Source organism: Pseudorasbora parva, chromosome 1 (genome assembly GCF_024679245.1).
Source record: "Pseudorasbora parva isolate DD20220531a chromosome 1, ASM2467924v1, whole genome shotgun sequence".
NCBI lineage: Eukaryota > Metazoa > Chordata > Actinopteri > Cypriniformes > Gobionidae > Pseudorasbora > Pseudorasbora parva.
In genome coordinates this window covers 19,322,279-19,394,367 of record NC_090172.1, presented here as the reverse complement: position 1 = coordinate 19,394,367, position 72,089 = coordinate 19,322,279, and the positions used below count along the sequence as shown (strand labels likewise).

At 40.7% G+C, this 72,089-nt stretch overlaps 3 protein-coding genes across 4 annotated transcripts; 1 reads left to right on the top strand and 2 right to left on the bottom strand.

Moving 5' to 3' along the window:
- Positions 1-16,443: 16,443 nt before the first annotated feature.
- LOC137058839 (uncharacterized) lies at positions 16,444-26,267 on the bottom strand. 2 transcript variants are annotated; one of them, XM_067432370.1, is made up of 4 exons: positions 24,543-26,267; positions 24,370-24,428; positions 24,108-24,161; positions 16,444-23,746 (listed from the first exon to the last, which is right to left on the bottom strand). In XM_067432370.1, exon 4 carries the CDS (start codon positions 22,896-22,898, stop codon positions 18,174-18,176), a length of 4,725 nt encoding a protein of 1,574 aa, XP_067288471.1. In that variant the 5' UTR covers positions 22,899-23,746; positions 24,108-24,161; positions 24,370-24,428; positions 24,543-26,267; the 3' UTR covers positions 16,444-18,173. The 2 variants fall into 2 exon arrangements, with proteins under 2 accessions (XP_067288471.1, XP_067288546.1); XM_067432445.1 differs by having other exon boundaries at positions 24,559-26,267.
- A 172-nt stretch (positions 26,268-26,439) lies between these two features.
- On the bottom strand, positions 26,440-31,194 carry LOC137083421 (uncharacterized). The gene is made up of 12 exons (XM_067449362.1): positions 30,409-31,194; positions 30,014-30,110; positions 29,742-29,919; positions 29,303-29,579; positions 28,697-28,874; positions 28,542-28,618; positions 28,270-28,456; positions 27,870-28,119; positions 27,495-27,666; positions 27,257-27,405; positions 27,013-27,189; positions 26,440-26,666 (listed from the first exon to the last, which is right to left on the bottom strand). The coding sequence occupies exons 1-8, from the start codon at positions 30,694-30,696 to the stop codon at positions 27,941-27,943; spliced, it is 1,461 nt and encodes a 486-aa protein (XP_067305463.1). The 5' UTR covers positions 30,697-31,194; the 3' UTR covers positions 26,440-26,666; positions 27,013-27,189; positions 27,257-27,405; positions 27,495-27,666; positions 27,870-27,940.
- Positions 31,195-42,676: 11,482 nt separating this feature from the next.
- LOC137083415 (zinc finger BED domain-containing protein 5-like) lies at positions 42,677-45,483 on the top strand. Its single transcript, XM_067449349.1, has one exon. It carries the CDS (start codon positions 43,268-43,270, stop codon positions 44,807-44,809), a length of 1,542 nt encoding a protein of 513 aa, XP_067305450.1. The 5' UTR covers positions 42,677-43,267; the 3' UTR covers positions 44,810-45,483.
- The last annotated feature ends 26,606 nt before the right edge of the window (positions 45,484-72,089 follow it).

Sequence of the window (72,089 nt, the reverse complement as noted above, 5' to 3'; positions counted from 1 at the left end):
TTAATTGAACAGCGAATTCGTATATGCAATGCAAAAGCGCTATCTTCGATGCACAGCAAGTTTTTGGATGCAATGCAATGCAAAAGCAATAATCTCCAGTGCACAAGTTTTTTCGCATGCAATGCAATGCAAAAGCACTATTTTTTTTCAATGCACAAAGTTGCATGCATATAAAGTCTTCGATGCACAAGTTTTTTCTTATGCAATGCAAAAGCACTAATCTTTTCATTGCACCCTGATTTCTTATATGCAATGCAATGCAAAAGCGCTAATATCTTCAATGCGCAACAAGTTTTTTCATGCAATGCAATGCAAAAGCACTATCTCTTCAATGCACAGCAAGTTTTGTAAGCAATGCAATGCAAAACCTTCAATGCACAAGCTTTTTTCGGGTGCAATGCAAAAGCACTAATCTCTTTCTGCACAACGAGTTCTGTATGCAATGCAATGTGAAAGCATAATTTATTTAATACACAAATAGTTTTTGTATGCATGCATGCAAAATCTTCAATGCACGAGTTCAAAGCAAAGCAATTAAAAAGCATTTATCTCTTCTTTGCACCCTGAATTCTTATATGCAATGCAATGCAAAGCACTATTTTTTTAATGCACAACGAGTTCTTATGCAATGCATTGCAAAATCACTTATTTGTACAATGCGCAACGAGTACCATATGCAATGCAATGCAAAAGCACTAATCTCTTTCTGCACAATGAGTTCTTATGCAATGCAATGCAATGCAAAAGCACAATTTATCTCTTTAATGCACAACGAGATCTTTATGCAATGCAATGCAAAGCAATGAAAAAGCATTAATCTCTTCTTACCACAGCGAATTCTTATAAGCAATGAAATGCAAAATCACTTATTTCTTAATTGCGCAACGAGTTCTTATATGCAATCCATTGCAAAAGCACTAATCTTTTCATTGAACCCTGAATTCTTATATGCAATGCAATGCAAAAGTACTCATATTTTCGAGTTTGTTATGCAATGCAATGCAAAATCACTTATTTGTACAATGCGCAACGAGTACCATATGCAATGCAATGCAAAAGCACTAATCTCTTTCTGCACAACAAGTTTTATGCAATGCAATGCAAAAGCACTAATCTCTTTCTGCACAATGAGTTCTTTTGCAATGCAATGCAATGCAAAAGCACAATTTATCTTTTTAATGCACAACGAGATCTTTATGCAATGCAATGCAAAATCACTTATTTCTTAATGCGCAACGACATATTATGAGGAGCCACGTAGGATTTAAATCAAACTTCGCTTATCAATACATACATAACACACGTGCATATACACCTATACATTACTCGCATATACATGTATACTATTGGATGTTCAAAATACATATATGAAATACATGTGCACAATAATATGAAATCCATACCAATACATATAATGTTAGTAATGAATGCATACACACTTGTGAATAACTCGCATATACATATAAACTTCCATGCATATACACCTATAAATACTCGCATATACATATAAACTTCCATATTCCACCTATAAATACTCGCATATTCATATAAACTTCCATGCATATACACCTATAAATACTCGCATATACATATAAACTGCCATGCATATACAAATACTCGCATATACAAATAAACTTCCATGCACCTATACATTCTCGCATATACATATAAACTTCCATGCATATACACCTATAAACACTCGCATATACATATAAACTTCCATGCATATACACCTATAAACACTCACACATACATATAAACTCGATGCGCGCATACACATCCATAAAACGCGCATACATACAAAATAAAACGTGGATGCATGCTTTAGTTGTGTATAATATGTATATGCGAGTGATTTCATATGTGGATGTGCGAGTGATTTCATTTGTGGATGTGCGAGTGATTTTATATGTGGTTGTGCGTGAACTTTTCAGTGCAAACGGAAGGCATTTCAGTGTAAAAGGAAGTCATTTCAGTGTAAAAGGAAGTCATTTGTGTGTATACGGAAGTAACCTGCCTTTATTTACCGCATTTACAACTTTGCAATCATGTACCTTCGGATAATTTGTTTTTTCCTTTTTGTCTTCCAAACGGAAAAACTAAGAAAGCATTAATTTATCATATATTCGACCCTCCCTATGAGAATAAATAAACAAACCTCGAGTCGTTTTTTCCCCTCATATTTTTATTTTTGTTTTAATCACACTCTGTTCTATTCTATGGAAGCCCGTTTCCGCCACTAAATTAAAAAAATTAAATAATAATTGCGACTTTTTATCTCACAATTGCGAGTTATAAAGTCAGAATTCTGAGATATAAAGTCGCAATTGCGTGATATAAAGTCAGAATTCTGAGTATAAAGTCGCAATTGCGTGATATAAAGTCAGAATTCTGAGTTATAAAGTCGCAATTGCGTGATATAAAGTCAGAATTCTGAGATATAAAGTCGCAATTGCGAGTTATAAAGTCAGAATTCTGAGATATAAAGTCGCAATTGCGAGTTATAAAGTCAGAATTCTGAGATATAAAGTCGCAATTGCGAGTTATAAGGTCAGAATTCTGAGATATAAAGTCGCAATTGCGTGATATAAAGTCAGAATTCTGAGATATAAAGTCGCAATTGCGAGTTATAAAGTCAGAATTCTGAGATATAAAGTCGCAATTACGAGTTATAAAGTCATTGATCTGCCGCATCCCGACACATGAGTTGTGTCGTGAACACATTATAATAAGTATTTTAACTGTATTTTTAGCTGATAATGATAGAATGATTATCTTATTACCTGAGTGGCATTAATATCTCTGAGCAAACGCTCTTGAGGGGATTTTAAATGCAAGCTTTGGCACTAAAACAGAACGGATGTGAGGTGATAACGTTCATATTCTGATGTGTTATTATGGAAATATAATCCCCAGAACATCACCCTCAGAACGTGCTGTAATTCACGATTTCCTTAGAGAACGGGTTGTAATGACACGTCCAGTTGGGCCTATGATATGTAGCTATACATAGGCCTACAGTCACCTGAGCGTGGCGCTGCTGGGATCATATTTTTTATAAATAACGAATCATTAATAACATATTTCATTAATAACGCATCAGAATATGCTGTAATGCAGGATTTCGTTTGAGAATGAATTGTATTGACCTCCATATGCTCGGTTTTGATCATATTTGAAATAATAAATTAATTGTAAAAGGCTCTGTTACCACTTCAGTTCAAACCTCAATGTCAAGGTTATTGGTGCATGTGCGCGCACGCACACACACACACACACACACGTGCGGTTGAATGGTGTTGAACCTGACAGAGAAACAGCGAGTTCTGCTGCCGAACAGTTGCAACAGAAATATGAGGTATGAGATATAATATGAGATGGAGCAGTTTTCATTTAAAGCCTACTCCTGTAAATACTGATCTTATATGTTTTAATAAAAGGCCCACGTGACAAATTCAACCAGAGTACCCCTTTGCATTTATTTTCTATTCTCAAAATCCTGCATTACAGCATATGATGCGTTATTAATGAAATATGATCCCAGAATAGCGCCACCCTCAGGTGACTGTATGTAGCCTACCGACAGAGTACTGACCTGTTGTGATCGGGCAGCAGTTTTCATTAAACGTTAAAAAGATCAAATGATACTGTTTCAATAAATGGCGCATGTGACACCAGATTCAGAAATAATCAATATAGGAGCTTTATTGCCATTTTTGCACACACAAGAAATCTGTCTTAGTGACAGAACTCACAGAAGTTTCCAGTATACCCTAAGTAGAATAAAAATAAATGAATTAGTGATCATTCACGTATGCATAATACACACAAATAGACAAATTTGTACATGTGTGCTATGGAACAGAATAGGCTATAATATAAAATTAACAGTCAGAGAATGGAGTAAGAGGTTCTTGTCAAATAAATATAGTAAGCTATAAGTGCCAGTGTACATATTTATCATTTGAGGCATTTAACATGTCTTACATATTTAAAGCACATAGAAATATGACATTATATAATGTTTGCAGCTGAGATTTAATGATATGCGATTATATTACTTTATTAGAATTTGTAACAGATTAGCCAAAGATCGATTAATTTATTATTTCAAATATGATCAAAACCGAGCACATATGGAGGTCAACAATTCATTCCCAAACGAAATCCTGCCTTACAGCATATTCTGATGCATTATTAATGAAATATATTATTAATGATTCGTTATTTATGAAATATGATCCCAGCGCCACGCTCAGGTGACTGTAGGCCTATGTATAGCGACATATCATAGGCCCAACTGGACGTGTCATTACTGAACACACTCGTTCTCTAAGGAAATCGTGAATTACAGCACGTTCTGAGGGTGATGTTCTGGGGATTATATTTCCATAATAACACATCAGAATATCCGTTCTGTTTTAGTGCCAAAGCTTGCATTTAAAATCCCCTCAAGAGCGCGTTTGCTCAGAGATATTAATTCCACTCAGGTAATAAGATAATCATTCTATCATTATCAGCTAAAAATACAGTTAAAATACTTATTATAATGTGTTCTCGACACAACTCATGTGTCGGGACGCGGCAGATCAATGACTTTATAACTCGCAATTGCGACTTTATATCTCAGAATTCTGACTTTATATCACGCAATTGCGACTTTATATCTCAGAATTCTGACTTTATAACTCGCAATTGTGAGAAAAAAAGTCAGAATTGTGAGATAAAAAGTCGCAATTATTATTATTTTTTTCTTATTTAGTGGCGGAAACGGGCTTCCATAGGGAAACGGGCTTCCATTCTATTCCGCCAAATGGGGGAAAAAAAATAAAAAATGGATAAACAGCTTGAATATTCGATCTCAACATGGGCGGGAACAAAACGCCCCTTTCCGCTGATTGGTCAACCAAAGATCAAGCCGCGCCTTCAGTTCTCCGCGCATTGCGCAACAGAATATATATATATATATATATATATATATATATATATATATATATATATATATATATATATATATATATATATATATATATATATCTTGTACAGATTATTAACAGAGTTTAGTGCAACTACATTTAATCTTGTTCTCATCAAACAGCCAGACTGATAAAAGAGAGAATGTTGTAGTGAAGGGATCAGCAGTCCAATAAAAACAATGCTTTGGACTGTAATACTGGATCTGATATAATTGATAATAACGCATTAAAGTTAATTATTCTTCTTGGGAAGTTTCATATACATAAAGCTAAAGTAATGTCTATCACACCTGCATTTAAGTTTTTCTGTAAAGATCTTAAAATTTTCTATGACTCTTTGAACTTAATTACCATAAATAAGAAGTGTATTAAAACATCTCTTATATTGAAAAAAGTAATTAGCAAAATGTAATAATTTACCTTGTACAATGTAAGATCTGTTATGTGCGTACCCAATTTCTGTTTATGTTTTCACTTTTATTTTTATCTATTTTTCTGTTGTTTTCTGCTTTGTTTGTTTGTTTAATGTTACATATTATTGTATGTTTTGTTGTAAAATGCAAGTAATTTTTTTTTTTTTAAATTAAAAAAAAAAAACTAAAAAAAACCCCAATGCTTTATTTTTTCTGTCAGCTAAATTTCTAAAGCAAACCAGATCATTGTGCGACTCGCAACATAAGGCGCACAGAGTAACCTAGTTAATTCGTGAATGAATCCGAGTCTTTGAACAAATCGGTTGAGTGACTCACCAGCCATACAGCCTTTGTATTATTGAATGAATCAGCGGTTCGAGCGAATCAACTGAACAAAATGACTCATTCATTAACACAGTGATTTGCTGCCACCTACTGGCAATATTTAATATTCGTTTCATCTTGTAATTCTATTACATATTTCTGTATTAAAAGCATTTTGTATAAAACATAAAACTAATGTCATTGCATTAGATTATATATTTGCTCTGCTGTGTGAATGTACAGAACTCTCTCAGCATTAAATTGTGTAAATACATCTATAAGCAACTTCAGATGCTGCATTGCCGCCTTTGCAGCGCAGGATATTGGGCTGAAACAATATAGTTTCAAACTCTAATCGTATTGAATAAATTTAAGAATTTAAATTAAAAGATGGCACATATTAAATAAGATATAGCTATTTTAAAAAGGTAGCCTTGTTTGACTAATTAATATATGACGCTAATTGGTGGCAATAAATATAGAAATATATATTCATATTTGGCTTTATTTTTCAATGTGTTAATTCATAGTTTCTAAAACATGTAAATGAACGGCAAAATCGGATTAAACGTTTCTGTTTCTGTTCTGTTTTCAGTTAAAAAGATGTCATTTAAGCGTCTTGGGTTAATGATTTTTACAACGAAAGTGATTCAATCAAGAACTTTAATAGCTCGATAAACTTTTTTTTTTTAGAGCTGTTGGTAATGCCAAAAAAACTTTGTCTTTTAATTTTAATATTATCTGTAAAGCTGCTTTGAAATAATTTGTATTGTAAGAAGCGCTAGGCCTATATAAATGAAGATTGCGCGGAGCGGAGTTCTGGAGATAAGAATGGCGCGGCTTGATCTTTGGTTGACCAATCAGAGAAAAGGGGCGTTTTGTGCCCGCCCATTTTGAGAACGAACTAAAGCATGCATCCACATTTTATTTTGTATGTATGCGCGAGTGTTTTATGGATGTGTACGCGCGCATCGAGTTTATATATATGTGCGAGTGAGTATAGGTGTGTCTGCATGCAGTGAGTTTATATGTATGTGCGAGTGTTTTATAGGTGTATGTGCATGGAGGTTTATATGTATGTGCGAGTGAGTATAGGTGTGTCTGCGTGCAGTGAGTGTATATGTATGTGCGAGTGTTTATAGGTGTATATGCATGGAAGTTTATATGTATATGCGAGTATTTATAGGTGTATATGCATGGAAGTTTATATGTATATGCGAGTATTTATAGGTGTATATGCATGGAAGTTTATATGTATATGCGAGTATTTATAGGTGTATATGCATGGAAGTTTATATGTATATGCGAGTTATTCACAAGTGTGTATGCATTCATTACTAACATTATATGTATTGGTATGGATTCCATATTAGTGTGCACGTGTATTTCATATATGTATTTTGAACATCCAGTATACATGTATATGCGAGTAATGTATAGGTGTATATGCACGTGTGTTATGTATGTATTGATAAGCAAAGTTTGATTTAAATCCTACGTGGCTCCTCATAGTGACCAACATTATTTAGTTGTCATACAAATTTTCTTTTTGAATCTATCATCAGACTTTGATGCTCTTCTAGGGGACTATACTTGGCCCCTGGGGATGGCAGGGCAGTAAAACACACACAGATGTATACTTATCATGGACAAGTGTGTAGTGTCACATTTATATTGTCTTTTAAACGACTTTCAATCTTTCATTCAGTCATAGTTAACAACAGAACGAGAATATACCCCCAAAGTTATCAAATGTTCATATAGAACATGCTTCTCAATGTATTTAATTAGAACAAGAATACAGTGTTAACAATAAACGAAGACATCTATTTAAACAACCAATAAACCTTGTGATACATCATTGTACAATGTGCATGTTCATCTTGCTTGTAGTACAGGGTCCATGTTGATCTTTCTCTGGTACGTCACTCTCAGTGTGTCTGAAGTGTCTGTAACAATATAGCTGATACAATCTCTTCTAATGCATCTTTCAACCTTCCCTTCACTGTAATTTGTAATATTTACTGTATTTGACTCAGCATCTAGATGCAGTGGTTACATTCTAGCAAATAGAGAAGCCATAGAGAGTATAGAGAAGCCATTTCGAATGTGTCTCATGAAGGAGAAAGACGCGTGTGTTTTTTCTGCCGGGAGCCAGGACATTTAATTGGAGATTGTAAGCGCTGGAATCGGGGTAAATTTCCGGAGAAACCAAAAGGAGTTGCTTTGGTCCAGATTGCTTCTATGCCTTCTCAAATTTCTAGTTTGCATACTGACCTATACTGTCCATTTATTACGAACGGTTCTGTATCTCTTTCAGACACGCAGGGAGGTTTGAAGCCTATTACCATCTTAAGAGATACCGGGTCCGTTCAGTCCTTCATCTTGGAAAGTGCGCTAGAATTTTCTGAACAATCATACTGCGGATCGAGTGTGTTAATCCGTGGCATCGAGCTTGGCTGTGTTAAAGTGCCTTTACATGCAATTTATCTCCAGTCTGATTTGTTCACATGTTTCACAAAGTTGGGGGTACGCTCCCAGCTTCCTGTTGAAGGAGTCGATCTGATTTTGGGTCTCCCCGGAGGGCGCTCTCACTTTTGGCTCTCGCCTTTTACCTTACCGCACACTCTTTGTTATGTGTCTTTCTCATTTATGTGAATCTCTCCTTGATTATCATTGCTGATGTGTTCGCTCTGTTGGTCAGCTTTAGTGAAAATGCTGTTAAATCAAGTTATATTCTAACAGGGTGCTGTTAAATATCGTGAGAGCTTTATGTCTTGAATGTCTATGTCCTATGTACCTGTTTGTTGAACACATGTGAAGCTGTAGGGGGTGAGTGCCTTATTTATTTTGTAGGGCACTTGGCCACCACCTTTTTCTCCTGTTTGTTTGGATAGATAGGGAGGTAGGTTATGTTGCTGTATTTTGTTTTCTTTATTTTTGATGCACAGTGGAGTTAAGCATTAATGGGAAGTTAGTGTTGTTTTGTTTATTGTTTTGGCATTTGCTCACCCCTGATCATTTTGCTTCCGTTATTTCGTTTATTTACTTTATGTTCTGTTGGTGTTTTTAAATGGCTGCCTCACAAAAGACTTGGTACAAAAAAAGACCCTAAAGAAAATGAGTGAATAAAATGAGTACTTGAACAGCCATTTTGTGTTGTGTCATTTATGTTGCGGTCCTGCCCTAGACCTGGGCCGTAACAGTATCATTTATTTTAAATTGTGTATTTAATAAACACCATCCTTAATACAGAATATCAACCATACTTTATCCAAAATACACCATCAATACAGCGAACGTTACATATAAAGGCATGTCATTTAAGAGAAATAAAAATGGACAACATGGTCCATTTTACTGGACAATACAGCTAACGTTACATATAAAGGCATGCCATTTAAGAGAAATAAAAATGGGTTATGTTAAAACCATATGATGTTTATTAGTTCACAAATGAAGCTGCCACACAAATTCATGCATTGTGAAATCACATCCAGTTTCCTTTTCATTATCAGAGCTATACTGGTTTTATTCCTCTTGCTTGGCTGTCCATATCGCTAAACAATTTGCAATTGTTATCCATCATTGTACAGAACAAAGGTTGAACAAAAGACGTGACCAATTCGAATAAAATCACTTAATTTTCACAATACCATGTATAGAACACAGGTATAGAACACATATACAGTATTAACAATATACATAAGGGACTCGATGCAGGTAGAGAGAGAACAATATACGGTACAATATTATACTATACAGAGAGCACTAAATGCAAACAATAATAAACACAATAATTACAGTATACATATACCATTGTCACCTTTTAACTAAATATTCAAATACATTTTCAACTAAATTACTGATCTGCCTACATTGTCACTATATGATAATTAGTTTTCTTCAGAGCGGCTGTATGGCCAAATCAAATTCTATTGCATAATTTTTTTTGTGTTAACACTGTGAAGCTGCTTTGAAACAATCAGCATTGTAAAAAGCAATACATAAATAAAGGTGACTTGACCATTGCAATGCAGCATGAATTAGTGCAAATATATTGTTAGGGTGCAGTATAATACTGAGTCAGAGTCCAGTCAGTGTAACTGATGGAGAGCAGTGCATATGAGGTGTGCTGTGTGTGGTAAGTTGTACGGGATCTCGGAGCAGCAGTGGGCCCCAGAGTCGCGGCATGCAGGCCCATCAGCGAGTGGAAATGCCCTGATGCCCGTCAACCACTGTCCCAGCTATGGGCAAATAGCCCCAGCTATGGGTAAATAGTGGAAGACCCCAACGGTGACGCAGGCGGAAGATGATGGTGTGAGAACCATCACAACGGCTAGGAAGGCGGAAGAGGGCAACCCCACAGCCACGTGGGCTAACTCGGGAGGGTATAGTGGCTAGGGGAGCAAACCTCGAAGACAAACCTGCACCTGGGGGTAGGCACAGGCGGAGTCCAGCTGATTGGACCACCGGCAGCCTCCTGCAACTCCTGCCAGACGAAGGTCGTCATGGGTTCCCCCATGCCACTGGAGATCCCTCTGGCAGAAGTGAAGTTGGTGGGGGTGAGGTCTGTGCACCCTCACGCCCACCTTAATCCTCACCTATGCACAAGCTTCTTGCCCCGATCCCCTTCCCCCCCTCCTCCAAAAAAGTCCTGTGGCGATGTGGAATGGTGGTGGGCACAGGCCAAGGATGTGGCTGGGAGTGCCTAGCCAAACCATGCACACAGGCGGCAGTGGAGTGATGGTCGTTAGGACTGCGGGATGGAGCAGCGGGTCTTTTCGGCAGCTTCCACTGCGACTGAGCAGCCCCACACTGCTCACCCCTGAGATGGGGAAGGACCTGGAAAAGGTGGTCCAAAAACTGTCTGCTCCCCACACTCCGGACGGTAAACCGCAACCGTCGGAGCATCCCCCCTCGCGGTCGAAAAACAAAAGTAAAAAATAAACTAAGCATTGCTTCATGGAACGTTCGTACACTGTTGGACCTGGCTGAAACTCCTGGTAGGCCCCACCGCAGGACAGCACTGGTGGCCTTGGAGCTTGAGAGATATAACATCGACATAGCAGCTCTCAGCGAGACCAGACTGCATGGGGAGGACTCCCTGACAGAGGTTGGTGCTGGGTACACCTTCTTCTGGAAGGGGGTCCCTGAAGGCACTCGTCGCAACCATGGAGTTGGTTTTGCCGTGAAGACAAAACTGCTGCAGCACATTTCGGAATCCCCTATCGGCATCAATGAAAGACTGATGACTTGGCGCATTCCCCTGGCAAAGAAACGCTTTGCAACTCTCATCAGCGCATACGCTCCAACCCTTGATGCTGAGCACAACATCAAAGAGGATTTCTACAGAGCACTCGATGCCATCCTACAGCAAACCCCGGCTACGGACAGGCTCATACTCATGGGAGACTTCAATGCTAGAGTGGGCACGGAGCACCTGGTATGGAGTAAAGTCATCGGCCAGCATGGTGTGGGGAATATGAACCACAATGGGCTCAGACTCCTCGCCCTCTGTTCAGAGCACCAGCTGGTCATTACTAACACCATTTTCCAGATGAAGAACCGGTTCAAGACCACCTGGCAGCACCCACGCTCAAAACATTGGCATCTCCTTGACTACGTGATTGTCCGTCAAAAAGACCGAAAAGATGTCCTCACCACCCGTGTTATGAGAGGAGCTGAGTGCTGGACTGACCACCTCATGGTCAGATCCAAATTATCCATGAGCATTCAACCTCGTAGCCCAAAGACAGCCTCACACAAGAAACTCAACTGTGCAGCGCTGAACAGCCACACCACCAAAGACAACCTTCGCTGGCTCCTTGCTGAAAACCTCAACAAGATCCCGGAAGAATCAGCTGACTGGCCAGCATTGCGCCAGGCTATTCATAAAGCAGCCTCAGAGGCGCTTGGCCAATCAAGGAAACTCCATCAGGACTGGTTCGACTGTAACTCAACTGAGATACAGTCACTCCTAAAAACCAAGCACGAGGCCCACAAAGCTCTCCTGTCCTGCCCTGGATCTCCTGCCCTTATAACCTCCTTCACTGCTGCTAGAGCAGAAACCCAGCGAGCCCTTCGGGCTATGGAGAACACCTGGTGGGTGCAAAAGGCACAGGAAATACAGAACCTGGCTGACTGTAACAACACTCAAGGCTTTTACGATGCCTTGAAAGCATTGTATGGCCCCAGGAAACGAGTGACTGTTCCAGTCCGATCAGCTGACGGGACCACGCTTCTCAAGGACCGGCATGAGATTCTTGCCCGTTGGGCAAATCATTTTGAGAGTCTCTTCAACCAAACCAACCCTTCTGACCCACATATCCTGGACAATTTGCCAGACCTGTCACCAACCATACACCTGGATACCCCACCACTCTACTCAGAGCTCCGGCAAGCCATTGCAGGACTGAAGAACAACAAATGCGCTGGACCCGACGGAATTCCTGCAGAAGTTTTCAAACAAGGAGGATACATCCTCACGCGCCGTCTGCACCTCCTGATCCAAAATATCTGGGAACATGGGACCCTCCCACAGGACTGGAAAGATGCTAACATCGTGGTTATTTACAAGCAAAAGGGAGACAGAGCAGTCTGCAGCAACAGCCGTGGGATATCTCTCCTCTCCATCGCAGGGAAAGTCCTGGGCAAGATCATGCTCAGCAGATTGGTTGAGCACATCTCGGAAGCTGTGCTTCCGGAAACGCAGTGTGGCTTCAGGAAGTCCAGGTCCACAATTGACATGATTTTTGTCTTGAGGCAGCTGTTGGAGAAGAGCCGAGAACAGCACAAAGACCTTTACGTAGCCTTCATTGACCTCAGTAAAGCTTTTGACACCATCAATCGTGAGCTGCTCTGGAAACTCCTCTCTAAAATTGGGGTACCACCCAAGTTTCTTAGCATCCTACAGCAGCTGCACAACGGGATGCAAGCCAGAGTGATCATGGGAGAACTCCAGTCAGAATCTTTTGAGGTAAACGTTGGGGTGAAACAAGGGTGCGTCTTAGCTCCGATGCTCTTTAACATCCTCCTGTCTGCCATCACCTGCCTCTTCCATCGTGTCATGAGGCATGAAGACGGTGTCCATGTGGAATACCGACTCGACGGAAGCCTCTTCAACATCCGTCGACTCCAGGCCCGCACAAAGACAAAGTCCCGGCAAATTTGTGAGCTTCAGTATGCTGATGACTGTGCCGTCGTAGCCCACAGCCCGGACTCTATGCAGTACGCCCTCAACACTATAGCCAGTCTGTACCAATCTTTTGGCCTACAGGTTAACATTCAAAAAACTGAGGTCATGTCTCATCTCACCACCCCAGTCCCCATACCCCCCAGCTTTCATATAAACGGTGTTCCACTTAAAACAGTGGACCACTTCATCTATCTCGGCTCCACTTTGTCCTCAAGCTGCTCCCTTGACAAAGAATTACACACCCGGATAAATAAAGCTTCATCATCTTTTGGACGCCTACGCAGCAGGGTTTTTGAAAACCATAACCTGAAGGTCAGTACCAAGGTGGCTGTGTATAATGCGGTATGTCTCTCCACTCTGCTTTATGGGGCAGAGTCATGGACCCCTTACCGCCAGCACATCACCAACCTAGAGGCCTTCCATATCCGCTGCCTACAGAAGATCCTCAACTTGTCCTGGGAAGACAGAATCCCCCACACAGTCATCCTCAGCAATACTGGCTCAATCTGCATGGAAGCAGCTGTGGCCAACAAACACCTGCGTTGGATAGGGCACACTATACGCATGCCTGAACACCGCCTGCCTTGCCAAGTCCTCTACAGTCAACTACTGGGCTCAAAGCGCTCCGCTGGAGGACAAAAGCGGCGCTTCAAGGACTACACCAGGGACCTTCTGAAGCGAACAAACATTCCCCTCACGCAGCTCGAATCTCTGGCACTAGACAGATCAGCCTGGCAGGTCACCTGTGCCACTGCAGTCTTTCAAATACACCAAAAAAACCAAGACAGACGATCCGAGAGACGCATCAAGAGACACCAGCGGGCGGCTGGTACCCCCCTGGTGTCTGGTTTCCCTTGCTCCATCTGCGGAAGAGTGTGTGGCTCAAGGATTGGACTCAACGCCCACGAGAAGTGGCACCAGCGGCAATGTCGCTGAAACCCTCCCCCCCACCCTACCCCCTTCCCTCCATCCCTGGAGCAAGTGTCATCATCGAATATACGATGGACAGCTAAGAGAGAGAGAGTATATGTATGTGCGAGTGTTTATAGGTGTATATGCATGGAAGTTTATATGTATATGCGAGTATTTATAGGTGTATATGCATGGAAGTTTATATGTATATGCGAGTATTTATAGGTGTATATGCATGGAAGTTTATATGTATATGCGAGTATTTATAGGTGTATATGCATGGAAGTTTATATGTATATGCGAGTTATTCACAAGTGTGTATGCATTCATTACTAACATTATATGTATTGGTATGGATTCCATATTAGTGTGCACGTGTATTTCATATATGTATTTTGAACATCCAGTATACATGTATATGCGAGTAATGTATAGGTGTATATGCACGTGTGTTATGTATGTATTGATAAGCAAAGTTTGATTTAAATCCTACGTGGCTCCTCATAGTGACCAACATTATTTAGTTGTCATACAAATTTTCTTTTTGAATCTATCATCAGACTTTGATGCTCTTCTAGGGGACTATACTTGGCCCCTGGGGATGGCAGGGCAGTAAAACACACACAGATGTATACTTATCATGGACAAGTGTGTAGTGTCACATTTATATTGTCTTTTAAACGACTTTCAATCTTTCATTCAGTCATAGTTAACAACAGAACGAGAATATACCCCCAAAGTTATCAAATGTTCATATAGAACATGCTTCTCAATGTATTTAATTAGAACAAGAATACAGTGTTAACAATAAACGAAGACATCTATTTAAACAACCAATAAACCTTGTGATACATCATTGTACAATGTGCATGTTCATCTTGCTTGTAGTACAGGGTCCATGTTGATCTTTCTCTGGTACGTCACTCTCAGTGTGTCTGAAGTGTCTGTAACAATATAGCTGATACAATCTCTTCTAATGCATCTTTCAACCTTCCCTTCACTGTAATTTGTAATATTTACTGTATTTGACTCAGCATCTAGATGCAGTGGTTACATTCTAGCAAATAGAGAAGCCATAGAGAGTATAGAGAAGCCATTTCGAATGTGTCTCATGAAGGAGAAAGACGCGTGTGTTTTTTCTGCCGGGAGCCAGGACATTTAATTGGAGATTGTAAGCGCTGGAATCGGGGTAAATTTCCGGAGAAACCAAAAGGAGTTGCTTTGGTCCAGATTGCTTCTATGCCTTCTCAAATTTCTAGTTTGCATACTGACCTATACTGTCCATTTATTACGAACGGTTCTGTATCTCTTTCAGACACGCAGGGAGGTTTGAAGCCTATTACCATCTTAAGAGATACCGGGTCCGTTCAGTCCTTCATCTTGGAAAGTGCGCTAGAATTTTCTGAACAATCATACTGCGGATCGAGTGTGTTAATCCGTGGCATCGAGCTTGGCTGTGTTAAAGTGCCTTTACATGCAGTTTATCTCCAGTCTGATTTGTTCACATGTTTCACAAAGTTGGGGGTACGCTCCCAGCTTCCTGTTGAAGGAGTCGATCTGATTTTGGGTCTCCCCGGAGGGCGCTCTCACTTTTGGCTCTCGCCTTTTACCTTACCGCACACTCTTTGTTATGTGTCTTTCTCATTTATGTGAATCTCTCCTTGATTATCATTGCTGATGTGTTCGCTCTGTTGGTCAGCTTTAGTGAAAATGCTGTTAAATCAAGTTATATTCTAACAGGGTGCTGTTAAATATCGTGAGAGCTTTATGTCTTGAATGTCTATGTCCTATGTACCTGTTTGTTGAACACATGTGAAGCTGTAGGGGGTGAGTGCCTTATTTATTTTGTAGGGCACTTGGCCACCACCTTTTTCTCCTGTTTGTTTGGATAGATAGGGAGGTAGGTTATGTTGCTGTATTTTGTTTTCTTTATTTTTGATGCACAGTGGAGTTAAGCATTAATGGGAAGTTAGTGTTGTTTTGTTTATTGTTTTGGCATTTGCTCACCCCTGATCATTTTGCTTCCGTTATTTCGTTTATTTACTTTATGTTCTGTTGGTGTTTTTAAATGGCTGCCTCACAAAAGACTTGGTACAAAAAAAGACCCTAAAGAAAATGAGTGAATAAAATGAGTACTTGAACAGCCATTTTGTGTTGTGTCATTTATGTTGCGGTCCTGCCCTAGACCTGGGCCGTAACAGTATCATTTATTTTAAATTGTGTATTTAATAAACACCATCCTTAATACAGAATATCAACCATACTTTATCCAAAATACACCATCAATACAGCGAACGTTACATATAAAGGCATGTCATTTAAGAGAAATAAAAATGGACAACATGGTCCATTTTACTGGACAATACAGCTAACGTTACATATAAAGGCATGCCATTTAAGAGAAATAAAAATGGGTTATGTTAAAACCATATGATGTTTATTAGTTCACAAATGAAGCTGCCACACAAATTCATGCATTGTGAAATCACATCCAGTTTCCTTTTCATTATCAGAGCTATACTGGTTTTATTCCTCTTGCTTGGCTGTCCATATCGCTAAACAATTTGCAATTGTTATCCATCATTGTACAGAACAAAGGTTGAACAAAAGACGTGACCAATTCGAATAAAATCACTTTATTTTCACAATACCATGTATAGAACACAGGTATAGAACACATATACAGTATTAACAATATACATAAGGGACTCGATGCAGGTAGAGAGAGAACAATATACGGTACAATATTATACTATACAGAGAGCACTAAATGCAAACAATAATAAACACAATAATTACAGTATACATATACCATTGTCACCTTTTAACTAAATATTCAAATACATTTTCAACTAAATTACTGATCTGCCTGCATTGTCACTATATGATAATTAGTTTTCTTCAGAGCGGCTGTATGGCCAAATCAAATTCTATTGCATAATTTTTTTTGTGTTAACACTGTGAAGCTGCTTTGAAACAATCAGCATTGTAAAAAGCAATACATAAATAAAGGTGACTTGACCATTGCAATGCAGCATGAATTAGTGCAAATATATTGTTAGGGTGCAGTATAATACTGAGTCAGAGTCCAGTCAGTGTAACTGATGGAGAGCAGTGCATATGAGGTGTGCTGTGTGTGGTGTTACTGGTACGAGTTCAGTAGTCTGATTGCCTGCGAAAAGAACTCGTCTCACAGTCTGCTGGTGCAGGTTCTGCAAGAACGTCTGCCTGATGGTGATGGTGAGAGCAGGCCATGGCTCGGGTGGCTGGAGTCTGATGATCCTCTGTGCTTTCCTCACACATCACATGGTGTAGCTGTCCTGGAGGGAAGGAAGCTCACCTCAAACAATGTTCTGTGCAGTTCATACCACTCTCTGCAGAGCTTTGCAGTTGAGGGTGCAGTTCCTGCCAGGATGCTTTCCACAGTGCATGTGTAAAATTATTTTAGGGTTTTGGGGCTCACACTGAACTTCCTCAGCTATCTAGATGGGCCATGTGTGGTCACTGATCACTGGAGATATTAACACAGAGCTCAAATAGTTCCTCAGCTCTACTGATGCCTGTTACGACCCCCGGTCTAGGGGTGCAGGGGTGAACATAAAAAAAACAGTCTCAAAACAGAGTACGTTTAAAAGGAACGTTCTCGGGTTCCTGATTTTAATTTCTTTCTGAGGACAAAAAGGTGAGTATTGCCACAAGTCAACAATGAAAAGTAAATCAAAACTCAGGGATAACTTCGGGGCTAGGCCAGGCCAAAATAACAAACAAAAAGTAAACTAAATTATACCAGAAGAAACTAAATTCCCTGTCAAACGAAAAATAGAACCAAAGAAAAATACAATGTCTTACCTATCTCCCTAACTAAACATAAACAGGAGAAAAAATGTAATTAGAAAAATAAAAGGCACCTAGCCCCTACGGTTTATAAATGACACGCAAACTAATATTACCGTGGCACACATGCCACTAAAGTAACCAAACAAAAAGACAAGTGATAAAGGAGAGGGAGTAACTTAAATTAAAAGAACACCAGCAATGGCTCACTCACTAATAATTAACTCATACAACTTGTGTTTTACAACAGTACACGAATCACACGGATCAATCTCTAGCGCTCTCCCTCTCCCGATGACGCGCTTCCGCTCCTCTTTTAAAAGGGCCGCTGCACCGCCGTGACCAACCAGCGCTCTCTGACGTCACGTCCAATTTGGGGCGGAACAACCTATTAGAGACAATAGGAGGAGAGACAGTGGGAAACAACGGGAAGAGAGAAAAACAGCAACACATCCGAGAATACAGTCACAGATGTAACACCCCCACCCATAAATGTCAAATTAATTTTGACTATAACTACCAACCATGGGCACGGGAAAGAGCATCTGCCACAATGTTATCAGACCCCTTCTTGTGACGAATTTCCAAATTGAACCCTTGTACCACCAGAGCCCACCTCATTAATCTCTGGTTGGAATTACACATGCGCATTAAAAACACCAAAGGATTGTGGTCCGTATACACTGCAACAGGTTCAGAGCTACCTCCCACATATACCTCAAAATGTTGCAAAGCAAGAAGTAATGCTAGGGCCTCCTTCTCAATAGTGCTATATGCTCTTTGGGCCTTTAAAAACTTCTTAGAGAAGTAGCATATTGGATGATCAACGCCGTTCGCACTTTCCTGTACCAACACAGCTCCACAGCCCAGTGCACTCGCGTCCACTTCAAGCTTGAATGGACGAGAAAAATCAGGTGCAGAGAGAACAGGCGCGCTGCACAAAAGATCTTTAGCTGTACCAAAAGCGTGGTCACACTCAGGGGTCCAGTTAAACTCTCTAGACGTGCTCAACAGATCGGTCAAAGGGGACACTATAGCGGAAAAATTCCTACAGAAAGCTCTGTAGTACCCAATCATACCCAGAAAGCGTCGTAACTCCCGCTTAGTCTTCGGTCTAGGAAATTCCATAATTGCTTCCACTTTAGCATTAACAGGACGTATCTGGCCATGACCCACTTGTTTACCCAGGTATGTAACAACTGCCTTGCCAAATTCACACTTGGCCAGATTCACTGTTAATGAAGCACTCTTCAATCGTGTAAACACTTCACTCAAAGTGTTAACGTGACTCTCCCATGCATTTGAATACAACACCACATCATCCAAATATGCCTCGCAATTACTCACGCCGGATAAAACTCTCTGCATAAGGCGCTGGAATGTGGCAGGAGCGTTCCGCATCCCGAAAGCCATGACGGAATACTGCAGAAAGTCATCCGGCGTAACAAACGCAGAGACATCGGAGGCCCGAGCAGTAAGTGGCACTTGCCAATAGCCTTTCAACAAGTCCAACTTGGTGACATAAGACGCGGCACCCACACGATCTATGCAATCCTCCATTCTGGGTAGAGGAAAAGAGTCAGGTTTAGTAACATTATTTAGTTTTCGATAGTCTGTGCAAAATCTGAACGTGCCATCTGGCTTTGGCACAAGAAGACAGGGCGAACTCCACGCACTTGAACTAGGCACAGCCAGACCATTTCGCAACAGATAATCTACCTCTTTTCTCATCTCCGCTCGTTTTTTTGGATTGACCCGATAGGGATGCTGTTTTATAGGTGATGCCTCAGCAACGTCAATATCATGGAACAACACATTTGTTTGAGTGAGTGTGTCAGAAAAAAGCGTCAAAAACTGTCTCAATAACAGAACAATATCTCTCCGATGAGAATCACCAAGGTAAGATAAATGCTCATGAATACCTTCCAATATTTCTGAATTGGAGAGTCTAGTTGGCACGGTCACTTCTTCCCGATCAAACCAACCGTCAAACTCAGTTTCAACAGCCGACAACACTAACGCAACGGGGACTGAATCGATCTTAGCGTCACTGGACTTTTGTACATACGGCTTAAGCATATTAATATGGCAAACGCGGGTTTTCTTCCTACGGTCCATCGTACGAATAACATAATCGGTCTCACTTAGTTTTTGCTCCACTGGATAGGGACCAGAAAACCGTGCTTGTAATGCTGATCCTGGGATAGGTAATAACACCAATACCAAGTCACCCACTTGGAAACTTCGACTAACACTACGCTTATCAAACCGCCGTTTCATTTGTTTTTGGTTCACCGCCAAATTTGCTCTCGCCATCTCGCACGCATTATGCAAACGTTCACGCGTCTTACTCACATAGTCCAGAACTGAAATGGGAAGAGAACTACTACTCACTAGCTGCTCTCGAAGCAACTTTAGCGGCCCACGGACCGTATGACCAAACACCAGCTCCGCAGGGCTAAACCCTAGAGACTCCTGTACGGTTTCCCGAACAGCAAACATTACCAACGGTAATCCATCATCCCAGTCCCTGCCCGTTTCCACGCAAAATGTGCGCAGCATGGATTTAAGCGTTTGGTGGAACCGCTCTAAAGCGCCTTGACTCTCGGGGTGATAAGCACTCGATAGCTGATGTTTGACTGATAACTCACGCAAAATCTGTGAAAATAAAGTTGATGTAAAATTAGAGCCTTGATCCGTTTGAATAAATTTTGGTAACCCAAAAACAGAGCAAAACCTAATCAACTCCTTCACTACTGCTTTTGCTTTAATACTGCGCATCGGGATCGCCTCAGGGTATCTCGTTGCCGCACACATGATAGTAAGAATATACTGATGTCCCGCTTTAGATTTAGGCAACGGGCCAACACAATCAATCAGTATACGATCAAATGGTTCATTTATCACAGGGATTGGACGCAAAGGCGCAGGAGGTATAATTTGATTTGGTTTACCAGCTAACTGACATGAATGACAAGAGCGACAGTAAGCACTAACATCCGATTTAAGTCCGGGCCAAAAAAAATACCTCAAAATTCGCTCATAGGTTTTCCTAATCCCCAAGTGACCAGAAAGAACATGGTCATGTGCAAGCATTAAAATCTGAGAGCGATACCCTATGGGAATAACAACTTGGTGAACACTATCACCACTTTCCCATTTACGCATCAGTAGATCATTTTCCCAGAAATACTGCACTCTCTTATTAGCAACTGTCCCGTTATCCGCCGCAGCGATACACACAGTCAGTGTAGGATCGTTTCGCTGTGCAACCGCTAACTGCTCACGCCCTACTTGTACTGGGAACTCACAAGTACCAAGTATTTCAGCTTGAGTTGTCACAGGATCCGCATCACATACTTTATCAGTCACCCCCTCACTAATAGTCTGCAAAAAACTATCAGCTAAATCTACAGCTCTCTCTTCATTGCGAGCTTGAGCTCTTGTTACGACACATGTAGGAAATATTTCAGAAAACTGAGGGCGCACATCGGGTTTCACGTCAACAACAGGGGAATCTACCACAATTGGAAGCGGAAAAACCTTCCCACCTGCCAAATCATTACCCAAAATAAATTGAACTCCTTCCACAGGGAGTTGGGAACACACTCCAACGCAAACAGATCCTGTTATTATTCCCGTTCGGAGATAAATCGTATGCAAAGGCACCTTTATACATCCCAACCCCACTCCCCGAAGAATGACATCAGAGCCTGCATACGAGTCGGGTGGTAGCTTCAGTGTGCTGCTAAGCATCAGTGACTGGGCAGCTCCAGTGTCTCGCAACACCGTTATTAACTTAGGGTCTTCATCAGAACTAGAGGATACCCACCCCGTGAGCATAAATGGCTGATAACACTTCTGTTCTGAAACTGGATTTACATCGTTTGTAGCTGCACGTACAAAACCCACACTTTTAGGTTTACACGAGGAATTCTTCTTTTTCCAGGCATTACAATCGGCTATCAAATGACCAGCATCCAGACAATAAAAGCACACCCTACCATCCCCAGAATGATTTTGAGCAGCCCTACGCTCTCCGGAAGCAGCACCCCCCCGTTCTGTTTTGGCCGCATTAGTCCATCCTCTATTTTGCCCTTCAGCACCTTGGACAGCAGCCCTGTCACCTTTGACCACAGAGGAAAAAATTGTCCTGTGAGTTAGCACGAATTCATCCGCTAACACAGCTGCTGCGGACAAAGACATAACTTTTTGTTCATTTAAATGAATTACAAGATTTTCATGAACACAGCTTTTAAAATCTTCTAATAAAACCAATTCTCTCAGCTCTTCAAAAGTCGTAATTTTATTTGCAACACACCACTTATCAAATAAAGTTTGTTTGTCCCTTGCGAATTCCACAAACGTTTGTCTATCTGTTTTCTTGTACGCTCTAAATTTTTGCCTGTAAGCCTCCGGGACAAGTTCATAAGCTCGGAGTACAGTTTGTTTAACAACATCGTAGACTAAACTCTGATCCACTGGCAATGCGGAACAAACTTCTTGTGCTTTGCCGATCAATTTGCACTGCAGCAGGAGAGCCCACATCTCTCTTGGCCACTGCAAGGCAGCCGCCACACGTTCAAACGCCGTGAAGTAACTATCCACTTCCGCTTCCCTAAATGGTGGAACCAAATTAATATTTTTACTAACATCAAACATGGGCACATTCACTGTGTGCGTAACAGGACTGGACGAGGCAGGCGCAGTGCTTGTGGGCAACGGAGCAAACGAGGGAAATGCCACGGAAGCCATTGGTGAGACCGCAGCCGGCTGAGACAGACCGTGATCCCTCCGATATTGTTCCTTTTCCAACTCCAACTCCAGCTCTTTCAGCCTTAGCCTTTTACCCTCAGTCTCCTCCCGTTTCACTTCCAACTCTAATTCCTTCAATTTTACCGCCAGCAGTGGATCTGATAGTGGGAACATCCTGGTGCTGCTGGGCGGCGCAAACAATGGCAATCTGGCAGGTACGGGGGAGAGTGGCGCAGAAAGAGGCTTTTCATCACCTGTTACCGACGAAACAGCACTCCCAACTGCACCACCCACTCCAGCCTCCTCAGGTAAAATTTGTTGCAAAATTAACTCCTGACACAAATGGTTTTTAAGATCTTTTTTTAACGCATTTCGTGATACACTAATCTTAAAAAAATCAGCGATTCTAATCAAATCATCTTTACGGCAGCGATCAAATTGTTCCGCATTAGGGGCCAGTGTAAAAGAGGTCAAGTCAAACTCCATTTCCCACTCAAATTTGTTTTCCCCACACCAAATGAGAACAGACAGACAAAAAGAGAAACAAATTGTGGAACTTACCCCTCATGCAGTCACACAAAAAGGTAGGCTAGATGAGACAGAAGACAATTTCTTACAATGACAATTCCTGTAACAATAAAGAAATAAATAGTCTACTGTATACACACACACAAAAAAATAGATTCTCCTTTTTCTTCCTCACAACCCAAAAAAAAGACGAGTCTCAAAACAGAGTACGTTTAAAAGGAACGTTCTCGGGTTCCTGATTTTAATTTCTTTGTGAGGACAAAAAGGTGAGTATTGCCACAAGTCAACAATGAAAAGCAAATCAAAACTCAGGGATAACTTCGGGGCTAGGCCAGGCCAAAATAACAAACAAAAAGTAAACTAAATTATACCAGAAGAAACTAAATTCCCTGTCAAACGAAAAATAGAACCAAAGAAAAATACAATGTCTTACCTATCTCCCTAACTAAACATAAACAGGAGAAAAAATGTAATTAGAAAAATATAAGGCACCTAGCCACTACGGTTTATAAATGACACGCAAACTAATATTACCGTGGCACACATGCCACTAAAGTAACCAAACAAAAAGACAAGTGATAAAGGAGAGGGAGTAACTTAAATTAAAAGAACACCAGCAATGGCTCACTCACTAATAATTAACTCATACAACTTGTGTTTTACAACAGTACACGAATCACACGGATCAATCTCTAGCTCTCTCCCTCTCCCGATGACGCGTTTCCGCTCCTCTTTTAAAAGGGCCGCTGCACCGCCGTGACCAACCAGCGCTCTCTGACGTCACGTCCAATTTGGGGCGGAACAACCTATTAGAGACAATAGGAGGAGAGACAGTGGGAAACAACGGGAAGAGAGAAAAACAGCAACACATCCGAGAATACAGTCACAGATGTAACAATGCCGTGTAGCTTTTTCTCAACCAGGGGATGAAGACCTAACATAATAAAACATGTATTTAGGAGGTGGTAAATAAATAAACAATATATTGTATTATTTATACACATATTATATATATATATATGCCAAAAGAATCCTTTCACAACTGTCTAACTGGTGATTTAACTTATGTCTTGGTGCCTACAGATTCCTCCCGTCAACAAAGACTACACCATATCTGGCCTCGAACCCGCTTCTCTTTAGTCTGGGCCATACAAACTAAAGACTGACCTGACCATTGTGTGTGCTCAATGCCAGTTAGCAGCTTCTCTTGATGTACTATTTCTGTACAAGCAGAAAATGAGAACATAATACAAACAGTCATAACAAATCAGTAATCTATTGAAAACTGTACAAAATGCCTATTTCTTTATCAAGTGGCTTTATCCTCCTTCAAACAATCAGAGAAAATAATAAGTCAATAATAATTCTAGAAAAAAAAAGAGTTTTGGTGAATAACTTGTGACTGTGAATAACAGATGTCAGTACTCACCATATTAAGTAATTTCCTGCCCAAATTCCAAAGATAATGGCACAGCTGATTTGCTCATTCTATAAAAAAGATTTATAAGTGAAAAATGATAACTGCTGACTTGAACAGTCCTTTGAGAGCTCAACATCAAATGCTGTACTACATATAATTGCATTGCTTGATTACAGACATACCAATGGAAATGTGCACCTTTTCGTCATTCTGTCTTTTCTCTTCGGGCACAAGATGGCCATGTTCATTCTTCATCCCCAACAGCAGTCCACACAGCAGCTATATAACATTTAATGACACAGAGGAACTATATCATTGGAATCATTTAAAAATATTTTTCCAGCTGATGAAAAATAAAAACCTTGACAGCCAATTAGATCACTTAAAATGGCAGACAACATAACCACAGCACATGCTTATAATAAACAGAAATGTATTGTCCGTTGGTGTTGATGTTAAAATAGTTATCATTATAGTTATTGGTCTTGGTGTGGACAAACTTAAATTATCTGATGTGTCATGTGACATGTTAAACTATTATTTCTAGACTTCGAGACATTGCAAAAGACATAAGGTGTAGTGTGTGTTTACATATATAAACAATCTGTGTGAACTACTACTACGTCGACATGACATCTAGGGATGGGACGATACACTTAAACTCACGATACGATGCACCTCGATATGCCAGGGTTACAATACGATACGTCACGATACGATATCAAAAAAAAAAAAGTCTTTCCAAATCTGATTGATTTTTTTTTTTTTTTACCACCAAAGTAATGTACTAAAACGAAAGGTAGGATTTTTCTCTTTTTTTTGCATTTTGGTTCTATGTTGTTTAAAAAAAAGGAGAATTTTTAGAAGTCCGCGACCACATCTTAAACAGGGGTGCCAATAATTGTGGAGGGCACTGTAGGGATGTCAACCGATTAAAATATTGAATAGCGATTAACTGCATGATTGTCATGAGTTAACTCGCGATTAATCGCAATTTAATCGCACCTTTTTAGCAATTGTAAATGTATCTTAAATTAAGTTTAAATTAAGCTTTTAATATTCTAATCAACATAGGTATGGACAAATATGCATGCTTTATGCAAATGTACATTTATTATTAGTGAAACCATACTTATTCAATAATAATCAATATAGCATGAAGACTAGACATATCAAAGGTCATAGATATGTTTATCTAAGAGATTGTTCATGTCTCTTAAGCCTAAACTTAAAAATAATGAGTAAGTAGTGATTTCTCTCATTTTAACAATATAAAGGGAGTTTTTACACTGGCAGTTTAATTCAGAACAGGGAAAAGTTCGTATGAAAAATTGTTAATGTGTACCAGTGAGCAAACCAGAACCACACCATACCTGGAGGAGGTCCATATTACACGACGAGGAATATTGTGTGGCCCCTTTAAGAGATCCGCATTCCCTATTGAACTGCCGGTATTTTGCGTGTGCGCGCCGAACGTGGCCGTGATTCACGTGGACAGTGTGAAGAACACGGACGACTCGGGAGCGCGCTTGTTCAGGAAAGTAACATGTGCATTAGTTTTAGCCGATTGTAATGTATTTAGCTCAATAAAACACGTGTTCTGTAAGGGGTTATGGTGTTAATGATTTACCTCAGACATGAGCGAGAGTGAGCTGCAGTGCATCGCGCTCAGACTGCAGAGAATTCCTTCCCCCACTGGATTTTTGAATATATATTTTTGTATAATATCAAAATAAAAATACTGATTTATAAAGTAGCATTTATATCTGGAGTAACACACTACACAATTTAAAAATCAGCTAAATACGTATTAACATATACTCAATACGTATTAACATATTTCTGCCCAGTTTAGTCTAAATTTGAAGCAGTAGCACTAGTTTCAAATACATTTCGTCAGCGAATACTTCAATATTTTTCAGATTAATCGATGAATTGGATAAAAAAAAAAAAAAAAAAAATATATATATATATATATATATATATATATATATATATATATATATATATATATATATATATATATATATATATATATATATATATATATAAAGCATTAATTTCCCAACCTTTCCAGAACTGACAGTGCAAATTCAGTGCACAAAATCTTCATAAAGTGCACACACACAGACACACGTTCAAATGAAGCTTATTCATTATATCAATTCGTTGTTGCAGCTTTAGAGCTGTTGAAGAGAAGTGAAGCGGTTTTGAAAGACTGGGAGACTGGAACCGAAGAGATCATGCATAGCAGCAAACTTAAGGGTCAGGATGAAAAGCGGCGCAGGAGCAGAAACCATGTCCTTCTGAAATAAATAAATATATACATGTGCTGTTCCATACACACACATTCTTAGATTAAAAATCAAAGTTATTCAACCAAATATACAAATGAAATTAATTAATTAGGTCATATTAAATTCCATAAACTAAACATTGTCGCTATATGATAAATTAAAATAAGCTGATAACATCACTGTTTACTCCAGAACGACTGTACAGCCAAATCTAATTTTGTTGCAATATTATCCTGTTTGACACTGTGAAGCTGCTTTGACACAATCGTGATTGTAAAAGGGCTATATAAATAAAGTTGATTGATTGATTGATTAGACAATTTTAATGACAATAAAATAAGAGATTATTACACACCTCATGTGTTCTTAAAGAACCGCGACCTGTGTCTGCTCACTGCCTCCTCCTTGTCGGGCCGAATAAACTGAGCACACAGTTTTTCTGGCACAGCTATTTGTCCAGAGAAGTCAAGGTATGGCTGAGGGTCTTCCAGCACATGGTGGAACAGCAGCTCCATTAATTTGTCAATGTAGCCTACAGAAAGAAAATTATTATAATATATTTTTATATTTCTGAGATAACTCAGACAAGTATAAGATACCTGTGGTAGGATTGCTCTTCAGAGCTCTCACTGTGAAATCTCCATGCTTAAACTTCGGAAAAACAATTGAATATCGCAGATCACCAGCTACAGTAGATGCCTGTGATCTGCCTGCATTTTCATTGTAATGCATTGCAGCAAGCTGTAGTCTGAAATCCCCCCCAAAAAACCCAAATCACTATTATAATCAAACTATCTGTAACATGACTTAAGATAAAGCAGCACTAAATGTGTTTACCTGCACAACATTCCTTTGAAGGAGAACACCACATTTTTGGGTGAGTATTTCAGAATGAGGCTGTGGAAACACTCGATTCCAGAGGTGTGGTACTCCGGACTAATTTTGTACATGTCTTTAATAAGACGTGGTGACAACAACATTTCCGTAAATTTCTCACATGCTGCTGTGCCTATACAAAAAATGCAAAGTCGTTAATACTGCAGCAGATGGCAGTGTTGCAGGAAAGCTTTAGATTCTATATCACGTTACCAGAATATATTTGTCAATACAGTTTTATAATTGAATTAAATTTGACTTGTTACAATAGAGATCAGTATTATAATCTAAAAAGTCACGTGAATACAAAATGTACAAAAGTACATCTTTACTTACTTGGTTTGAGCCAGTGTCTTGCCTGATCATCAACCAGAGGCTCATGGAGACAAGATGGAAACAGGGCGTTTTCATGGCTGTGGATGTTTTGAATGTGATTCGCTACAGAGCTCCACTTGGCCACTACCTCCTCCCCAGATGTTGATGATGTTGCAGACCAAAAAAAGGTGATTGACAACACTCTTTCTCCACAGCCCCACGTCTTGCAGTCCCTTACCCTTGCTAAGGGCATCCATTTTTTTACCAAGTCCTTAGAAATATGAGGCATTTAGAGGATATAAGTTCAGTGTATTAATAACATGATTTTGTCCAATCTTCTCGTATAATTGTCTACCCCTTTAACTGACCATTTATCTGTTAGAAATACTGGTACTTTTTTCATTCCATTCAAAAAACTAACCTTTCCCCATATGCCAAGGATCAAAGTAGTGCCTAATGTCCTTTTTTTGTTCCCTCATGAACTTCTGTACACCTGTATGACGGTCAGTCACCAAAGACTGGATCACGACACCTCTTTGCTCAAGAAGAGACAGGCTTCTTTCAAATCCCTCCTTCTCCATCCGTTGGCTGTTTCCAACTTCATTGCTCTGCAAACACACAAATAAAATATTTTAGAACAATGCACAGTATATAGTATTTCACATAAAATGTTTTCATTTTGTCGTTGTTTACCTGGACTAGTTGGATGTCTATGACCCTATTGGCTCTGAGGTCCATCATGGTGTAGCTGCCATATTTAGCTGAATGTCCTAAAATTGTGTTATTGGAATTTTAGTCAACAAAGCCTGAAAGCAGTCTATATATGTAGTTAATTAGTTATTTATTACCAGGTGAATCCGCTCTCATGTCCCCACCAAGAGTCACAGCCCCATCAGCAATGGCTTTTTCAATAAGGTCATCCTGCATGATCTTCCACTGCCAGTTTATGGTGGGGATAAGGAGCTTGGCCTGATGCTTGTGGAAGCACGGCTCAGAGATCCCCTGGATTTTGAAGGCATCCAAAAACTAAAGAAAAAAATACATCTTCACATAAATTACCTGAGGGTTGTGCAAACATGACAGCACCATATATCAGGGTATCTGCAGGTTTCACCAAGTCAAATTTAAGACTTTTTAAGACCATTATGAATTAAATTTAAGACCTATATCACGCAATAAAAAAAACATGCATAGGAAAGGCAGAATCACTCAATTACTTAAACTTTAATATATAATATTTATTAATTATAATACTTATAATACTTATATTATAATACTTATTATGTTAGATGCACAATAGTCACACATTACAATAAAACTGACAAAATGCATGAATCTTGCTTGGTAGGCCTATTACAAAAACAAAAAAGGCTGGTTCAGTGGTGTGCTATCTATCTTTAATAACACGATCGCTTGGGGTGGGAAATATGACCCTGTATATTATTATGTCTCACCTTCGATATCTGGCAAAATGATGAACCAGTGAACAGAACCGCTGCACAGAGCTGTAGATTTCCAGCTGGTATATTGTTTACCACTGGCTGGCTCGACCAATCCCTGGCGTAATGACAGTGAGCACAGTGCTGTTTGACACGGAGAAGTGTCCCAATGGTTGTTCGTGAAACCACACAACTTCGGGTGCAGACAGGGCATCTTTTAAAAAGCTCCAGAAGTTTATCTTCATAGACAATGTACTTAGTCACTTCGTGTGGGAATACGTCTTTGGAGATACTAAGTAAACGTAAAAACACATTTAAATAAAGGCATAAACAATCATAATTTGGTTATGTAATAATGTGTATGTATGAGAAATAACTTCATGACAAACAAATCAAAAGTATTTATAAACAAAATATATAAAATATAAAAGCCTAACAGGACTAAATTCATTACCTTGTAGAGTTCATGGTGCTCTCACTTCCAACTTGATGGTAACTGGAGTCATCAGTGGACACCTCACATCTTTTCCTCTTTATTGGTGTAGAGGTTGCCTCTGGACACTCTGTGAAAGGCTCCATCAGTGTGACTGTGTCACACGACACACTCCTGTTAGCCATTCTGGCCTGGGTGGCTGCACAATTTAATAATAGATTTAAGTACAAACCAAAATTATATCATCTTGATTATAAGATTTGACCAAAAAACTTCATAGTATTCAAAATCACCTTTGCTTCTCCTGATGGGCTTTACGTTAGCCTGCACACCCGCAGTTATGTAGGTGACCGATTCAGTCTGACACCCAATTTCTCGTGTAATCTTAGGCTGAAAAATAATAATTGTGTTATCGTTTACATATACAGACTTACATTAAGTCATTTAATGTTGGAAAATGGTCATTTGGAAAATAACCCCCGCTGACTGCCAAGCTAAACCCCATAACCCACTATTTATCCGAAGTATGTATTTATACTTTAACAGACACATTTAGCACAACGCATTAGTCCGGTGTCAGGAGTAGCTGAAGCTAACATTTAGCATACTTTACCTACTCAGCAATATGACAAACTTTAGCTTATTAGGAAGGAACAAATTAAAAAATATATATACTTAATGTACTCACCACAAGACAACGCTGCGGTGATGGAGTCCATGCAGGGGTGGCAGCGTTTGGCACTGCATCGCTTTTCAGAGCTAGGTGTTTAGAGAAGCCCATTTCCACTTCTACTGCGTTGTCGAAACAATCCCGCGTAAAATGCAGGTTGCACACTCCAGCTTTAACGTTAGGCGGGAAATCACGCACTTCAAGGCCAAGTGCATGCAACCACTGGCACCTAATCTCTAAGTCTACTGGAATGCTATGCAGTCCAGCAGTGCTGTTGCAACCAGCAACACTACACCTACGTCCCATCCTAACCTAAATACAGATAAAGCTAATTCTAAAAATCTACGCTAACTCGAAGCTATGCTAACTGACACAATACTATGCTACTAACTATAACTTTAACTTCTAACAATGCTACACTAACAACTATGCTAATTAACTAACTAGGCTACACGAATTAATCTAAATAACTATACAAATGGCTGTGCTAACTAGATGATAATATATGCTATCCTGATAATTTTCAATACTAGCAATTACAACTCCTGACTCGCTACAGAGGTTTTGAACTGAAGCAGGATGCTTTTATACCAGGGGCGTGTTGAGCCCGCGCCAGGGGCGTTGTGAGTTCGCGCCAGGGGCGTGGTAGTGAGCCGTTGGAAGTACAAACCTACGTAAGGAAGTACCATATCGTCCAATAGGAAAATTCAACTGCAGTAGCCACCGTTCAACCTTAGGAGGGCAGCACTAAGACGTTTTTACACCATATATTATAGAATTTAAACACTTTAAACCCAACTGTCAAAACATTTACTCGACTCAATGAACAATAATAATAAAGCTCCATTCTTGCAGATCATTAACTAAAAAAAGTTGTGTTACCCTTTAAAGTCACATGATAGTAAAAATTTTAACCCACCACATTTTTCAAACAACAGGTTGGGGATATAAAACCAAATAGATTTTTCCTGGGTCAAACAGGGTTTTATCCAATTGATTTTAAAAATTGTAGTAAGAGTACTGAAATCAAGAACGTTAATAATATAATAAAATAACGATTTTAATAATCGTTTTTCTCTTAACATATTCAGTTCTGTTTTTCCAAATAAATTTAAATAAGGCCCTATCAATAACTGAACACATTTGGGGATTAACATATAAGGAGAGAGCAGGGTATACTAGCCTCGAAATTCCCTCAGCCTTGGAGAGCAAGACACGGCCATGGATCGTAAGGTTCCTCTGAGACCAGCAATTAAAACACGTTTTTGCTTTATGTAGACATGTAGAGAAATTATTTTCAACTCTTTCATGTGGACATTTATTAATTATAATGCCAAGATATCTAACTTTTTGTTTTATCTTAATTCCACATACATCTGGGATATCAAACTGATGAATTGTCATGATCTCTGATTTACTCTGATTAACAGAAAGGCCAGAAGCATCAGAAAAGAGTTTTATAGTTTCTAATATAGTGGGGACCTGTCTTTTATCCTTTAAGAAGACACATGTATCATCTGCCAGCTGACTTACTAAAATAGTGCGGTCTACTATTTGGATGCCCTCAATATTCGAGCAATGCACTATATAAAGGTTAAGAAGCTCTGCAACCAACAGAAACAAAAAAGGAGAAATCGGGCATCCTTGTCTGATGCCTCTCCCAATGATAAAACGTGGTGAGGTTCCATTAGACAAGGATACATTACTATTGATGTCTTTATACAAGGTCTGTACCATTTGCACAAATTTTGGACCAAAGCCAAATCGTCTTAAAGCGTCATACATACAAAGGGGTGCTCTACTGTATCAAATGCCTTGTAGAAATCTAAGAACAAAATAAGTGCATCTTCATTGACCAACTCAGAGTAATCTAAGAGATCTAAAACTAGACGAATATTGTTTGATATGTGTCGGCCTTTCATGAAACCAGATTGTGTGGGTGAGATAATTTCTTCTAAGCAGGGTTTTAGTCTCCTTGCATATACTGCAGCTAATATTTTGTAGTCAGAATTAAGCAACGTAATAGGGCGCCAATTATCTAAAATATTTTTATCTTTATTTGGTTTAGGAATTAAAGTAATAAGACCTTGTTTCATCGATTCAGATAATTCCCCTCTATCTAAACACTCATTAAAAACATCTAAGATTAAATATTTTATATCACTCCAAAAGGATCGATAAAATTCAAATGGAAAACCGTCAGGGCCCGGACTCTTATTAAATGGGGTCTTTGTAATTAGACTGTCTAGTTCTTCTACAATTATCTCACCCTCACAAACAGCTTGACTATTTTCACTAATAGTTGCAATAAATAGATCCACCTTAAAGATAAATGTATTTGAAGATTCAGAATGAAAAGAGGAAGTATAAAGTTGTTGGTAAAAGTCAGTTACAAACTTAGAGATCTTGCCTTCATCTGAAGTAAGATTGCCATTAATATTAAGGGTTGAAATTCTTTTTAACTCACCTCTTCTTTTTTCTAAATTAAAAAAGTATGTTGAATTTCTTTCTCCAAATTCTAACCATTTTGCCCTTGATCTGATGAATGCACCTTTGGCCTTCTCTGCATAAAGAACATCAAGGTCTTCCCTAAGTAAATACAATCTCTGCTTGTCCTGTTCACTAGGAGAGGATAGACATAAAATATTATTTATCTCCTTGATGATTGCAGAAATTCTCAACTCATTTGTCTTAGAAAGTTGTTTACCAAACTGAATTGAACATTTTCGGCACTCATACTTAAAAAATTCCCATTTCACTATAGCAGAATCTGAATTAACTTTACATTTTTCAATAATTTTTTTAATGCCTGAACAATATGAAGGAAGTTTTTAAAAAGAAGTATTCAGTTTCCAGTATCCTGGTCGTCTCTGAAAACTTTTATGCACCTCGGATATTTCAAGATCGATACAGGCATGATCTGTAAGAGGGGCAGGGGAAATAGTACAGGAATTAATAAAGGAAACTAGCCAGTCAGATATAAGCCAAAGGTCTATTCTAGATTTTTGTGACATGTCTGCTTTAAACCATGTAAATGAGGAGATACTGTTTCCATGGACGTGTCTGTAGGCATCCAGTAAAGAGAGGCCGTTACAAAAATCATTTATAACTAAATTAAGGCAATTAACATTGCGTCTTGGGGGAAATCTGTCTAAATGGAGATCAGGAGCCTCGTTAAAATCCCCTCCCACAATAAATGCTGCTGAAGGAAATTTCAGACTTAATGAAATCAATTTTATCGACAAAGATTGGAAAAGAATGTGGTTTAAATCAGAATTGTTAAAGCCATAAACATTACAAAAAATAATAATAGCCTCTCCCGATTGAACAATAGCTATTATCCATCTGCCTTCTAAAGAAAAATGTGACTAAAATTTTACCACTGAAATTATGATTAAATAAAATTGCAACACCCCCTGAATGAGTAGACCCATGCGAAAATAAAGTTTTACCTCCCCACTGTGTTGACCAAAAAGACTCATCGTTAACACTAGAATGAGTTTCTTGTAAAAAATAAACATCTCTTTTTTTAGAGTTGCAAAATAAAAATAAGGCTTTTCGTTTAGTAAGATCACGAATCCCCCGAACATTAAGAGAAAAACACAAAAAGTTAAAAGACATTGAATAGGAACACACACACACACACTATCTGCCCTAAAAGGCAAAAGGGTTAACTAGGCTAGAAGGAAAAAAAGTGCAAAACCTATCTCTTTAACCTTCCATATCAAACGTTATATGGCTTAAAGAAAAAATATCAACCTATATAGAATAACTAGTGCGTTGAAAGGATAAAGTGCCATGAGAGAACAAGCATGACAATTTTTGAAAAGAGGTTACATCTGTGCTTGTAGATAAAGTTCCCTTTTAGTCGTCAAAAGGGTAAGGGGCAAAAGTTAATATGATTTACATATTACCCGCTGTAATCTTCTTTCCATCGATGATGGCAAATGATCCCTTGAACCCCGCTCGTTTTCCATCTTTCCTGGCTTGACTCACCAGCGGCCACAGTTTATTCCGCGCCTCCCTCGTCCGTTGTGTCAGATCTTCTGTTATTTTAATGCCTTTCTGTTTGAGGACTTCAGAGTTTTTCGCATCTAGCCCAAGCCTGCAGTCTCCCTCTCATTTACTGAAGCTTTCGCGCCTCGATCGCCCCCCGGTGACCGGTCCCAGTATTGGCGCCCCTCTGTGCTTTCTAATGGACGCGAGGCAAACTAAATAATAAAATTGCACATCAAATATTTTCCCCCCAAAGTTAGTTTATGTCACTGAAGGCAGTTTTCATCACGATGATTTCATTTCAAGTGTTCGTTTTTAAAATAAGTTTAGTTTTAGTTAGTTATCTGACGCTTTAAAAACAGGGGGTGTGACGTCATGATTGACAGCTGAGACTGACGTCTTCTCTGAGTGAAGTTGTCACTGAGGCTGTTACGTGCTTAATTGGTTTCCCTCCCCCTTTCGTTATTGGTTGTTTCTCCCCTTCGCTCTGGTTTGCTTGTCTCTCTTTTGTTCCACTGTCATTCATTTTTAGGTGCTGTGATTGGTTGCTGATCGAGATTACTCCGTATGATGGACAGGGAATTGGACCAATCATCTACTGCGCTTTAATATAAAGGACACCTGGTGGAACAGAAGAGGAGGAGGGGCGGAGCTTGTGTGTTTGTTGGCTGGCTGTGCCAGTTGTTTGTTGAGGCTGCTGACTTAGTGGTGGTTCGCTTGTTTTGTGTTTCTTCAGAGAACCTGTTCGATCCAGTGCCGGACCGGAGAGTAGAGGAAAGGGAAGTACGTCACGTGACATACATCTTACACACACTTAGGATTATGTTCTCTGTTAAACACATTAGGTAAGGAGCGGGTGCAACTTCCTGTATGTTTTTGTTTTTAGTCAGTGAAGCTTAGTTATGGCGTGTTGAGCGCTGAAGATCTCTTTGTTTTTCTTTTCTTTTTAGTTAGTGTAGAGGGAGGGGATTAGTTTAACGGGCTTTGGTTTTGTTGCTTTGTTTATTTAGCACCGCTCGTTTTCCTTCTCTCTTTGGTCTGGTTTAATTAATTAAATCTTGGGTTTTCTTTTGTTTGTTTTTTCGCTTGGTTGTGTATAGATGTAAATATTGGTGGATTATTTCCTTGCAAGGAAATAGGTTGTGAAAATAAAGCGAACCACTTTTAGAAACTGCTACCTCGTTGTCCTTGGTTCATTCTTCCCATTTATGCCCCAGAGTTCAGAATAAAGAGTTTATATTATGTGCGTCCTCTTCATACCTCTATGCCAACAGGAGACGTAACATAATTTGGGGGCTCGTCCGGGATTTCTCCGTATCGGGGAAGTTCCGGTAATGAACAACTTTTTGTTTTGTTCTGGGGATGTGTGTGGTTGAGTGAATCAAGTGGTTAGTTAATATTGTAGCATTGAGTTTTGTGTAACGGGAAGCCGTATACTTGGGTTTTGGTTGTAACTTTTGGTTATGTCGTTGAATGTGAGTGCGTTTATTGAGAATCCATCATTGGATCTTCTTGAGAAATGTCGTAAGGATGATCTCTTAGTAATAGCTGAACACTTCCAGATCTCAGTTAGTCGGCAGTCATTGAAAAGAACGATTAAAACTGTTGTGTTAGACGGTCTTTTGGAATTAAACGTATTGAGTTTACCAGAGTCTGTTAGAGAAGCAGATCAAATCAGTGAGGGAATGACGACTCGTGAACGCGCTGATGCTGATGTTGGGGAGGTTAGGCTTGTTGAGGCGGAGGTTAAAACAGGTTTACCCCCATTTGAGCCATTCTCCCCATTCACGCCGGGTTCTAGAGAGAACGCGCAGGTAAAATTCGTCTTGCTCGACTCCGTATGGAGGCGGAAGACAAAGCACAAGCCCGACGCGCTGATTTTGATCTGCAGCTTGAAATCCGGCGGATGGAGATTCAGGCTGATAAAGAGGTAAAACTACGCCGGTTGGAGTTAGAGGAGGGGAAGCTGTCTTCTGGGTCCACTGGCATGTCTGCTTCGGAGTCACCTGGCCGAAATTCGACGGAGCGTGGTTTGTCTACCACTGCTTTTGATGTGAGTAAAAACATTTCATTGGTGCCGCTGTTTAGAGAGATGGAAGTGGACAGTTATTTTGGTGCATTTGAGAGAATTGCGGGGTCGTTGAAGTGGCCAAAGGAAGTGTGGACGTTGATGTTGCAATGTAGGCTTGTGGGGAAGGCTATGGAAGTATTTTCTACGTTGTCTATGGAAGATAGTCGGAAATATGAGACCGTGAAAGCAGCTATCTTGCGCGCTTATGAATTAGTGCCGGAAGCGTACAGACAAAAGTTTCGTAACCATAGGAAAATTAGCAGTCAGACGTTCGTGGAATTTGCAAGGGAGAAGGGAGCATTGTTTGATAAGTGGTGCACCTCCAGTAATGTTGATGATCTCTCGTCTTTACGCGAATTAATGCTGCTTGAAGATTTCAAAAGGTGTTTGCCCGAACGCATTGTTCTGTACTTGAATGAACGGAAGGTGACGGAAATGTCTGCAGCTGCGGTACTAGCAGATGAGTTTGCTTTAACCCATAAAAATGTGTTTTATACAACGCGGGGTGACAGAAACGTGTCAGCAGGTTTTCTGCCACAAACTGTTACATCTAACACAAAGGTGGAAGTACCTAAAGAGAAGCGTGAGTGTTTCTATTGTCACAAAATAGGTCATGTAATTGCCGATTTTATAATGTTGAAAAAGAAACAGCAAACTCCCAGTGCACATCCTATAGGATTGGTAAAAACTATTCCGGCTCCTGTTGATTCTGTTTATCAACCCTTTATGTTAAAAGGTTTTGTGTCTTTCAGTGGCCAAGGAGATGATCAAGTGGCGGTACAGGTGTTGCGAGACACTGGAGCTGCACGCTCTTTTATTTGTGGTGACGTGTTGCCATTCTCAGAGAAGTCCAGTGTGGGGGCTAGTATCCTGGTGCAAGGTATTAGTATGGAGGTATTGAAAGTGCCATTACATCGTGTCTATTTACAAACAGAGTTAGTTACAGGTTTTGTGGATGTGGGTGTGCGATCTAGGTTGCCAGTGTCTGGGGTTGAATTCATTCTGGGCAATGATTTGGCCGGAGGTAGAGTGCTTCCCGTATTAGAAGTACTGGATAAACCGGTTGTTCCGTCTGTTACAGACGATTTAACTTTGAAGTATCCTAATGTTTTTCCTGCTTGTGTATTGACTCGTGCCCAGAGTAAAAAGATGGGGACAGAGTTTACGCTGGATGACACGTTCATGTGCACGGAGAAGGTTACAATGGAAAACGTGCCTCATGAGACCGGCAATGAAAAGGTTAGTGGTTTGCTGACATCTCTGCTACCTGTTAGTCGTGAGAAGTTAAGTAAAGCCCAACGTGATGATGAAACGTTGACAAAGTGTTTTGATGCTGTGTTTGAGTCAACAGGGAACGCCTCATATTTTCTGGAAGATGATTTGCTAATGCGAAAATGGCAGCCTAGAGTGGTCGAGGATGCAGAGTGTTCCACTGTTTGTCAGGTAGTGGTGCCTTTAGCATATCGTGCACATGTACTTTCCCTTGCCCATGATCACATCCTGTCAGGACATCTAGGAGTGACTAAGACTTACAATCGGGTGTTGCGTCATTTTTTTTGGCCAAGGTTGAAAAGGGATGTTGCAGCTTATTGTCGTACATGTCCTACCTGTCAAATCATGGGAAAACCAAATCAAGTTATTCCTCCTGCACCATTAGTCCCGATTCCAGTGCTTGGAGAACCTTTTGAGCATGTGATTGTGGACTGTGTTGGTCCACTGCCCAGAACTAAGACTGGTCATCAGTTTTTGCTCACGATAATGTGTGTAGCAACTCGATATCCAGAAGCAGTGCCATTGCGAAAAATTACATCCAAATCGGTCGTTAAGGCGTTAGTAAAGTTTTTTTCTACTTTTGGTCTGCCCAAGATTGTACAAACAGACCAGGGCACAAATTTTATGTCTCGGCTGTTTTCACAAACTTTGTGCTCGTTGGGTATCCGTCACCGTACATCTAGTCCATACCATCCTGAAAGTCAAGGTGTGCTCGAGAGATTTCACCAGACACTCAAATCTATGCTGAAGAAGTATTGTGCAGATACAGGGAACGAGTGGGATGAGGGAGTGCCTTTTGTTCTTTTTGCCGTCCGTGAAATCACTCAGGAGTCTTTGCGCTTTAGCCCAACTGAGTTGGTATTTGGACACAGTGTCCGTGGACCATTGAAAGTCCTCAAAGAACAAATGCTTGGTCTGGATGACAGTTTAAGTCCTACCAAGAACATCCTTGACTATGTGGCTCGTTTTCGGGAACGGGTACAGGAAGCTTGTGTTTGTGCTAAGGAAGCCCTCTCTAAAGCTCAGATTAGCATGAAGCAACACTTTGATAAAGCAGCGGTGTCACGTTTGTTCTCAGTGGGTGACCAGGTACTTGTTTTACTACCAATTCCAGGATCTGCATTGTCTGCACGTTTTACTGGTCCTTATGAGGTGATGGGTAAAAGAAGTGACACTGATTATATCATTAAAACACCTGACCGTAAGAGACAAAAACGTGTATGTCATATTAATATGCTTAAAGCTTATCATTCCAGGGAAGAAGCATCTCACTGTTCAGGAGAAAAAACAGGGCCCGTGGTTTCCTCTGTTGCTGTGAGTTGTGAGTTAGTACCATCTCTTGGTGATGCTGAGCTTGAAGCTGATGAGGTGAGATTAAGGGTTGATCCGTTGCCATTCACACCACTGTCTAATTCTGAGATTTTAAGTGACCCTTCAAGGGTGCTTTGTCATTTGCCCGAGGATCAGCGTGTCGACATTGTTAACCTGATTCAGTGTTGTCCTCAGATCTTTGGCGACGTACCCAAGCAAACTGATGTACTTTATCACGACATTGATGTTCACGAGGCTGCTCCTATTAAACAGCACCCTTATCGTGCAAATTCTGCAAAGAGGGCTGCAATGAGAGAGGAGGTTGAGTATTTGTTGCAGGAGGGACTTGCAAAATCCAGTGTTAGTCCATGGAGTTCCCCATGTATTTCAGTTCCAAAAGCTGATGGAACTGTCAGATTTTGTACCGACTATCGTCGGGTTAATTCGGTAACTGTGCCTGATTGTTTCCCTCTGCCAAGGATGGAGGACTGCATTGATAATGTGGGTTCTGCTAAATTTGTAAGTAAGTTGGACATGCTTAAGGGGTACTGGCAGGTGCCACTTACACCAAGGGCATCAGATATTTCTGCTTTTGTGACCCCTGACTCATTCCTGCAATATAACGTTATGGCCTTTGGCCTTAGAAATGCACCTGCCACTTTTCAAAGGTTGGTAAATAAAGTGATGGCAAACGTACCTAACTGTAGTGCATATTTAGACGATTTAGTTGTTTATACTTCTACCTGGCCTGAGCATATGGCAGTATTGACGATGGTGTTTCAGCGGCTTGCCGATGCATCATTAACTTTGAATTTGGCTAAATGCGAATTCTGCAAAGCCACAGTGACTTATTTAGGTAAGCAGGTAGGCAAGGGCCAAGTTCGTCCAGTGGAGGCCAAGGTTGATGCCATCAGAGAATTCCCTGCCCCCGTTACTCGCCGTGAGTTGAGAAGGTTTTTAGGCATGGCAGGGTATTATAGAAGTTTCTGTAAGAATTTCTCTTCAGTGGCGAAACCCTTGACCGACCTACTAAGTCCTGCAAAGGAATTCATTTGGACAGCTGAGAGCCAGGGTGCTTTTGAAGCTATTAAGCATTTGTTATGTAGCTCTCCTGTGTTGGCTGCTCCTAATTTTTCTGTGCCATTTAAATTAGAAGTGGATGCGAGTGCAGTTGGAGCCGGTGCTGTGTTGCTGCAGGAAGACGAGGAGGGTATTGACCACCCAATTTGTTTTTTTTCTAGGAAGTTCAATAGACATCAGAGTAACTACGCTACCATTGAAAAGGAGGCATTGGCTCTGTTGTTGTCTTTGCAACACTTCGAGGTCTATGTTGGGTCTACTTCATATCCTGTGGTGGTTTATACCGACCACAATCCTCTCACATTCTTGGGTCGTATGTACAACCAAAATCAAAGGCTAATGCGATGGGCCCTAGTGGTTCAAGATTATAATATTGAGATTCGGCACAAGAAGGGAGTGGACAATGTGGTTGCAGATGCCCTTTCAAGGGTGTAATTCCAGTGAGGGGTAATTCTGTGTACAAACATTACAATTTGTATAATGTTTGATTTTTAAGGGTGGGGGTGTTACGTGCTTAATTGGTTTCCCTCCCCCTTTCGTTATTGGTTGTTTCTCCCCTTCGCTCTGGTTTGCTTGTCTCTCTTTTGTTCCACTGTCATTCATTTTTAGGTGCTGTGATTGGTTGCTGATCGAGATTACTCCGTATGATGGACAGGGAATTGGACCAATCATCTACTGCGCTTTAATATAAAGGACACCTGGTGGAACAGAAGAGGAGGAGGGGCGGAGCTTGTGTGTTTGTTGGCTGGCTGTGCCAGTTGTTTGTTGAGGCTGCTGACTTAGTGGTGGTTCGCTTGCTTTTGTGTTTCTTCAGAGAACCTGTTTGATCCAGTGCCGGACCGGAGAGTAGAGGAAAGGGAAGTACGTCACGTGACATACATCTTACACACACTTAGGATTATGTTCTCTGTTAAACACATTAGGTAAGGAGCGGGTGCAACTTCCTGTATGTTTTTGTTTTTAGTCAGTGAAGCTTAGTTATGGCGTGTTGAGCGCTGAAGATCTCTTTGTTTTTCTTTTCTTTTTAGTTAGTGTAGAGGGAGGGGATTAGTTTAACGGGCTTTGGTTTTGTTGCTTTGTTTATTTAGCACCGCTCGTTTTCCTTCTCTCTTTGGTCTGGTTTAATTAATTAAATCTTGGGTTTTCTTTTGTTTGTTTTTTCGCTTGGTTGTGTATAGATGTAAATATTGGTGGATTATTTCCTTGCAAGGAAATAGGTTGTGAAAATAAAGCGAACCACTTTTAGAAACTGCTACCTCGTTGTCCTTGGTTCATTCTTCCCATTTATGCCCCAGAGTTCAGAATAAAGAGTTTATATTATGTGCGTCCTCTAACTGAGGCACTAACTGACTTTTTTCTGAATTTTTGGGAGCAGATCGGTGCTTTAGCTTTAATTTCTACATTTACATAACTGTTTATTTCACACCAACATAATTAATTGTTCTGCATCTGCGAGAGTGTGGACTGGCTTTTGATTTCGCAGCTGTACTTCCTGCTCTACTTCCTGCGCTCTACTGCGCAACTCCGGTCCCGAAATCGCTACTGCGCAGACTCGGTCCCAAGATGTCAGCGCCGTGCACCCCCGCCTGAAAGCTTCAAATATGGCAAGCGGAAACGGATGATGTCGAGTCGTCCATATTTTTTTACGGTCTATGATCTAGCCAGATGCGATCCCTGTGTGCGCGTGACAAAAACTGCACAATAATCCGCCGTGGAAGTACGCCTTCTGCTCTCGGACCGATTCTATGTGCAACATCAATGGACGTCTGAAGAGAAACTCGAGAGAACATGTCCATTGCGATCATTTTCACATTCTCTCCTGCCACCTCCGGAATACCAGAACCTTTCAAATTCCATCGTCTTTTATATGCATCTAGTTTGTCGACTTTTTCCCATAGTTGCTTCTTTTCAGCAATCACAGCCGCGACTTGGACACCCAGTTCGTCAGTTTTAACTGTAGCTTTCTCTGCTTTATCGGTAACTGATTCAACTCTGGTGGCAAGTTCAGATATCAGGGTCGAATTGGATGCAGCAGACTTTTCAATTTCCAGTAACTTTTCCATGAAGTCATCTTGCTTTTTCCCCAGCCTCTCGATTGCCTTCAGTATATCATTCAGGAGTATATCCGTATTTGAGGGCTCTGATACCTGTCGCCGCATTTATGGAAGAGGGCTGTTAGTCGGGGTATCTGAAGACTGTACACAATCCATATTTAAATCCTCTTCGGGAGTGGGTTTAGCACAGCGTTTCTCAAACTGTGGGGCGCGCCCCACTGGTGGGGAATAGAGACGTGACAGGTGGGGCGCGCCAAATGGGAGGAAATTTTCCTTTTTATGCCTTATATGGTAACGTGAGATCAAATCTTCCGGAATCTGGAGCAAGACCACGCACTAGACTAAAGAGTGACTGCGGTGTGTGTGTGTGTGTGTGTGTGTGTGTGTGTGTGTGTTCAACACGTCATCTCAGTTTCATTTTTGTATTAATGGTTACAAATGAATTGTTTAACCAGTTGAGCGGTATCCGGATAATTGTGCTTTCGCTGAGCCAGAGACGGACGCGCTCAGCGCTGTCATATATCACAACTATGCAGTGTTTTCAACCTCATAATGTTTATTTTAGGTTTCAGCCATTTTAATACACATAAGCACTAGTGAAACAATACATTTGGAGTTTGTAATACACACTGATGTCTGTGGAAGCAGCAATAACAATCTATTCAAATATAATTTGCCGACGTGTGTTATTCACATCAGACAAACATAGTGGAAGTAACTATAAAGTTTACTCTATTCTTCTCGGAGTTCACCGGCCACTTTCTTTCAGGATTCTCTGAACTGTGTCGCAAAGAAACATTGCGGCGCCCATCTCACGTTATATATCAAGATTATTTATGAAGGTTTTGAATCGACCAAACACACTCACTTACAAATTTTTGAGAATCGGAATATCAGATAGTTGATGACATGGTAAGCAAGTTTGTGAATATTTTGAAATAAAAAAAGGAAATTAAGGCGATCTGTTATTGTGGCTGCGGAGTGTCACGTGACAAATGACGCGTCGCCATGGAAACATTAAGCGGGAATGTTCTAAAAAACAACAATAACAAAACTAAAATAACAGTCGCCTTGAAAAAAACAATAACTAAACATGGATAAATTTGTGACACGGACCTCAAAAGTTGTCGAGACAGCGCCAGCAGAGAGACAAAAGCCAGACGGACCTAATCAACCAAAAAGCCAACCGAAAAGAAAATATGATGATGGGTATCTTGCTCTTGGATTCACGGCAGCGGTGGTGGGGGCAGAGGAGAGACCGATGTGTGTTCTGTGTCTTAAACCGCTAGCAGCAGATAGTATGAGACCCAACAAATTAAGACGACACCTAGAGACCACACACCCCAGTCACGTCAATAAGCCACTTGATTTCTTTCAAAGAAAACTTGAAGAATACCGTCAACAGGAGACTCGCATGGTAAAAGCAGCCTCAGTAAACAGTAAAGCACAGATGGCGTCATATAGAGTGGCATACAGAATTGCACAATCCAAAAAACCACACACAATTGCAGAGCAGCTCATTCTCCCCGCTGCGCTAGACATGGTGTCAATTATGCTCGACGAGACAAGCGCAGCAAAATTAAAAGCTATTCCCCTGTCAAACGACACAGTTGCAAGACGTATATGCAACATTTCAAGTGATCTTGAGGAACAACTCATAGAAAAATTAAAAGACAGTCGTTTTGCATTACAAGTGGACGAAGCTACTGACAGCAATAAAGACTGCTTGTTCATCTCGTACGTCCGCTTTGTGAATGGCGAGTCACTGTGCGAGGATTTGCTGTTTTGCAAATACATAAAAAATAGAGCCACAGCTGATGAGCTGTTTAAGATCATGGACAGTTACCTCAAAGAACACGGCCTTAAATGGGAAAACTGTGTGGGCTTTTGCTCTGATGGCGCACAGACCATGGCAGGGTCAAGAAACGGGCTGCAGGCACTAAAAAAGAGGGTTGAGCCAGATGCGCACTGGACGCACTGTGTCATTCACAGGGAAGCGCTCGCGTCAAGGCAGCTCAGCCCTGAATTAAATGAGGTTTTGACAGAAGTAGTGAGCGTGGTAAATTTTATCAAAACCCGACCCCTGAAAGCGCGACTGTTCTCCGCACTTTGTGAGGAAATGGGAGCTGATCACACATCTGTGCTGTTTCACAGTGAAGCAAGGTGGCTGTCCCGCGGCAAAGTGCTGTCGCACGTCTTTGAGCTCAGGGCAGAGATTCGGACGTTCTTGGAGGAGGAGCGCATGTATGAGGCTGCAAGCAAGTTCAGTGATGAAGAATTTCTGTTTAAACTGGCCTACCTCAGCGATATGTTTGGCAAGCTGAATGAATTAAATCTTCAGCTTCAAGGCAAAGACAAGCACATACCTCACCTGGCAGATAAGATCAATGCATTCAGCCGAAAGCTTGAGGTATGGGGCAGGCGCCTCGATCAGCAAAACATAGATGTCTTTGAGAACCTGAGTGAAGTTGCTGAAAACACTGATTCTGGAGCCACCACAGTTATCCCTTGTATTAGCAGCACATCTCTTCCCTCAAAGAATTGTTTCAAAAATACTTCCCGAACAACAGTGCTCAGTATGCCTGGGTTATGGATCCATTCAATGCAGCAGGTTGGTATTTTGACATTTTATTGAATATTATACTCATATATTATACATGCATTTTATTTATGGTATGCTACTTACTACCTGGAATAGACTGTTGTCAAACATATTTCTTTGTCTTTATTATGCAATGACAAATAAAGTAAGCCTATTTATTTATATTCTGTCTGCAGCACCTGCTGATTTTGGGTCTGCTGAGGAGGACCAGTTTATTGATCTGACATCTGACTCCACCCTGAGGCTCAGGTTTAAAGCTCAGAATCTAAGTGAATTCTGGTTTGGAGTGGAGAGGGAGTATCCACTCATCGGGCAGAGAGCTGTGTGCATTCTTCTTCCCTTTGCCACATCATATCTCTGTGAGATGGGGTTTTCAGCTGTTGCTTCACTGAAAACGAAGTACAGATCTCAGCTGAACATTGAGCATGACTTGAGAGTGGCAGTATCAAGCCTGCAACCCCGCTTTGAGAAATTGTGCAATGCAAAACAGGCCCATTGCAGCCACTAATGCAGGGATAACCTGCCGAATGGATTTCTCTTCTTGTCTTTTTTTTTTTTTTTTTACAGATTGCAAAGTGGCACTTTTTTATCTTATCTATTTTTGAAATTAGTAAAAAATTTGACACAGCTGCACTTTTATTTTCTTTATTTTTGAACATTCTGTTATTTTATGTATATAGTTTGTATTTTAGATACAACTTGTTACTCTGATAATACTTGTTAGTTCAATAAATTGGAACATGTTAAGCTTGTTGCGCATTTCATTAGCATTGTTTTGGGGCGATGGGGGTAGGTGGGGCTTTAAAATTCCCCCTTGTCTAAAGTGGGGAATGACCAAAAAAGTTTGAGAACCACTGGTTTAGCATAATCATGCACACGCTTCACACTTTCCACCATTCCGTCCATTTTTTTTCTTTTTTCTCTAGGTTATGTTTTGGCAACACGCGAGTTTCAATCAACGCACTCAGCAGGCCTCGGCTCGACGATTAGTTCTTATAGTAACAAAAGAGGGTAAAATATTACTAACTCAGGCTTAAAAAAACGTTGTAGTTAATCAGACTACAGCCATTTGGACAATTAACGCAGAAAAATCAAGGAAGGAGAAACGAGAGTACGTTTTGCACGAAAATGTATGAGAGGCAGGAATTGTCAAGCTACACAGACGCCATCTTGGCGACACTCGGATCGAGTAGTGACAGTACCCATCGATCCATTCTGTGAATTCGGACCGGAAATAGTAAACCATCCGGGAATCTTTGGAATACTCTTTTCAACATACTACGATTTGGGACATACTAATTCTATTTTCGAATACGATTTAGGATGGATAGTATGCGAATTGGGACGCAGGGTAAGCCTCGTACCTCCTGCTGAGAAATGGTCCGTCAACGCGCTCAGGCAAACGTCAGTAAAGTTGGTTTTATATTCGCACATTCGCGTTCAATAACTATCTCAATAAATGTGCAATAAATTAATGTTTGCAAATGGTAAACAGTGATATGATATAGTGAATTAATGATTGTCAACCCACACCACTTTTCAAAACCGAAAAAAATGTACAAGTATTATTTTAAAGGCATTCTTACTTGCGAATGTCCACTGAATGTACAATGTAGCGTGGAAAACCAGTTAGGGACCGTGTACAAAGTTAATTTTTTTTTATTGTGTGCAAACAGATAGGCTAATTAGTTACATTTTAGCTGGCTACAGATGAACCTACCAGCAAATATAACGCACATTATAATGCTATATATTTTACTTTAGAAACAATAAAAAATACATTATAATGATGGTGTTTAGAAAGCTGTTAAGGAAATTAAAAAGAATGACCAGTTACATTAACTGTAATTTTGTTCATAAAAATGTATGACTTGTAAATGTGTTATAAGCTCTTTTTGTAGTAACGCTTTTGGGGTTTTGCACTTTTTTTACTATTTGTACTATTTTAACAAGTAAGGTATAATTTTAAAAAAAAATATTTTCATAAAGAACAATATTCAATAACTTCACTGTAATTTACTGTACCATCACCAAACTCAGCTGACACGTCACCACTGGCAAGATAGTTATAGCACAGCAGTTGTTTTGGGAAAATAATAATAAATCATATTTTTTATGAATTTTCATAAAGAACAATATTCAATAACTTTACTGTAATTTACTGTACCTTCACCAAACTCAGCTGACACGTCACCGCTGCCCAGATAGTTATAGCACAGCAGTTGTTTTGGGAAAAGAATAATAAATCATATTTTTTATGAATTTTCATAATGAATAACAGTCAATAACTTTACTGTAATTCACTGTACCACCACCAAACTCAGCTGACATGTCGCCGCTGCCCAGATAGTTATAGCACAGCAGTTGTTTTCGAAAAAGAATAATAAATCGTATTTTTTATTAATTTTCATAATGAATAACAGTCAATAGCTTTACTGTAATTCACTGTACCTTCACCAAACTCAGCTGACACGTCACCGCTGGCCAGATAGCTATAGCACAGCAGTTGTTTTGGGAAAAGAATAATAAATCATATTTTTTATTAATTTTCATAATGAATAACAGTCAATAACTTTACTGTAATTCACTGTACCTTCACCAAACTCAGCTGACACGTCGCCGCTGCCCAGATAGTTATAGCACAGCAGTTGTTTTCGAAAAAGAATAATAAATCGTATTTTTAATGAATTTTCATAATGAATAACAGTCAATAACTTTACTGTAATTCACTGTACCACCACCAAACTCAGCTGACATGTCGCCGCTGCCCAGATAGTTATAGCACAGCAGTTGTTTTCGAAAAAGAATAAATCATATTTTCTATTAATTTTCATAATGAATAACAGTCAATAACTTTACTGTAATTCACTGTACCTTCACCAAACTCAGCTGACACGTCACCGCTGGCAAGATAGCTATAGCACAGCAGTTGTTTTCGAAAAAGAATAATAAATCGTATTTTCTATTAATTTTCATAATGAATAACAGTCAATAACTTTACTGTAATTCACTGTACCATCACCAAACTCAGCTGACACGTCGCCGCTGCCCAGATAGCTATAGCACAGCAGTTGTTTTCGAAAAAGAATAATAAATCGTATTTTCTATTAATTTTCATAATGAATAACAGTCAATAACTTTACTGTAATTCACTGTACCATCACCAAACTCAGCTGACATGTCGCCGCTGCACAGCAGTTGTTTTCGAAAAAGAATAATAAATCGTATTTTTTATGAATTTACATAATGAAAAACAGTCAATAACTTTACTGTAATTCACTGTACCACCACCAAACTCAGCTGACATGTCGCCGCTGCCCAGATAGTTATAGCACAGCAGTTGTTTTCGAAAAAGAATAATAAATCGTATTTTTTATGAATTTTCATAATGAACAATATTCAATAACTTTACTGTAATTCACTGTACCATCACCAAACTCAGCTGACACGTCACCGCTGGCCAGATAGCTATAGCACAGCAGTTGTTTTTGAAAAAGAACATTGAATCATATTTTTTATGATTTTTTCATAATGAACAATATTCAATAACTTCACTATAATTGACTGTACCGTCACCAAACTCCTGTGACACGTCGCCGCTGTAGTGTAATGGCTTAGCTGGTAAACATTTGCACCCTTTGCATTAAGTACAGCTCTTATATTGCACTCAATTGTCTGAAAAGAGTGATAAAGCATTGCAATTGTTCAATTTATTTCAATTAGTAGCCTAAATGCAATGGAAATATGTATTGATCTTTAATTCTTATATTATATTTTATTCCTTTCATATTTATTTATATTGAAACACTAAACAGTATGCAGAGTAATATTCTCTGTACCTCTTACTAAGAGAAACCACATGTTATCAGTATGTTTAGAAAAACTTTTGGATTAGAGTTAGCTCCAACCTCTGCGTGTGTTATTTCTCTGGTGTGTTTTGTGTGTGTGCTGAATGCTCAGTGCAGGTCCAGTAGCCTATTGGAGATTTTTGCAGACAATGACAGGAATGAAGACTTCTTTCTGCGAATATACAGATTATTTCTATTAAGTGTAATAAATGTGCTATTAAATATAATTAAATCTAGAGTTTTTTTAAAAGTTTAATTTGATTGTTATGAAAATGCACAGATACAGTGGGTACGGAAAGTATTCAGCCCCTCTTAAATTTTTGTCACGGGTACAGAGCGTGACTGTGTGACTGAAGTGAAGGCCAGGTGGACAGGTGAATCAGGTCTTGGTGAGGGATGTGGGAATCGTTGGAGAGATCGCTGGATATAGACAATGGACAGTTCGCTGGAGACACCATGTATTCTAACTCCTCAATCTCTACCTTGTCTTCATCCCAATCCTTTCTCTTGACCTGGTACTCATCTTCCTCCATCATATGCATTTTTCTGACTTTCTTTGTGTTGCTTTAAATTGTTCCTTTTTTACACAAGATCAGCCCAAAGATGCCTGTGTTAACTGTATATGGTCATGTGAATGAAAGAACATCAACAGCTGAACAATTTCTAGATGAAAATCAGAAAATCTGATTCATAAAATTATATATTTGCAAACCTTCAATCAGAATCAGAATCAGAATCAGAATCAGAAAGAGCTTTATTGCCAAGTGTGCTTTCACACACAAGGAATTTTTTTTGGTGCTGAAGCTTCCAGTGCACATAAACAATACAATACAACATGGTAATAAAAAATTCTAAGAAGAAAAATATGAAGAAAAATATGAACAGTATAAGGTCACGGTTACGTTTAGTCAGAAGACATAGATTATGAGCAGTATTTGGGTGGAGAGAATAAATATAAATAATAAATAATATAAGTAATATAAGTAATCACCTGAGTTTAGGAGATATTGCACTAAAAAGTGGGAATAATTGCACTTACAGGCATTTGCCTTGGGGGGGGGGGGGTTAACTGTTCAAGAGGGAAATGGCCTGTGGGAAGAAACTGTTCCTATGCCTAGATGTTCTAGTGGCCAGTGATCGGAGTCGCCGTCCTGACGGTAACAGTTCAAACAAGAGGTGTCCAGGGTGAGTGGAGTCTGTGATGATTTTACCCGCTCTCTTCCTCACTCTGGAAGAGTACAGGTCCTGGAGGGTTGGCAGTTTGGCACCAATAATCCTCTCTGCAGTCCGGATGGTACGTTGCAGTCTCCTGATGTCTGATTTGGTAGCTGAACCAAACCAGACAGTGATGGAGGTGCATATAACAGACTCAATGACAGCTGAGTAGAACTGAATCAGCAGGTCCTGTGGCAGGTTGAACTTCCTCAGCTGACGAAGGAAGTACAGTCTCTGCTGAGCCTTTTTCACATTGGAGTCAATGTGATTGTCCCACTTCAGGTCCTGAGAGATGGTAGTTCCCAGGAACCTGAATGACTCCACTGCGTCCACAGTGCTGTTCATGATGGTGAGTGGGGGGAGTGCTGAGATGTTCCTCCTGAAGTCCACTATCATCTCCACCGTTTTGAGCGCATTCAGCTCAAGGTTGTTATAACTGCACCAGACAGCCAGCTGTTCAACCTCCAGTCTGTAAGCAGACTCGTCACCGTTCTGGATAAGGCCGATGACAGTGGTGTCATCTGCAAATTTCAGAAGCTTGACAGAGGAGTCTTTAGAAGTGCAGTCATTGGTGTACAGGGAGAAGAGCAGTGGGGAGAGAACGCACCCCTGGGGGGCACCAGTGCTGATTGTAAGAGTGCTGGATGTGAGTTTACCCAGTCTCACTCGCTGCTGCCGGTCTGTCAGGAAGCTAGAGATCCATTGACAGATTGAGGATGGTATGGAGAGCTGGGTCAGTTTGGCTGTGAGGAGATCAGGCATGATGGTATTAAAGGCCGAACTGAAGTCCACAAATAGGATCCTTGCATAGGTCCCAGGTCTGTCGAGATGTTGCAGGATATAATGCAGTCCAATGTTGACTGCATCATCCACAGACCTGTTTGCTCTGTAGGCAAATTGAAGAGGATCCAGCAAGGGTCCAGTGATGTCCTTTAGGTGGGCCAATACCAATCTTTCAAATGACTTCATGACAACAGACGTGAGAGCAACAGGTCTGTAGTCATTTAGTCCAGTGATTTTGGTTTTTTTGGGGACGGGAATGATAGTGGAGCGTTTGAAGCAGCTGGGAACTTCACACTGCTCCAATGATCTGTTGAAGATCTGCGTGAAGACTGGGGCCAGTTGGTCAGCGCAGGCTTTCAAACAAGCAGATGAGATGCCGTCTGGGCCTGAAGCTTTCTTGGTCTTCTGTTTTTTGAAGACTCGGCTCACGTCCTCCACACAGACCTTAAGCTCAGGTTGGATGGCAGGAGGGGGGAGAAGAGGGGGTGCAGGAGGTGATGGTGAGGGTGTGAAGTGCAGATCAGGGTGGGTGTGAGGTGTGAGACTGGGCTTTTCAAACCTGCAGTAGAATGCATTCAGATCGTCAGCCAGTTGTGGATTCTCTACAGCTCGGGGGGATGGTGACTTGTAGTTGGTGATGTTCCTCAGGCCTTTCCAGACTGATGCAGGGTCGTTGGCTGAAAACTGGTTTTTCAGCTTTTCAGAGTAGCTTGTTTTAGCAACTCTGATCTCCTTTGTCAGTCTGTTCCTGGCTTGGTTATACAAGATCTTATCCCCACTTCTGTAAGCATCCTCTTTGGCATGACGAAGCTGTTTGAGTTTCCCAGTAAACCATGGTTTATCATTTGTGAATGATAAGAATGACTGGGTAGGAATGCATGTATCCTCACAGAAACTGATGTATGATGTTACAGTATCTGTGAGCTCATCCAGATCGGTGGTAGCAGCTTCAAAAACAGTCCAATCAGTGCAATCGAAGCAGGCTTGTAAGTCCTGCTCTGCTTCATTAGTCCATCTTTTTACAGTCCTTATTACAGGTTTAGCTGATTTCAGTTTCTGCCTGTAGGTCGGTATAAGATGAACCACACAGTGATCAGACAACCCCAAAGCTGCCCGTTGGACGGAGTGATATGCATCTTTTATTGTTGTATAACAGTGGTCCAGTATATTACTGTCTCTGGTGGGACATGTAACGTGCTGTCTGTATTTTGGCAGTTCACGGGAGAGATTTGCTTTGTTAAAATCTCCAAGAATGATTAAAAGAGAGTCTGGGTAGCTTTGTTCTGTTTCAGCGATTTGTTCAGCCAGCTGCTGCAGTGCCGCGTTCACACACGCGTCTGGAGGAATGTAAACATTCACGAGAACGAACGAGGAAAACTCTCGTGGCGAGTAAAAAGGTTTACAGTTTATGAAAAGCGCCTCTAAGTTAGGAGAGCACATCTTCTTCAGCGTTGTTACATCTGAACACCAACTTTCGTTAATGTAGAAACACAATCCACCACCTCTCGTTTTCCCTGTAAGTTCTGTGATGCGATCCGCTCTGAACAGCTGGAAGCCCGGCAGATGTAGTCCGTTGTCCGGAATGGCTTCACTCAGCCAGGTTTCAGTGAAGCACAGTGCAGCAGAGTTATTAAAGTCCCTGTTAATGCGGGAGAGGAGAAGAAGTTCGTCCGTTTTGTTAGGAAGGGATCGGAGATTCGCAAGATGAATACTGGGGAGTGCAGTGCGGAGGCCGCGCGAGCGGAGTTTAACCAGCGCGCCGGCTCGCTTCCCTCGTTTGCGTCCGGCCGCGCGTTTTAAAAACACAGCTGCCCCTCCAACGAGAATGTCCCGCAAAACGTCCGAATATTCAAAAAATGTAGATATGTTGTCTGGTGTGTGTGTCCTAATGTCCAGTAGTTCGTCTTTGGTAAAACGGATCGGAAAAGAATGACTAAGCGCAGAACAAACAAAGAAAAACAACACAATAACAGAGGAGCTCCACACCGAGGCGGCCATCCGCGGCGCCATCATGATGGCTCATCATCATCATCAATCAGCTGTTTCTCAGTATGAAATAATAAAATACAGGGGATATATTTTTGTTTCAATTCACAATATGGACAGCTGTCTATCTTGACTTTAGCCTATAAGGTTAGGTTTAGAACATGGTGTTTTCTGTTCTGACAATCAGTGTTAAAGCACTGGTACATTTGGCAGTAAAAATCCATTGGTGTGGTCTTGGTTGAGCTTGTGTGCAAAAAAAGTTTAAGCATTTTAAATTTTTGTTAACTATATGCATTTTGTGTCAAAGCAACAAGAAATGTGTTATTTGTATAGCCCACACAGACAGATGTTTTGCTAACTGGGTTAAGATTTTAGGAAATTTGTTAAATGTATTGTCATAGCAAATGTAAAAAACTGTAACTCAGGTACTGTCCATTTCTTCTGATCATCTTTGAGATGGTTCTACACTTTCATTTGAGTCCAGCTGTGTTTGATTGGACTTTATTAGGAAAGCCTGTAAATAAAAAAAAACTGTAAATGATTTTAGCAAATTACTGAAATATAACAAAGAGTGAAAAATGTAAGGGGGGGGGGGGGGGGGGTCTGAATACTTTCCGCACCCACTGTATATTACTTATGTTTCTAAGCAAGCAGATCTCGTTCCTCATTGACTATCATGTTTCATCATGACTATCACCATCATGTTTTCCCAACTATGGCAGTCTATGGGGCCCAAGATCTGCTTAGTTACAAACATTCTTCCAAATCACTTTCTTTCTTTTCAACAGAATAAAAATTAAAACCACATAACATATTTTAACAAATCCTTACGTAATGTTCTACTAAAGAGGAGAAATAAGTGACATGAATATATATATATATATATATATATATATATATATATATATATATATATATATATATATATATATATATATATATATATATATATATATACACACACAGTCCCTGACAAAAGTCTTGTCGCTTGTGTACAAATTGACCTAAAGTGCTGCTGAAATATATTTCTAATCAAGATTTTTTTACAAGAAATGGTTCATTTTAATCCCACCAGCTTTTGTGATAATGTTTCAGTGAAAAACTAAACTTTCAAAAAGTATTCTAATAATCACAGCTTGGTAAAGCCCATTGAGTCAATTTTTGCAAAGACATAAGTGTTGTCACCTTGTCATATGAGCTTCCCCTGTGACTAATAATTGATCAATTAGGTCTCAAGTGTGTAAAAAAGAACCCCAGTACACTAGACCTTCACATCAACTGCAACTAGACCTCTGCAAACATGCCTAAGATTCACCTTGAGACTAAAGTTTTGATTATCAAGAGGCTGAAGACCAGATCCACTGTTGATGTGGCAGACACCTTCAATGTGTCTCAGCGTCAAGTACAGAGGATAAAAAAAAGATTTGAAGAGACTGGAGACGTTTTTGACAAGCCCAGGTCAGGCAGACCCCACAAGACAACTGCTCGAGAGGACCGTTTGTTGGCTCGAAAATCCAAGGCCAGCCCATTTTCCACTGCAGCAGAGCTCCACGAGACCTGGTCACCTGAAGTCCCTGTGTCAACCAGAACAGTTTGTCGGATTCTGTCTCGAAATAATAATAATAATAATAATAATAATAATAATAAATTTTATTTATAATGCACTTTATATTAAACAAAATCTCAAAGTGCTACAGAATTTAAAAAAACAAAACAATCAACAACAATAAATAAATAAAACCGAAAAATAAAATAAAATAAATTAAACAAGTAGCAAGTCAATTAAAAGCTCTGCTAAAAAGGTGGTTTTTAAGACCACGCTTAAAAGTATCTATAGTCTGTGGAGTCCGCAGGTGGTCAGGGAGAGCATTCCACAGACTGGGGGCTGCAGGGCAGAAGCCCCGATCCCCCATAGTACGGAGATTGGCTGTGGGAGTTTTGAGGCGATACAGCGAAACAGAGCGGAGGTTACGAGTGGCTGTTTGTGTGGTGAGGAGTTCCTTGAGATAGGAGGGAGCATCACCATGGATGCACTGGTGGGTAAGGAGAGAGATCTTGTACTCGATCCTGAACGACACAGGAAGCCAGTGGAGTGATTTTAGAATGGGGGTGATATGGTCGTATTTGCGCACCCTCATGAGGATCCTAGCAGCGCTGTTCTGAATACACTGCAGCCTCTGGAGATTTTTGCTAGGGATGCCAATAAGGAGCGCATTGCAGTAGTCCAGCCTGGAGGAGATAAAGGCATGCACAAGCTTCTCCGCATCAGCCAGTGATAGAATGGGACGAAGTTTGGCAATGTTTCTGAGGTGGAAGAAGGAGGTCTTACACAGGTGTTTGATGTGCGCTTCAAAAGTAAGCTGTGATTCCATTCTGACCCCCAGATTCGTGACTGAAGTGGAAAGAGGAATGACCTGATCAGAGAAAGCAATGCTGGTGATAACGGACTTCTGGACCTGAAGTGGAGTGCCGACTAGGATAGCTTCAGTTTTGGAGCTGTTTAGCTGCAGAAAGTTTTGCTTCATCCACGCCTTTATCTCATCCAGGCAAGTGATCAAAGTGGATGGTGTGAGGTCAGCAGAGGGAGATGAACTTGTCCTAAAGTAAAGTTGAGTGTCATCAGCATAGCAGTGAAAAGAAATCCCATGCCGGTTGATGAGACGGCCAAGGGGGAGCATGTAGAGTATGAACAGGGTGGGTCCGAGCACAGAGCCTTGAGGGACACCGCAGGTGACATTGTGTGACAGGGATGTAGCTTCTCCTAACGCAACATATTCAGTTCTCCCAGTGAGATAAGAAGAAAACCAGTTGTGGACAGAGTCAGAGAGACCAATGGTGGAAGGTAAACGGTGAAGGAGGATGTTATGGTCAACTGTATCGAAAGCTGCAGTTAAGTCCAGGAGGATGAGAAGGGATGGGGAACCAGCATCTGCCGCCATCAAAAGATCGTTTGTGACCCTGACCAAAGCTGTTTCTGTGCTGTGTCCTGAGCGGAAACCAGACTGAAATTTCTCATAAAGATGGTTATGCTCCAAATGGACCTGAAGCTGTGCAGCAACAACTTTTTCCAGCACCTTAGAGAGGTATGGGAGGTTGGAGATGGGCCTGTAGTTGTCATTAACATCTGGGTCTAAAGTAGGTTTTTTCAGAAGTGGTCTGATGATAGCAGTTTTAAGAGATGAAGGAACATGGCCAGCCTGGAGGGAATTATTAATAATCTTGGTAATGAATGGACTTAAGACACTGAGGTTAGATTTTACCAAGGCTGTAGGAAAAGGATCCAGTGCACAGGTGGATGGTTTCATTTTTCTGATGATGTCCTCAACCTCGTGCTGTGTGATGATGGAGAAGCAGCAGAGATGTTGGAAGGTCCCTGGCTGTGGATCAACAGACGGGACAGGCAGAGCGGAGGTGCTAGATAGGAGCAAGTGGATGTTGTCTACTTTGTTCCTAAAAAAGGTCATGAACTTATTGCACCTCTCTTCTGTGGCTTCTGAAAAAGAGTGAGTTTGCGGTTTGAGGATGTGATTTATAGTGGAGAAAAGCTTCTTGGAGTTTCCAGGGTTATTGTTGATGATGCTAGAGTAGAACTGTGACTGAGCATCTCTTAAAGACCTTGCGTAGGCCTTCTGATGAACTCTATAGGCTTGCCTATGAACAGTGAGTCCTGAGAGCTTGAGACGCCTCTCAAGTACGCGCCCAACCGTCTTCATCTTCCGCAGTTCGCTGGTGTACCAGGGTGCTGAGCGCGAGAAGGTGACCATTCTAGTTATGACAGGTGCGTGAAGATCTAGAAGGCTGCTCAGAGACTTGTTGTAGAAGTCAACCGACTCAGAGACTGAGGAGAGATCAACAGAGGAGAATTGCTGAAGGTCTGAAGTTAAAGAGTCTTGGTTAATCTTTTTCAGGTTCCTGTAGCAAATCTGACGGGAATATTTGGTAAGGGAAGAGGGGCGTGGCAGCTCCAATGAGATGGCCTGGTGGTCAGACACACCCAGATCATACACCAAGAGGTTTCTAATATGAGGAGAGTTGGAAATGACCAAGTCCAGAGTGTGCCCCCTAGAATGAGTGGGTCCATCCACATGCTGTTGGAGATTGAGGCAGTCCAATAATTGCAGAAACTCAGCTGCCAGGTGGCAGGAGGGGGTATCTACATGAATATTAAAATCTCCTAATATTAAAATGTTGGCAGAAGTACAGCAGAGTGTTGTGAGAAAGTCATGCATCTCAGAGATAAAAACTGAATTTGTTTTTGGGGGCCGATAAATGAGCAGTATTGTCAAAGAAAAAGGGGGTTTACATTTAAAAGCAAGGTATTCAAATGATGACACTGTGGGCAGAGGGAGAAAAGACAGCTCCAATGATTGTCTATGAATTACAGCTAAGCCACCACCACGACCAGTGTAGCGGGCTTTCTCCAGATAGCTGTAACCAGGAGGACGGCATCATTAAGTGCTGCGTAAACTGCAGGCTGATGCCATGTTTCCATTAAGCACATAAGGTCTAATCTCTTATCAATGATGTGGTCTTGGATGAAAGATGACTTATTTGTGAGGGATTGTGCATTAAAAAGTTCTATTTTGAGCGTTGATGGGGTGGTGAATCTCGTTATTGGCCGTAAAACACTAAAATCTACTCCACGTTTTCTGTCATGCGCTGTGCTAAAAGATCTCGCGGTGTTTCCCATGCAATCCAGTTTAGATTGGTGAGATCTCGCGGTGATTCCCGTGTTTCCCGTGTTACCAAAACGGAGAGCAAAACTGTTGTGATGACGCGGCAGATGTGCGACGGAGGTCCAGATGGATGGTATGGCTGTGTAGTGGACACCAGAATTCCAGGGCCCAGTTTATGGCCGGGCCCCTTTTTGCCCATAACAGTGGACAAAGGTTTGCTCAGTTTTGATTGGATCCTGTTGGACTAGCACAAACAAAATGTTCAACAGCATCAGATAAAGATGCTTGGACAACATCCAGACACCTCTTTGGGGGCAAGAAGAAGACCTCTAGTTCCAAGCCCAGGAAGGACAGGACTTCTCATTGGTCCACATGCAGTTTCTGTCCTTCACCCATCTAGAGATGGATCCCTAATGACCTGATTTGTGACGGCCATAAACATTCCTCAGGACCCCAGCAGTAGTGGGTGAAACAAAGAAAGACCTAAACTGATCCATCCAAATCCATTCACAACTATGTTTGGAAACCTTAAGACTGGTGTAAGCTACACACATCCATTTCATACTTATTCAGAGAAATAAGTATTCTCAGTGACAGCTATTTGTAATGCAACATCTTCCACAAATTCAGCTGTTAATGAACAAATGAATGAACACATGACAGTTCAATCTTTTTCCATCATGTTTGGTGTCTATTTGTTTAGTATATTGCCAAGGGTATTCTGATGGTGGTTTGGAAAGTGAGAAATGCATTGATGAACTTTAAAGACCCTTTAAAGACTTCTAACTGTGTACACTATGCAAATGAGTTCCACAGGGGAATGAAGGGTGGGCCACACTGTGTGCCCTCTCAGATGCCAGCAGCCAATTGCAACACTGGAATGGAGAAGCGCCAAATTGCAATCTCCTCCTATTCGGAAAAGGATAAAGGTACCCTTTCAATAGACACTCCTTGTTCTGAGTCTGTCCGTTGAGGATTAGACTGTGACAGAGCAATCAGGTTCTGAGTCTCCACATCCGAGAGACAAACAGTTCACCAAGTTCTGAGTCTGTCCCTTGAGGATTAGACTGTGACAGAGCAACCAGGTTCTGAGTCTCCACATCCGAGAGACAAACAGTTCACCAAGTTCTGAGTCTGTCCGCCGAGGATTAGACTTTGACAGAGCAACCAAGTTCTGAGCCTCTGGTTTAACCAGAGAGACAACACAAGATCCGAGGATCTGAATCTACAGCTTGTGAGGCAGCAACAGATACGACAACGTTCTGAGCCTCCAGCCTGTGAGGAAAGAGACATTAACCAACACTACGTTCAGAGTTTTAGTCCAGCGAGACGACTACAGCACGTCCCGAGTCTCCATGCTAAAGAGAACAGAGCAGATTGACCAACTTCTGAGTGTCTGGTCCAAAGAGGCAGAAGACACACAGAGACATTTGCAACAAGGTTAAGCTCAGGAGAGCAAACCTTTACTTCAAGGTTCCTTGGTCTGCGTGTTCCAGATTAAGGACCTTCTGCACCTACTTCAGGGCCTCATCTGCGTGTTCCAGATTTTAGGACCCTTTGGTGCCCCAGGAGATCCGCATCCCACAGATCTTCGTGTTCAAGGCTGTTGAAACAGATTCCAGCTCCTTTCTTCACTGCACTGTCTCCCAGCAAAACCAGTGGAAGAAGTCATCACCATCGGACTGCTTACTCAACCACATGGAACGTAAATATCACTTAACCAAACCTCTTTCTAGAGACCTTGGCATTGTTGATTATTATCAGTATATGATTTTCTAATTTAAATTAGAGGTAATATAACTGATGCTAGTTAATAACAAATAATCTTTCGTTTATTTGTTTAATGCATAATAAGGTTCTTCACCTTAGTTTCAGAGAAACAACAGTTTATCTTCCGTAAGATAACGTATCTCTTCTATAGCCACACTTAACTTACTCACATGTATTTTACGCATTTTACGCACTTTATTCCTTTATCATTCATTGTATTCATTTAGTAGTTGTGTTAAATGTTCTGTTTATCTTTTGTTAATAAAATCTATTTTATTACAATTGTGTCTTCCTTGTGCTGATAAGGCAGAAAAGGCTCTACAAGTTAGAAATCTCACCAACCTTTCAGATAAATCAGCTGACCAACTCTTCCCCCTTTACATTCATTATAAATGACTGGGCAGCCTCCTGTGCGGAGTGTTCTCATACAGCCAAGGTAAAAGGCCTTGACTAGTGTCCCAAACTAACAGGGGGGAAGGTGGTCATCTGATGTACTCATAACCACACCTTAAGTGACGTGTGATCCAAATTCACAACGTCAGCGGTGACGTGAGTACCAATCACTCTCTTACATAGTGTCCTTGGGTGGACAAAAGTAAAAATCACTACATAATTGGCGTCCCTGGGTGGGCTAACTTAGAATGAAATGAGCCTTCTGTTTTGTCAACACAAGTTAATACACTGAAAGATAAAAAGGAAGTAACTTTAGTAGGAAACTAAGTCTTTCACCAAGTCAGAAACCAATTGCATAGCAACGAGTGGTTCCCTCCAAGCCTGATTGATAGTTTCCCTGCTCAACTCCATGGTACAATTTATGACTAGGATTAGTTGCAAAGTGTACAGAATATTGTGGCACAGAGCTTGCAATGTTTTTAGCACACGTTGTAATTGTTGATTATAACTAATTGCTAATATAAGAATAGCATATGGTGTTCACCTAAGTCTACCATACTGTTTTAGAATTTTTATGAACGTGTCAGATAAGGGTAGTGCCTTCTGACAAATTGAAGACAAGTGCTAGAATTCTCACCCCTTAGTGTGTGTGACATTCATTGTCATAGTGGCTTAGAGCTGCTTACACTTGTGGTAAACTTTCAGAGTTTAGCTGGTTTGGGTGGTGTATTTATTTATTATATATACACAACACAAGTATATAGATTAAATAAAGATGGCTGATATGACCGCTGAAGCAGTGAGCCAGGCCTTAAAGGGCGCTTCACTAATAAAGCTTCTTTCTAGCCTATCACTAAATTGGCCTGTACAACACACCCAAGCCACAGACAAAATATCCCTTGCTTAAGAACAGAATAAAGATTTGTTTCAGGAATTCAAAAATGACCTGTCTGATCTGCGTAGGGATAATTTGAGATTAAGAGCTAAAATATGTAGATTGTCATCTGAGACAAAAAGCTTACAGTCTATTACTGTGATTCAGGAAGCAGAACTTGAAAGAGTCAAAACTGATATGGTCACTCTGCAGACAGAGTTGGCCCATACCCAAAATGACCTGCTAGAACAGACAGAGAAGTTAAATTCTCTGAGCTCTAGTGAGACAAGTACTAAAGCTGAGTTAAGTTCAGCATTGCTCAAAATTTCTGAGCTGAAGAAGCTCCAACAAATTGAGCATACAGACAGGATAAGTAAACTGGATAGAGTCAAGCGCCTCCCCCAGCAGAAACATGAACCAAAAAGTTTGCACCCCCGCTCCTTTGGTTCAGCTGGTAGGGACCTCCTGTTGTATAGCTTTGAACAGAGAAAGCATCATCAGGACAGTGATGTCACAGTCTCAAGCAGCCTAACTGTGAGTGACTCTCCTAAAACTTTCTGCTCCTTACCTAAGCTTCCTAACATGCTACCATCTAGCAACCGACTGAATATTCTTAGAGAATTAGCACGTGACATAGAGGTTTTTAACCCTGAGACAACTAAACACAACATAGAGTTGTATTTAAAGGATGTAAATGCAGCCTTGACATACTTTCCTGAGGCCAGCACGACTGACAAAGTCTTTCTTTTGAGAAAGACCACATCACAGATTGTCCATGGCTTCATGGATAGACAATGCCCAGATATTGCTAACAATTATGACAAATTGTGTAAAGCTCTTCTGGTAGAGTATACTCTATATCAGAACCCATCTGTCTCTCGTCTCTCAGCTTTCCGAATTAAGCAAGGCCGCCATGAGTCTCCCAGAGAGTACTATGAGCGCTTAAGGAAAATGTATTTTGCTGGCAAAGATGACCCCAAGGCAGAGGAGGATGTTATGTTTAAGAGTCTGTTTGTAAGTTATCTTTACCCTACTGTTAGGAAACCACTCATACTCCTGGTAGATGTTGAAAATATGTCTGCAGGAGAACTGAGGCAGCTTACCATGCGAGCCTGGGACAGTGGGAAGGTAGGCTCAGACAGACAAGACAGGCAGCGGTGTTCATCTGTGCTTGAATCTAGACATGACTGTAAGACTCCCATTCATATGGTAGAGTCAGAACCTCCCCAAAACAGATTAGTCCATTGCAGCAATTTCCAGCAGAGCTCCCAGAGCCCTAAGCTCTCAGGTTACAGGGGTCATAACAATCAAAGGTATGCCCCCAGAAAGGAGAGCAAGCAGTGGCAGTGGGAGGATAGATTGCAAGGACAGAAGAAGAGTAGAGATAACTCTGAGAATGGCCAAAAACAGAGAGGTCAGAATTGGAAATCTAAAGGGACTGAACGTAAGGATGCTGAGAACTTAGCAGAGATCCAGCACATACTTCTTAAAGCCCTCAAAGACCTCAAGTCAGAAGAGTACCAGTCCACTGACAGAGACTTGGTCTTCTAAGCATGATCAGGTCAGGGCCCTCCCCCTCCACCTAACATCTCAGACTGTGGACAAGAGTCAGGGGAGAAAGCAGTAGCCCATAACTGAACAGGGTCTTTCAGATTCAGCAGACATCAAGTCCCTGTTAACGTTTAAACTTCAACTTCAGCCTAAGAAGGGTTCATACATTTCTATTTTAGTTTTGCTTCAGTTTAGACTTTTCAGTCAATCTATAAATCGCAAGGTTATGATTTTGCATGCCCATGACAATCCCTTTGGATGTCATGAAAGGGGGGTCAAAGCCTCCTATGATATTTACGATCAACTAATTCACTGGCCACTCGTACAGTAAAATATTGCAGATCTCAGCCAGGGTTAGATAATTTGTTCTCTATTCCAGCCATTCAAACTTTCTTATAGGAGACCTCCAAAAATAAGAGATAATGGATTAGACCTGTGGTACAGCCTTCCAGAGGAAGCTGCAAACGTCAGGCAGAGCAATCAAATTCCCAACCCCCAGTACTGGTCAACATACAGCCTCTTGAGCTTCTAGCATAGCCAAGATAATGGATCTCATTAAACCTGACTACTCCCATTAATTAGTCTGTATAATAATGCAATTATTACTTGTGAGCTTTGCTCCTGATAAGGTGATGAAAGATAAAATCTTGTCATTGGTGGTACCAGGTGAACTAGTTGAGGATTCTGTTAATCAGGCAATGCAAGTAAACCAAGCAGGTGCACTAAGCTTACAGCTTGGATAGTGCTATACCAAATCATGTCAATCAAGACATTTAAATGATTGGTTTCCTGCTAAATCTGATCAAACATATCAAGTGTTTACTCTCACAACGAATACTATTTTGAATTCTAAACTGTTTAAGCTAAATTTAGGAAATGCAATTTTCATCCACACATAGGTACCTTCTCTAAAAGCTTCTAACCTGTTTAGAAATTATTCTACCAAACCTTTTATTTGGCTCATTTAACTCTGTAAAGAACATATTGAGCCAAATTTTATTTTCCAATGCCATTGGTTAAAAGGGAGAGGTGAGGTGTGTGTGTTTTGTTCCTGCTGTTCCCTTTCAGTGCATCGCCCAGATCAACAACTTCAGGTCCTCGATCAAGCTGATCAGGGGGGTATGTAGTGGACACCAGAATTCCAGGGCCCAGTTTATGGCCGGGCCCCTTTTTGCCCATAACAGTGGACAAAGGTTTGCTCAGTTTTGATTGGATCCTGTTGGACTAGCACAAACAAAATGTTCAACAGCATCAGATAAAGATGCTTGGACAACATCCAGACACCTCTTTGGGGGCAAGAAGAAGACCTCTAGTTCCAAGCCCAGGAAGGACAGGACTTCTCATTGGTCCACATGCAGTTTCTGCCCTTCACCCATCTAGAGATGGATCCCTAATGACCTGATTTGTGACGGCCATAAACATTCCTCAGGACCCCAGCAGTAGTGGGTGAAACAAAGAAAGACCTAAACTGATCCATCCAAATCCATTCACAACTATGTTTGGAAACCTTAAGACTGGTGTAAGCTACACACATCCATTTCATACTTATTCAGAGAAATAAGTATTCTCAGTGACAGCTATTTGTAATGCAACATCTTCCACAAATTCAGCTGTTAATGAACAAATGAATGAACACATGACAGTTCAATCTTTTTCCATCATGTTTGGTGTCTATTTGTTTAGTATATTGCCAAGGGTATTCTGATGGTGGTTTGGAAAGTGAGAAATGCATTGATGAACTTTAAAGACCCTTTAAAGACTTCTAACTGTGTACAGTATGCAAATGAGTTCCACAGGGGAATATAGGGTGGGCCACACTGTGTGCCCTCTCAGATGCCAGCAGCCAATTGCAACACTGGAATGGAGAAGCGCCAAATCGCAATCTCCTCCTATTCGGAAAAGGATAAAGGTACCCTTTCAATAGACACTCCTTGTTCTGAGTCTGTCCGTTGAGGATTAGACTGTGACAGAGCAATCAGATTCTGAGTCTCCACATCCGAGAGACAAACAGTTCACCAAGTTCTGAGTCTGTCCCTTGAGGATTAGACTGTGACAGAGCAACCAGGTTCTGAGTCTCCACATCCGAGAGACAAACAGTTCACCAAGTTCTGAGTCTGTCCGCCGAGGATTAGACTTTGACAGAGCAACCAAGTTCTGAGCCTCTGGTTTAACCAGAGAGACAACACAAGATCCGAGGATCTGAATCTACAGCTTGTGAGGCAGCAACAGATACGACAACGTTCTGAGCCTCCAGCCTGTGAGGAAAGAGACATTAACCAACACTACGTTCAGAGTTTTAGTCCAGCGAGACGACTACAGCACGTCCCGAGTCTCCATGCTAAAGAGAACAGAGCAGATTGACCAACTTCTGAGTGTCTGGTCCAAAGAGGCAGAAGACACACAGAGACATTTGCAACAAGGTTAAGCTCAGGAGAGCAAACCTTTACTTCAAGGTTCCTTGGTCTGCGTGTTCCAGATTAAGGACCTTCTGCACCTACTTCAGGGCCTCATCTGCGTGTTCCAGATTTTAGGACCCTTTGGTGCCCCAGGAGATCCGCATCCCACAGATCTTCGTGTTCAAGGCTGTTGAAACAGATTCCAGCTCCTTTCTTCACTGCACTGTCTCCAAGCAAAACCAGTGGAAGAAGTCATCACCATCGGACTGCTTACTCAACCACATGGAACGTAAATATCACTTAACCAAACCTCTTTCTAGAGACCTTGGCATTGTTGATTATTATCAGTATATGATTTTCTAATTTAAATTAGAGGTAATATAACTGATGCTAGTTAATAACAAATAATCTTTCGTTTATTTGTTTAATGCATAATAAGGTTCTTCACCTTAGTTTCAGAGAAACAACAGTTTATCTTCCGTAAGATAACGTATCTCTTCTATAGCCACACTTAACTTACTCACATGTATTTTACGCATTTTACGCACTTTATTCCTTTATCATTCATTGTATTCATTTAGTAGTTGTGTTAAATGTTCTGTTTATCTTTTGTTAATAAAATCTATTTTATTACAATTGTGTCTTCCTTGTGCTGATAAGGCAGAAAAGGCTCTACAAGTTAGAAATCTCACCAATCTTTCAGATAAATCAGCTGACCAACTCTTCCCCCTTTACATTCATTATAAATGACTGGGCAGCCTCCTGTGCGGAGTGTTCTCATACAGCCAAGGTAAAAGGCCTTGACTAGTGTCCCAAACTAACAGGGGGGAAGGTGGTCATCTGATGTACTCATAACCACACCTTAAGTGACGTGTGATCCAAATTCACAACGTCAGCGGTGACGTGAGTACCAATCACTCTCTTACTTAGTGTCCTTGGGTGGACAAAAGTAAAAATCACTACAGCTGATGCAGAGTTTTCAGGCTGATGATAAACTAGCCCGCGACGAGAGCCTCTATGGATGTAACGCCGTCTGCGCAGAAGTCCAAGTTCCTTAATGACCGCGATGCACGCCGGAAATATGCGGTCGTTGAAATTTAGCAGCTGTGGGATGGAATATTTAAGCTTCATGACGGCCGCTGGAAGGTTTTGACTAGCGCTATGCATTATAGAAACACAGAGCTGGAACACTGTCAGGCACAGCGAGATGATGGTCCATACCATAGCAGAGTGTATGCGGCAACTCCCAGCAATTCCAGCAAACAGCCGATGTTAGAAGAGATAGCAGGGGTGAGTAAAAGTCTTTGAAATTAGGAGAAAACCCGTAAAAATCCGTACAAAAAAGGTTTTAGATGTATAAAAGTCCTCTCCTGTCATGAGGGAGTCCATTCAAACTGCCAACTGTCAACAGCCAACTGTCAACAGCCGAGAAGAGTTATCCGAGACGATAAGAGCCAAGCAATATGTCCCAAAATTAGCACTGACTGAATGTACTAGTTACTGACAAAAAATAAAATTAAAATTAAGTTTATAATTAACGTATATAAACTAAAATCGGGTGGAAAAGCGGCGAACAGACAACGCCAGCGTCCTCTCCCCCTCGTTGCTAGGCAACTTTTTACAAATGTCCTCCATGGTCGAATCAGTGCCCAGAAGCCAGCACTAAACAAAAGACAATTGAAAAACCGTGTGGCATTTGCCAAGGCCCACAGCCTGCTAAAAGGATGGACACTGGAAAAGTGGCAGAAGGTGGATTTTTCAGATGAATCTTCTGTTGAATTACACCACAGTCGCCGCAAATATTGCAGGAGACCTACTGGAGCCAGAATGGATCCGAGATTCACCCAGAAAACAGTGAAGTTTGGTGGCGGAAAAATCATGGTCTGGGGTTACATCCAGTATGGGGGTGTGCGAGAGATCTGCAGGGTGGAAGGCAACATCAATAGTCTAAAATACCAAGAAATCTTAGCTACCTCTTATATTCCCAACCATAAAAGAGGCCAAATTCTGCAGCAGGACAGTGCTCCATCGCATACTTCCATCTCCACATCAAAGATCCTCAAGGCGAAGAAGATCAAGATGCTCCAGGATTGGCCAGCCCAGTCACCAGACATTAACATCATTGAGCATATGTGGGGTAGGATGAAAGAGGACGCATGGGAGACGAAACCAAAGAATATTGATGAACTCTGGGAGGCATGCAAGACTGCTTTCTTAGCTATTCCTGATGACTTCATCAATAAATTGTATGAATCCTTGCCAAACCGCATGGATGCATTCCTTCAAGCTCATGGAAGTCATACAAGATATTAAATTTGGATCTCACAGCACCACAACTTAATTTGCTGACATATTTTTGTATTTGCAGTAAATTTGTTCAATTTCTGTATAGGCGACAACTTTTGTCTTGCCAAAATTTGACCTTTCTGTCTTGATTAAATGATAAATATTTTTTCTGTGAAAATTATTTATTTCAGTGCATTAAACATCATTTGGGAGGGTTTTAGCTTTTCATATGAGCTATTTCTAACACCAATTAATTAATTAATAGTCAGGTTAATATCAGGTGTTTCTAGAAAATAGACAAGCGACAAGACTTTTGTCAGGGACTGTATATATATTTCCCCACTGAACAATCTTTAATATTTATAACAACAGCAAATCTATTTATTTGTATAAATCATGCAGGTCATTCTTTAGGTTTTTTTAAAAATATTTTTTTGAGTATTTCAAGTATAGGAATATAAACTGATTTTAACAACAACAAAAATGGAGCAAAAAAAGAACAGAAAATGCAGAACTAAATGCATGAAGAGCCAGGGATAATATAAATTATATAAACATTATATAAAACATCTCAAGAGGCACTTATTAAAAATCAGGCAAAATGTCACAAAACATACAGTTGTAGCGACTCAGGCGAATCAAACACACAATCGCCAGTTACATTTAACAAATATGTTTTGAAAGTTGTGCTGATGGACAGACCTTCCCCCAACACAACAGCTACCCTGGAAACCATCTGATAAGATGCTTTACGACCGGAAAGAATGTGGCCACATGAAGTCTTATACACAAAGAGTTTAAGACACAGAGCTTTTGCCTCAAATTATAGACAAACCATCTATAAATGAACATGCACCCCAGGACATTATATGTAAACACATAACTGTTTTGTAAAATGTTTATTCTGTATGGTATTTTGCATCTTTTTGTCTGTGTCTTAACAAAGTACTAGTTCAGATAACCTCATATATGTCATGTCTCCTATCAAATTAATGCTCACTTCACGACTTACACTTCCATGTATATCACTTATTCAGAAAATGCAGTGTGTGTTTGTTGCATTAATTATAGTATGAAGACTCAGAGACCCACTGAGTCAAACTTTCAGAACAAAGAGCAATAAAATCTGCTGAGGAATTTCCCGCCGGGAAATCCCAACACTCTCATTGGTTAAGTCTAACCCTGGAGGGTGGGACTATTTCCAGACCTTAAAAAGACCAGTGAAGACAGGCTCTTTCCTCTTGTTCTCTTACTCCGCTCACTTCACTTCTCCTCTCTCGCCCTGTGGGAGCCAACACCCACGGGGGGGGGGGGCTGGCACTTAAGCCATGCCACCAATGCAGGCCCTCCAAGCAGGCCTCATCTCTTCCAAAAATCTTCTCTTCTACAATCCGATCTTCAAGAACACGAAGCATCGCTAAAGCAAACAGCCGCTTCCCTCCCAACCTCGGAAAGGACCGCCGGACACGCAGAGACACGCAGAGACACATACGCACACAAGCGAGAAGCCAAAACGAAACCAAAAAGAATGCAAGTATTCTTATTCTTACTGCTGTAAAGAGGGTGTGTTATTCTCCCGTTGGGATAAATTAACTCCGTGAAGGTCGTATTTGTTGAACTGAAGGAAAAGCTGTTTCTTACCCTCCCCCACTCTCTTTGTCTCTCTCTCTCCCTCTCTTTGTCTCTCTCTCTCTCTTTTATCTCTCTCTAACTTCAGTCTATTCATTATTCTCTTTTATGTATTCTTTCGTTAATATCTATACTTCTACTCTCTTGATGCATATTTAGTATGTACTTTCTGTGCGAATTGTAGTGTTATTTTTAGTCTGTGTTTATTAAACCTTCAAAAGACATTTAATGAGTTGAATCTGTTATTCTGCCACATACACGAAGTCAATGAAACTTGCGATCTAAACGTTACCTAACTGCTTATGCTACTATGTTAGTAAAGTAAACTGTATGACCATTTGAAATATTGAACTTGTCCTGATCAGTAAAGTTAATGTTTCTCATGCGCTCGTAAAGCAGTAATCCATTATTGAGAATTGATTTGAAAAGTCTATAACTAATTTGCAGGACAAACTTAGTAGGATAATTTCAAGCAATTTCATAAAGGGTTACTTGTATTTAATTAAACAATTTTCCCTATCGGAAAATTTTAATACGTAATGACCCAGATAGCAAGCGGATGTGGGCCACTTCAGGCAATGATGCGGCACTGCAGGCCTTCTTATGGCCCGGATAAAATGTATGTGAGCCTGATGTGGCCCACAAGTAAAATGGCAAATATGGCCCAAATATTTTAAATCACATGTGGGCCTTTTTAGGCAAAGATGCGGCACTCATGGCAATGTGTAATCTGAATATGAGCCTAAAGTGGCCCATATGATAATTAATGAATATGGCCCAAATATCACAAACCAAATGTGGGCCACCTATGGGAAAAATCTGGCAAAACCGACAATGACTAATCTGGGTGTAAACCAAATATGGCCCGCATATGTTGCAGCAAATGTGGCCCAGTTATGTTATAACATATCTGGGCCAGTTTTGGCACATATGAGGGACAGTAATCACTGGCAAATCTGAATGTGAACCTAAAGTGGCCCACACTTGGCAAAGAAAATAAGGCCCGAATACTTTACATCAAATTTGGGCCACATTTGGCAAATATATGGCAAAGTCAGCACTGGCTAACCAGGGTGTGAGCCTAAACTGGCCCACAAATAGTGCAGCAAATAAGGCCCAATTATGTTAAAACATATCTGGGCCATTTTTGGCAAAGGTGAGGGACAGTAATCACTGGCGAATCTGAATATGAACCTAAAGTGGGCCACACATGGAATTTGCAAATATGGCCTGGATACTTTATACAAAATTTGGGCCACATTTGGCAAATGTATGGCAAAGTCAGCACTGGCTAACCAGGGTGTAAACCTAAACTGGCCCACATATAATGCAGCAAATGCGGCCCAATTAAGTAAAAAACACCTGGCCCAGTTTTGGCAAAGATGAGGGACATTGATCACTGACGAATCTGAATGTGAACCTATTGTGGCCCACACATGGCAGAGCAAATATGGGCCGAATACATCACAGCAAATTTGGGCCACATTTGGAAAATATATGGCAAAGTCAGCACTGGCTAACCAGGGAGTGAACCTAAACTGGCCCACATTAAGTGCAGCAAATAAGGCCCAATTATGTTAAAACATATCTGGGCCAGTTTTGGCAAAGGTGAGGGACAGTAATCACGAACAAATCTGAATGTGAACCTAAGGTGGCCCACACATGGTATAGCAAATATGGCCCGAATACATTACATCAAATTTGGGCCACATTTGGCAAATATATGGCAAAGCCAGCACTGGCTAACCAGGGTGTACACCTAAACTGGCCCACATTGAGTGCAGCAGATGAGGCCCGATTTTGGTAAAACCTATCTGGGCCAGTTTTGGCAAAGGTGAGGGATAGTAATCACTTTCAAATCTGAATGTGAACCTAAAGTGGGCCACATATGGCATAGCAAATATGGCTCGAACACATTACACCAAATTTGGGCCACATTTGGCAAATTTATGGCAAAGTCAGCACTGGCCAACCAGGGTGTGAACCTAAACTGGCCCACATTTAATTCAACAAATGTGGACCAGTTTTCTTAAAAAATATCTGGGCCAGTTTTGGCAAAGATGAGGGACAGTAATCACTAACCAATCTGAATGTGAACCTAAAGTGGCCCACACATGGCATAGCAAATATGGCCTGAATACATTACATCAAATTTGGGCCACATTTGGCAAATATATGGCAAAGTCAACACTGGCTAACCAGAATGTGAGCCTAAACTGGCCCACATATAATGCAGCAAATGTGGCCCAGTTTTCTTAAAAACATATCTAGGCCAGTTTTGGCAAAGGTGAGGAATAGAAATCACTCGCAAATCTGAATATGAACCTAAAGTGGGCCACACATGGCATAGCAAATATGGGCCGAATACATTACACCAAATTTGGGCCACATTTGGCAAAAGTACAGCAAAGTCAGCACTGGCTAACCAGGATGTGAGCCTAAACTGGCCCACATATAATGCAGCAAATGTGGCCCAGTTTTCTTAAAAACATATCTGGGCCAGTTTTGGAGAAGGTGAGGGACAATAATCACTAACAAATCTGAATGTGAACCTATGGTGGCCCAGACATGGCATAGCAAATATGGGCCGAATACATTACACCAAATTTGGGCCAGATTTGGAAAATATATGGCAAAGTCAATACTGGCTAACCAGGGTGTAAACCTAAACTGGCCCACATTAAGTGCTGCAAATGTGGCCCAATTATGTTAAAACATATCTGGGCCAATTTTGGCAAAGGTGAGGGACAGTAATTACTGGTGAATCTGAATTTGAACCTAAAGTGGCCCAGACATGGCATAGCAAATATGGCCCGAATACATTACACCAAATTTGGGCCACATTTGGAAAATATATGGCAAAGTCAACACTGGCCAACCAGGGCTTGAACCTAAACTGGCCCACATTAAGTGCTGCAAATGTGGCCCAATTATGTTAAAACATATCTGGGCCAGTTTTGGCAAAGGTGAGGGATAGAAATCACTCGCAAATCTGAATTTGAACCTAAAGTGGCCCACACATGGCATAGCAAATATGGCCCGAATACATTACACCCAATTTGGGCCACATTTGGAAAATATATGGCAAAGTCAACACTGGCCAACCAGGGCTTGAACCTAAACTGGCCCACATTAAGTGCTGCAAATGTGGCCCAATTATGTTAAAACATATCTGGGCCAGTTTTGGCAAAGGTGAGGGATAGTAATCACTCGCAAATCTGAATATGAACCTAAAGTGGGCCACACATGGCATAGCAAATATGGCCCGAATACATTACATCAAATTTGGGCCACATTTGGCAAAAGTACAGCAAAGTCAGCACTGGCTAACCAGGATGTGAGCCTAAACTGGCCCACATTAAGTGCTGCAAATGTGGCCCAATTATGTTAAAACATATCTGGGCCAGTTTTGGTAAAGGTGAGGGATAGAAATCACTCGCAAATCTGAATATGAACCTAAAGTGGGCCACACATGGCATAGCAAATATGGCCCGAATACATTACACCAAATTTGGGCCACATTTGGCAAAAGTACAGCAAAGTCAGCACTGGCTAACCAGGATGTGAGCCTAAACTGGCCCACATATAATGCAGCAAATGTGGCCCAGTTTTCTTAAAAAAATACCTGGGCCAGTTTTGGCAAAGGTGAGGGATAGAAATCACTCGCAAATCTGAATATGAACCTAAAGTGGGCCATACATGGCATAGCAAATATGGCCTGAATACATTACACCAAATTTGGGCCACATTTGGCAAAAGTACAGCAATATCAGCACTGGCTAACCAGGATGTGAGCCTAAACTGGCCCACATATAATGCAGCAAATGTGGCCCAGTTTTCTTATAAACATATCTGGGCCAGTTTTGGAGAAGGTGAGGGACAGTAATCACTAACAAATCTGAATGT

Excerpts from the sequence above, each read along its gene's own strand:
- LOC137058839 (XM_067432370.1), bottom strand. The coding sequence starts at position 22,898 with ATGGAGTTTGACTTGACCTCTTTTACACTGGCCCCTAATGCGGAACAA.
- LOC137083421 (XM_067449362.1), bottom strand. The coding sequence starts at position 30,696 with ATGGGACGTAGGTGTAGTGTTGCTGGTTGCAACAGCACTGCTGGACTG. Across the intron at positions 29,580-29,741 it reads AGCACCATGAACTCTACAAG|TATCTCCAAAGACGTATTCC; the intron begins GTAATGAATTTA and ends ACGTTTACTTAG. Across the intron at positions 28,875-29,302 it reads CATTTTGCCAGATATCGAAG|TTTTTGGATGCCTTCAAAAT; the intron begins GTGAGACATAAT and ends TTTTTTCTTTAG.
- LOC137083415 (XM_067449349.1), top strand. The coding sequence starts at position 43,268 with ATGGATAAATTTGTGACACGGACCTCAAAAGTTGTCGAGACAGCGCCA.